Raw genomic sequence first — 70,577 nt, 5'->3', positions numbered from 1 at the left:
AGAGATCCTGTCTCTCTGGGCATCAGCATAGAGGACCGCTGGCCAAGCCACCAAGCACTTGGCTCACATAATAAACCAAAACCTGTTAAAGCTCCGTGCTACTTGAAAAGGACAAAAAGACAAATGTATGTAGAACAGGGCGCAGGCTGACCTCAGTTCCCATGGGAGATAGCAACATGCCGTCAGCAACTGTTCCCAAGCAAAGCAGCAGGCACTGGCCATAGGAGACAGCCTGGGCTCAGAAGGCTGTGGGGGAGGCCCTGGCTCCTGCTCTGTCTACCTTTGTGTCTTGGGTTCCAAATATATTCTGTAGAAATTCCAGATATCACTCAATCTCAGAACCTCCATGTCTGAGTCTTAAAAACTGGGTTAAAGACACCTCCTTTGATATAAGAATTAAGGAAAACATGACTGTAGATTTGTAAAGAGTAGGGTTTTCATGGAAATCTTTACTTTGCAGGGGCATACCTGCAACATGCTGGCCTCACAATACACACTAACGGAAGTTTCTACATTATCCTCAGAGGTTACCCCAGGACATTTTGCATCACTGAGCACTGTGAGAAATTTTCTTACCTTGTGTTTTATTCAGTGATGTTGTAAACTGAATGTTTGCGTCTCCCCCAAATTCCTATGTTGAAGCCCTAAAGCCCTAGCCTGCAGTGGTGATTGTATTTGGAGGAGACTTGGGGAGGTAATTAGGGTTAGATGAAGTCTGAGTGAAGGCCCTCACGATGGGATTAGAGCTTTAATAAAAAGAGATACCACACCTTTCTCTCTCCACCACCTGAGGACCCAGTGAGAAGGCAGCTGTCTGGAAGCCAGGAAGACAGCCTTCATCAAACCCAACCATGCTGGCACCTCATCTCACACTCCCACCCTCCAGAACTATGAGAAAATAAATTTCTGTTGCTTAAGCCACCCAGTATGTAGGATTTTTGTTATGGCAGCCTGAGCAGAATAATTTGAGTAAAAATCTATTTTTATTCTTACTCATTAATAATTCATTGACTTTCTTACAACATTCAAATGCAATGAAAAACATTAAAAAATAATTCTCTTTAAAGAATATCTAGGAGAGAAAAACAAAGCAGCTATTTTTATATTTTATAGCTGAGCTGTCTAATATGGTAGCCAACTACCACATGTGGCTACTAAGCACTTGAAATGTGGCCAGTCCTAATTGAGATGTGCTGCACATGCAAATTACACAACGGGTTCCAGACTTACAACAAAAAGAGAGTATAAAAGTCATAATTTTTATATTGATTACATGTTAAAATACTAATGTTTTGGATCCATTAAGTTAAATAGCGCATACGATTAAACTTAATGTTATCTGGTTTTCTCTTTTTCAATGTGGCTATGAGAAAATACGACATGACACATTTGCTTCATATTTGTGGCTTGCCTTCTATTTCTATTGGACAGCACTGGTCTAAAGTCTGAAGCAGTAGACAAAGCATGGGCTTTTGAATCAAGAAGCTCTGCATTCCCATCCAAACTATGTCATGACCAGCTTTGTCAACATAGGCAAATGACTTCACCTCTGTGACCCTCAGCTTTCCTGTAAATGAAATGGAGAAAAGAGCGTATTTCACAGTGTTATAGTGAAGACTACCAGTGGTGGTGGAATCAAGTATGTAGAATGCCTAGCAGGAGTTTGCTACCTAGTAAAAACTCAATCAATGTTTGCTTCCAACCCCATAGTTAGTAGGAAGAGAAAACCATGCTGTCAACGCTCTCCTAATCAGCACCAGCTGCAAGGCTAGTGGCTTTGTAAAGATGGAGCTCTGAGCATCACAGACAGTGAGAAGAAGTCAAGGAACACTGAGAAAGTTGTCAATATTCTGTTTGAAAAGTTTACTTTTGGGGGAATATCTTTTCAATGTACCTGCTTACATTTCTTTAAAGCTTCCTCTGCAACATGGTTTATGTCCTTAATCAGTAGGGAATTGTGGTGGGTCAATATTGATGCAATGCTGTGTGTTTTGTAAACAAGTCCCAGCTGCACAGAGCTTGTTCCACTCCCATCCTCCCCATCTCTCACACATACCTTGGAAGGTTCATGTGGATCTTCACACCTCCCAGTTCACAAGCGTCACTATGCCTGGCAGCAACTCCAGGAATTACATTTTATGTCGTGATCATAGAGATTTGTTGGAGATGATTGGTCTCTTCAGTGCCAGTCTTCTAAATACACTTGAGATAAAATACAATCAAGAAAACTTGAATATGGAGAGAAGACCAGTGTCTTGATGTAGTAGCCCAGATATTCATATTAAACACCTGGGGATACTCACTGAGTGTAAACTGGGTCTAAGAGCATGGTGGGCTGTGGCTGCCCACACTCCTCAAGGCTGGAGTGTGATGGAGTCTGGAGGCACAGGGTATCCAGATCATGAGTACCAGTAGCTCCCCTGGGGTGCTGGGGGTTGGACTGAAGACTTGTGTAGTTTTCCACCCACATTCTATGAGGGAAAGGGACTCGTCCTAGGAAAAGTGAGCAGGTAGGATCCAGGTCATGTGGAAACAAGTGAAGGAAGAGAAGTGTTTAATCAGGAAAGAAGACAGACACTTGGGACATCTAAACATTGGACTCATTGCATGCAAAGAAAGTTCTCACCTTGCTCTGCTGGCTCCTTTGGGTGGAAGAATGGACAGTGGGTGGACTCTTCTGGGAGACAGACGCTTTGTTCCCATAAGAAAGAGGATAATTATTTACCTAAGTCCTTCTTTATTCCTAAAAAGATTCGAAGTAAGTGAAAAGAACAAAGTGATCCACAAATGCAACAGATTGTTTTGCTAGGCTGTGGTATGTGCCTCTAATGGTGGCCAAGTAGTTGTCACCTGTGCTCCAGCATGGAAGTCTTTGTTGAGGGTGGACCTCCAACCATGGGTATGGAAGTGCAGCCACAATTCTTGCATGACAACACTGGGACCTTCCCATGAAGCTCAGCTACACAGCCAAGTCTGTGAGGTTGCAAAGTTGGCTTGGAACCTTCCTTTCTCCTGAAAAATGTGTCCTCCTCTAGTAAAGTTCACTTTCCCAGTCCTTGACCAAGCCCTGGTGACCACAGGCTCCTGGCCTCACCATCAGGCATGGGGAATCCCAGACCAGCCCTCTCTCCAGTGCTCATATACAAAGGAAAATTAAAGCCAACAGTAGAATATGCAACAACTGAAGAGGAAGGACAAAGCAAGAGGCAGGTTGGAAGAAGAGTCTGACGCCCCCGGGGGGCCTCTGGGCTGGGGAGGAGGCATCCTTCCCAAAGCAGCATGTGCCTATCCCTGGTGGGGATGCTGTTGTTTTTGCCAGCTCTGCCTGGGCCCTGGACTAAGTAATCCCCCCAGGATGGGGTCTGTTTGGGCAGGGTAGGAGGTGTTTTCAGTGTTGTTCAGTTGCAGTTGCCTTTGGGGAATGGGAAAAAGTGAGTCAGACACCGTCCTTTGAACCTGGGAGCCCCTGCTGAACTTTGAAGAGACAGGAAGGAACCCTCATTAGTCACTCTGTTTCTGTGGGGCCACACTGGGGAACAAAGGCTGCTCACGTGTGTTGGCCTGACAGGCTTTCCACAGGCCGGGACCAGCTTGCTCAGGGGCAATAGCTTCCAGTGGAATTGTTTATGCCTAAGGAAGCACCCCCAGCCCAGAATGTTCTTCAGGGCCCCCACAGACCACTGCTGCCCACAGCCCTCACCAAGAGAGGAGCATAGAGGGGAAGCAGGGAGGGGAGGAGGAGGCTAGTAATATAGCTCATAGTCAGACTCAGACCAATCTGCTGGTCTTGGACAAGGAGTTTTGTGAGCAGAGAATTCATGCTGCTCTCCTTGGGCACATGGAAATTGGAATCCTAAGGTTGGCCTCTCCCTTAGGAAACCAAGAACTTAAACGTGTATGTACTCCACTCTGGGAATGACCCTAAAGAATTGATACTGGGTTTTCAAAAAATACACAAAAATGGTGACTTCAGTATTATTCATAACAGCTGAAGCTTACAATAGACCAGTTAACCAAAAATAGAGGATTGGCCAATTAATCTACTGTATGTCCTCAGCCACGATCTGTAGGAAAAATTTATAAGCACATGGGAATATGTTTATGCATCCAGTAAAAAATATAAAATCATGATATGAAAGAGTGCAATTCCATTCACAATAGCAAAGACATGAAATCAACCTAAATGCTCATCAACAGTGGACTAAATAGAGAAAATGTGGTACACATGTACCATAAAACACTATGCAGCCGTAAAAAAGCGTAAGATCATGTCCTTTACAGCAACATGGATGCAGCTGGAGGCCATTATCCTAAGTGAATTAACACAGGAACAGAAAACAATATACCACATGTTCTCGCTTATAAGTAGAAGCTAAACATTGAATACATGTGGACACAAAGTTGGAAACAACAGACCCGGAGGCCTACTTGAGGGTGGAGGCTGGGAGAAGGGTGAGGGTCAAAAAACTACTTATCAGGTACTATGCTCACTAGCTGGGTAATGAAATTATTTGTACAGCAAACTCCAGCAACACGTAATTTAACAAACCTGCACATATACCCCCTGAACCTGAAATAAAAGTTGAAAAAGAGAAAAAAAGCATGTAATTGTATCATCACAGCTGTGTAAAAGGACAAAAACATCCACAGGAAAAGTCAAGAATGGAACAGCATCAAAATGGGCGTTAACTTTGTGTGATGGGAATGAGAATTATGTTTTCCTTTCTATTTGACATTTCCCAAACTGTCACTGATGATTGGATGTGTTTGATCACTATTTTTTTGCTTTACAAAATAACTTCAGGCTGAAACCAAGTCAACAGCCCTTCCATGAGTACGTACTTGGCTCATGGGAGGTCACAGAAGAAGCCTCTCCCTGCAAAGTATCCCATGTTGATGGGACTCAGTGGAATTTAAAGACTCATAATCCACAGAAAGTTGCCTGGGGGTGGAGGTGCTGGCTCCATGATGCAGCTGTTGGTCCAAGCTTCATCTTGCCCTGTCCACAGGAGTCCTCACAAAGCCCCAGAGAAATCTGGCCATTCTCCAGGGGACCGAGCATCCCCCATGGTGCTGCATGGGAGGTGATGTCTATCCTCGGGGTGTCTCATGACGAAGCTCATGGATGGAGGACCCAGAGAGTTGACTGGCCATGTGTGTTCTCAGCCCCAGGTAGTCAGCACTGAAGGAGCATCACTGACCAGAAAAGGAGGCAGATGGTCACCTGATCAGGTCTCCCTCTGTCCTCTCACTCTCACCTCCATCTCTTCTCACATTGACCGTCACAGAATAAATGATTTCCTCACTCTTCCCAAGGGTCTGGCCCCATGACAGAGAGGCACAAGTGCCACATGTGTCCCATTTACTGATCACGGAGACACTGGCAATCCTGTGTCAGGATGATGAGATGACTTGCACCTGGCAGGACTTGGCAAACATCTCTGTGTTTCTCCATCACCACTACTATTTTTCTGTTATCCCCACCAAAGGAGGATGTTTTTGACCATGGGTATGCTTCCAGACCCCACAGACTTGTGCCACAACAGTGTCATGGTCCCAGAAAGAATATCTGTCTGTTAAGGGATTAAAAGCCATCAGCAAAATAATTACCTGCAGAATCTTCCACTGGGTCAACCTGAAGATGGATATATAAGCTCAGTGTTCCAAACACATCTGAAGATTTGGAAAGTACACCACATATCACTGGAGCTGTGCACATGAGGAGTGCACTTGCTGTGTATTTGCCCTTCTTACAAATGAAAAAACTAAGCTCAGAGAGGGAGGAAGTGGCTGGCCCAAATTCCTGGCAGAACCAGGACAAGATCTAAGATGCATCACACCATTGGAACCCTTGTGACATAAGGCTCACGTCTCACATGCATGCAGCTAAGCAAAAAAATGACCCAGGGAACATGCATATTTGGAACCTCATGTATCACTTCTTCTGGATGGCAAGGTCTTTCTGGAACCTCTCAACTCTCAAGATTTCAAGGAACTCCTGTTCTCTGCCTAAAAGGTCTGTTATCAGTTGCCACCCAGTGGGCAACCCACCTCCACCCACCCCCCACACCATGACACACGAAGGAAAGGGCTCCTTGCTGCCTCCCTCCTGCCCCCCTGGTACTCAGACCTATGGGCTCCTGCTTGTGCATGGAAAAAAGCCCAGCTTTGCCGGAAATCTCCTGATGGCCCCCAGAGTTCAGATAGTGAGTCTGGAATCTGCTTCCACCCCTGAGCAACAGGGCAGAGGAGTGGGAGAGACTTTGCTTAGGAAAAATTCTCACTGGACTCTGCCCTGCTTCAGACACCCATTTGGATCCCATTGCCATAATTGCCACGTATAACAAATCTCTCCATGATAGTGTTGAGACTGCCGGTTTATGCATTCCCTTAGGGAAAGAAAAATAGCATAGAGCGAACACCTACTATATGCCTTGTGGAACTGGGTAGAAGCAGTATGAACACCTCCATTTTACTACTGAGGAAACTGAGGCTCACGAAGGGTGAGCAACTTGCTCAAACTCACCTAGGCAGTATGCAGTGGAGCCGGGAATCCAAACTAGGTACTCTTACCTTCTCATCTTGTCCTGTCTCCTCCACACCTGGCTGTGGTCCTGAGTTCATTTCACCATAGTGCCATTAACCCCCACATTAAGGAGGAGAAAATGGAGGCCCAGTAAAATAGCATGGTGTTGTCTTCAAGCAAACATAGCAGATTAAAGTGGCATTGTATCCACTTATTTCCCAAAATTCCAGTAAAATGGCTAAATGGAATTAAAATCCATAAATCTATGAAGGAGAAAAGAAAAATAGAGGTGGCAGCGGATAAGAGATGTCAAAATTTGGAGAAGTTAGAAAGGTGAAAGCTAAGCCTACAGCAAGGAAGACAGTAAGAAGCCTGCAATCTGGCTCAGTAACACCTTGTAAGGGCTCTGGAATTGGAGGTTCCAGGAACGATAAAGGTGAGAATGAGATGTGGAGCTAAAAACAGAGGTTTTGTGGAACTCTGAATAAGAAAAAATGCATTCTCCTATCCTCTCCATACCCAGCAGAGCCAGGTGAGTTTCTTCCCAGAGCCCTCAGATCACTCGCGGTATCCGTCCTGGGGAACCTGGAGAGAAGACGCTCTGGATTCAGGGACATGAGTTACTGCTAAGGACTTGTGTAAGTGCCTCACTCCAAAAGGGATGAAGCGAACTTCCAGATGAGCCTTCGCATCCTCCGCCCTTTCCCTCCTCCACTCCCTTAAGCCTGGCAGCTACATCTGCCCCTCCCCCAAGAGGAGATGGAAGCTCCAGAGCTGTCCAAGAGAAAATGAACTGACATTTGGGGTCCCTCAATGGATGACCAGGTCCCTCCTAATCACACTACTGGGAAGGCTCTCAATAGACCAGCCCCAGCCCTCACTCACACACATGCCTGGGACTCAGAGTGTCCAATCAGCTTTTTGTGCCTTGGTCTGAATTTTAGTTTTATATTTTGTTTTGTTTAGATTTCAAATAGACGCGTTTGAACTTCTCAGCTCAGCACACACTCTCTCACCATTGGCCCATGCAACGTTCACTATTGTTTTAGTCTGTTTCCCCTTTATCCTCAAGCCACAATCCTATCTCCCCATAAGCAGTCATTATGATGTACTTAATATAATTTCTTAAAATATATATTGTATTGTACATGTGCGAATTTCTAATTTACATATATGGTATTGAGATATTTCATTCTGTTTCTTACCTTCTTCGCTCAATGCTAGGTGCACTCTTTGTGGTGTACAGTTCTACGGACTTTGACAAAGGCATAGAGTCAAGTATCTATGACTCGAGTAGCATGCAGAACGTTCCATCCCCCTAAACACTCTCTATTGAGGCCCTCTTGTGGTCAAACCTTCTCCCCTCCCCCAGCTCCTGGCAACTATTGATCCTTCCCATTCTGTAATTTTGCTTTTTTTAGAATGTCACATCAGTGGCATCTTTTGGGTCTAACTTCTTTTACTTAGACACATGTATTTGAAATTTATCCTTATTGTTATTAAGTCAGTAGTTTATTCCTTTTTATTTCTGAGTTTTATTCCACTGCATGGCATACCACAGTTTGTTGATCCATTTACCTGTTGAAGGATATCTTCATTATTCCCAGCTTTTGTTGATTATGAGTAACACCACGACAAGCAATTGCAAGTTTTTGTGTGGAAGGAAGTTTTCAGTTCACTTGAGTAAATACCTAGGTGTGGGAATGCTGGGTCATCAGGCAAGTGGAGTTTTATAAGAAACTACCAAAGTGTTTTCCAAAGTGTCTATACCGTTTTGCATTCCTATCAATTACTAATGAGAGTTCCTATTGCTCCACATCCTCACCAACATGTGATATTGTCAGTAATTTTTTTTTTCAATTTTAGACATTCTGATAGAGGAAGACTGCTGTCTCATTGTGATTTTAATTTGCATTTCCTTAATGACTAATTCTGTTGAGCATTTTTTTAATATGCTAATTGCCATCTCTATAACTTTATTGGTAAATCATCTGATCAGATCTTTTGCCAGTTTTTAATTAGGTTGATTTTTTTTATTGTTGACTTTTAAGAGTTTTTAATATTTTCTCAACACAAATTATGAGATACACAATTTACAAATATTGTCTCCCAATCTCTTATTTTCTGTCTCCTATTTTTCCTCTAGAAATTTTTTTCTAGAAAGTTTATACTTTTGGTTTTACTTGTAAGTCAATGATGCCTTTTAAGTTTATTTTTGTTACATACATGATGAGAATGAGGTGTGAATCAAAGTTTTTTTGTGCATATGGATATACAATTGCTCCATCACCCTTTGCTCAAAATACTATCCTTTCTTCACTGAATTGTCTTAGTATTCAAAATCAGTTAGCTATGTATGTGTGAGTCCATTTCTGGGCTCTTTACTTTGTTCCATAGTCTATTTGTCTGTCTTGACACAAATACTACACTGATTTGATTAATGCAGTTCTATAAGTTTTGAAATTGGTAAATGTTAGTTTTCCAAACTTGTTCTTCTTTTTCAGGGTTTTGGTTATTCCATGTCCTTTGAATTTCCATATGAATTTTATAATTGTTTCTCAGTCTTACAAAAAAAATTCCTTTTAGATTTTTATTAGCATAGCATTGAATCTGTAAATCAATTTGAGGAAAATTGACATCTTAATATTAAGTCTTCTGATCTGTGAATACAGTGTTTCTCACCATTTGTTTAGATCTTTCATTTCTCTCAACAATGACCTAGAATTGTCAGTATCCTAGTCTTTCTTTATCAGATGTATCCCTAGATGTTTCACATTTTTTGATCCTATTATAAATGGGGCTGTTTTCCAATTTTAATTTCTGATTTTTTGATTTGGTAGATACACAATTTTTTACATTAAGCTTGTATTGTATAACTTTGTTACACTCATTTGTCAGTTCTAGTGGATTTTAAATTTATTTTTAGTTGACAAATATTATATATATTTATGATGTACAAAATGTTGCTTTGAAATATGTCTACATTGTGGAATGGCTAAATGAGCTAATTAACATCCATTACTTCACATACTTATCTTTTTGTGATGAGACACTTAAAATCTACTCTGCGCAATTTTCAAGAATCAATGCATTGTTATTTACTATAATCATCATGTTGTACAGTAATATCTCTTGACCTTATTCCTCCTATCTAACCCTACTGGCTTTTTAATAGATGCTCTTGTTTTTCAAAGTGTGTTAGTTATTCATACACTTTTATTCCTCCATATAATTTTATAACCATTTTGTTGAGTTCATTAAAAAAAAAACCTTCCAGAATTTTAATTGGAATCGCATTGGATTTATAGATTAAATTTCAGAGGACTAAAATGAATACAATGCTAATTCTTTCCATGTATGAATCAGTTCTTATCTTAGACATTTTAATGAGGCATTCGTGTTGTCACCAAGAAGGCTGTGATGGTTAACTTGATGTGTTAACTTGACTTGGCTAAGGGGTGTCCAGACAGCTGGTAAAGTATCATTGCTGAGTGTTTCTGTGAGGGTAATTCCAGAAAAGATCCACATTTGAATGGAGGAACTGAGTAAAGCAGATGGCACTTCCCAGTGTGGGTGGGCATCGTCCAATCCCTCGAGGTCCTGATTAGAATAAACAGGCAGAGGAAGGGAGAGCCATTGTCTCTGCTTGAGTTGGGACATCCATATTCTCCTGCCTTCAGACGTCGGTGGTCCTGGTTCTCAGCTTTTGGGCTCAGTCTGGGACTTACATCATGAGCACCGTGAACTTCAAGCCTGATTTACACCAGTGTCTTTCCTGGGTGTCCAGCTTGCAGATGGCAGATCATGGGACTTTTTGGCCTCTATAAATGTGTGAGCCAATTCTCATAATAAATCTATTCTATTATGTATATCTATATATAGCCTATTGGTTCAGTTCCTGTGGAGAACCCTGACTAATACAAAAGAATTTCTATTATTTGCTAGCATAATTCCTGGGTCCCTCATTGTGAGTGACATCTGATCTCCTACTATTTTTCTAGTTAGATATCATTTCTATAAGCTTTCTGGCTTTTGGGAAATATATCCAGCCACATTACTGAACTTTCTTGTGACTTCTTGTAGATTTTGTCTCGTTTGTTTTGTTTCATTCTTGGGTTCCTAGTGACTATCTCTTCAATTTGAATGAATGGCAAAGGATCCTCAGGCATTTGAGAAAAGTCTGCAGCATGAAAGACAGATGCCAAATAAAACAGAGGTGATGCAGGAAGCAAAAGAAGACCTCCAATAGACTTGCATTAAGATTCTCAGAGAGGCCAGAGGAAAAAAAATTGCATAAAAAAAGAACAAGAAGGTATAAGAATTAAACTGATAATAAAAAAGGATTATTAGAAATAAAAATACATAATAACTAAAATCTTTTAAACAACAAAGACATTTGGAAATAAAAGTTTAAAAATTTGCCAGAAACTAGAACTGCAACAAAAAAAGATCGGCATTTTTTCATATATTTGCTGACCACATGTATGTCTTCTTTTGAGAAGTGTCTGTTCATATCATTTGCCCATTTTTAAATGAGATTCTTTGTTTTTTGCTTATTGAATTGTTGAAGCTCCTTACAAATTCTGGATATTCAACCTCTGTTGGATGTGTTGTTTGTGAATATTTTCTCCCCTTCTATAGGTTGTCTGCTTACTCTGTTGATAGTTTATTTTTCTGTGCAGAAGCTGTTCAGTTTAATTAGGTCCCACTTGTCAATTTTTGTTTTTGTTGCAATTTCTATTTTTTTCCTTTTTCTTTCTTTTTTTTTTTTTTAGATGCAGTTTCGCTCTTGTCACCCAGGCTGGAGTGCAGTGGTACCATCTCAGCTCATTGCAACCTTTGCCTCCAGGGTTCAAGTGATTCTCCTGCCTCAGCTTCCCGAGTAGCTGGGATTACAGGCACCTGCCATCACACCCAGCTAATTTTTTGTATTTTTAGTAGAGATAGGGTTTTGCCATGTTGGGCAGACTGGTCTCTAACTCCTGACCTCAGGTCATCTGCCAGCCTCGGCCTCCCAAAGTGCTGGGATTACAGGTGTGAGCCACCGTGCCCGGCCTTTTTGCAATTTCTTCTGGGGACTTAGTTATAAATTATTTGCCAAGGGCAATGTCCAGAATGGTATTTCCTAGATTTTCTTCTAGGATTCCTATAGTTTGGGATCTTACATTTACATCTTTAACCCATTTTGAGCTAATTTTTGTATACAGTGAAAGGCAGGGGTTCAGTTTTATTATTCTGCACATGGCTTAGGGAGTCCTTTCCCCACTGCTTGTTATTATCGACTTCGTTGAAGATCAGATGGTTGTAGGTGTGTAGCTTTATTACTTGGCTCTCTATTCTATTCCATTGGTTTATGTGTCTGCTTTTGTAGTAATACCATGCAGTTTTGATTACTATAGCCTTGTGATATAGTTTGAAGTTGGATAGTTTGATGCCTCTGTCTTTGTTCTTTTTGCTTAGGATTGCTTTGGCTATTTGGTCTCTTTTTTTGGTTCAATATGAATTTTAGAATAGTTTTTTTTTCTAATTCTTTGAAACAATATTGGTACTTTGATAGGAATAACAATGAATCTGTAGATTGCTTCAGGCAGTGTAGCCATTTTAACAATATCAATTCTTCTGATCCATGAGCATGGGATATTTTTCCATTTGTTTGTATCATCTATGATTTCTTCCAGCAGTGTTTTGTAGTATGCCTTATAGAGATCTTTCACCTCCTTGGTTAAATGTATTCCTAGGATGTGTGTGTGTGTGTGTGTGTGTGTGTGTGTGTGTGTCTATTGTAAATAGGATTGCATTCTTCATTTGGCTCTCAACTTGAACATTATTGGTGTATAGAAATACTACTGATGTTTGTACATTGATTTTGCTTCCTGAGACTTTACCGAAGTGATTTATCAGACTAGGAGTCTTATGGCAGAGTCGTTAGGGTTTTCTAGGTATAGAATCACATCATCAGCAAAGAGAGATAATTTGATGTCTTATTTTCCTATTTGAATACCTTCTATTTCTTTCTCTTTCCTGATTGCTCTGGCTAGGACTCCCATTACTATGTTCAATAGCAGAAGTGAGAATGAGCATCCTTGTCTTGTTCTATTTTTTAAGTGCAAAGCTTCCAGCTTTTGCCCATTCAGTATGATGTTGGCTGTGGGTCTGTCATAGGTGGCTTTTAATGTTTTGAGAAAGGTAAATAAAAACCACAATGAGATACCATCTCACCCCAGTCAGAATAGCTATTACTAAAAAGTCAATAAATAACAGATATTGGATAGGTTGTAGAGAAAAGGGAATGCTTATACATTGTGTGTGGGGATTCAAATTAGTTCAGCTACTATGGAAATTAGTTTGGAGATTTCTCAAAGTACTTAAAACGGAACTACCATTTGACCCAGTAATCACATTACCAGGTGCATACCAAAAGGAAAATAAATTGTTCTACCAAAAAGCACATGCACTTGTATGTTCATCACAGCACTATTCACAATAGCAAAGACATGGAATCAATCTATACACTGTGGAATACTATGCAACCATTAAAAATAATTTCCTCTGCAGCAACATGGATGCAGCTGGTAACCAATATCTTAAGCAAATTAACACAGGAACAGGAAATCAATACCATACGTTCTCATTTATAAATGGGAGCTAAACATTGAGTACACATGGACAAAAAGATTAAAACAATAGACTCTGGGAACTACAAGAAGCTGGAGAGTAAAAGGGGAGGCAGGGTGGGAAAACTACCTATCAGGTATGATGCTCACTACCTTGATAATGGGATCATTCATACCCCAAACCTCAGCAACACACAATTTACCCATGTAACAAATCTTCACATGTACCCCTGGATGTAAAATAAATGTTGAACAACTAAATAAATATTTAAAGAGAGAGAGAGATTGGAAACGGGGGACAAGTGTAAGAAACCTAAGGGAGTAATTAGAAAATTTCTTAGATTGGAAGGACATGTGTTTCTACACAGAAAGAGTCTGCACAGTGGCCAGCACAATGTATAGCAGAAACACCCTTGAGGGTGCATCAGCATGAAGATTGAGAACACAGGGAATCAAAAGAAGATCCTAAAACTTCCAGAGGGCAAAACTGGAGAAGAAAGGTTACACAGAAATAAATAGAAATAAAGGACATTGAACTTCTCAGTAGGCATTCTGGAAGCTAGGCTAGTTCCAGAGTGTAACGGTGATCCATGCCTTGAGGGAAAAGCCCAAGAAGAAATGTATCAAACTGGGATGTTAAGGATGGTCAGAGAGGAGACAAGATTCCCAAAGCATAGCCAGGTGGGACAGCGACGGATGGAGTCCAGGCCTGCTTAAACGTTGCTAAGATGGAAATTACCTTTTGCAGGGGAAGATTTGACTTGGGAGAATAGCACTGGATAAGATAAATGTGGACAATGGATGCACCCCAGAAGACTGGAACTTACTAAACTCCACATCTTTATTTAAGTGGGATTTCCCAGGACAAAAATCTACAGAAAGATACTAGGAAAGGAAAAACAACAACAAAAGAATAGGAGGGAAGTTTTGCCAAACAGACCCAATAAACATCATTTACTTTCTTTCCTTCAGCTGTCACCGGATCTCTGCTTTAGATTTTGACAACAGTAACCTCAATGTGGCTTTCACTAAATACAAAAAGCTGAGAGCATTGCTTTGCCTGGATTAACTGCCCTAGTAGCTGAGGATTTGCCTCTGTTTTCTAAATTCAATGGGTCCCAGAATGGTGCTATAATTAAAAGTCCAGAGTTTGGTAGAGCCTTGGGATTAGGTTGTACTGTTCCCTTCTGATTCATTTTAGAGTATTCCATGGGGAGAAGCTAAATTGCTCGCCAGGGATGCTAGGTGCATGAATAAAGGGGCAGTGGTTGATCCTGGGGAGCAGGGGCCTCATGGCAGCAGCTGGACAGTCCTCTGGCTGCTGACTCTTCCTCCAGGACGGCCTTGCCTCGGTTGACCACAGGCTAAACCATAAGGGGTTCAGAGATGAAATGAACACCCAAGAGCTCTCATCCTTGCAAATGCATTGGAAAGAGCAGCTGTAGCCCCGTGTCTCCTCAGTCTCCCCAGGGAGCAGGAGGGCTCCCTGACTGGTGAATCTGGGACGGGCAGTGAGGACAGCAACCAGCCTCTTCCTCTCTCTGGATGAGCTTGCCCTTGTGCCTTGTCACCTCCTCCTGCCCCACTGCCCTTCATGTGAGCAATCAGGATACAGGACCCTCATGAACAGTAGTGGCAAGTCCCTAAGCCTCAGCAGCTTCACTGTCATTGCAGGCTCACTATGTAAGTCAGACAGCCTTCCTCAAATGGGAAGTCAGGGATCCAGTAGCTTCCACTTTGTTCTTCTGCCATCTTAGAGAGCTCACGAGGTGGGAAATGTGGAGGACCTCACCCCCTACACACTGCCTTGGACAGGAAGTGATACTTGACTGTTGCTCACATTCTCATTGGCAAGAGCTAGCCACGTGGCCTCCACCAACTGCAAGGAAGGCTGGGAAATACAGAAGAAGGGTACAGACACTTGGCAGGAGAGCGTCAACCATCCCTGACACCCTCTGACTGCACAAGATAAGCTCTGCTGTCCTCGCCTTGGGTTCTCCAGCTTTCCATGGCTTCCACCCAGAGCCCTATGCCCTACCTGGGCCCCACCCACATTTGCTCCTCCTCGCTGAGCCCGCCTCATTAGTTGTCCATATCCATCCTTCTCTACAACCCCATGATCCTGCTATAGGTCAGGTCCCTGACACTTCCTGCCTGGGACACTATGACAGCCTCCTTCCTCAACCCCTGCCTCGGCTCCTTGCTTCCCTGGTTCCCCTGCCTGAGTCCTCACCGAGTTCTCTCTAAACATAAGCCTGACTGTGTTCCTCTCAGACTTTGAACTCTCTTGTGACTCTCAACAACCCAAGGCTACAAGACTGAGTCCAAACTCCACGGAGTCTTCTCAAGCCCCACTCCTGCCTCTTTGGCATCCCTCCCCTGACAGTCCAGGAGTTATCCCTACCGAGCTTTCAGCAATTCCCAACACATTTATGCATTTCCTAATTCCAGGACTTGGAATCCTCTTCCCTGCTGCCTGCCTGGTGAACATCCTCTGCTTCCAGGAGGCAGGACTATCTCTCCCTCTGTGAGGGTGCCCATCGTCAAGCTGACCACATAATTAATCATCCAGATCAGGGCACTTCTGAGAATGACAGAGGTCACTAGGTGTGAGTGGGGATGGTCCCAGGCACTCCCTGTCCATGAGCGCCCAGGCAGAGCTGATTTCTCTAGGCTGTGTGCAGCCGACTGTGTCCCCACCTCCCCTAATGATTACCTGACTCACATGACTGTGAGCCCTGCAAGTGCCACAGTGCCAATCAAAGAGAAATGCAGATTCCTCACCAAAGACGAGAGTACCCAGGCCTGGCCCTGCCACTTCCTGCCTCTCCCTGGCTCTGGTCTGCAGCCTGCACCATGAGCACCCCAAACTCACTGCTAAGTGGTCCCCTTGCCTGCCCTTTGATGGTTGGCGACTAAGCTTCCTCATGTCTCAGTAGGCCTTTCCTCCCCAGGTGAGCCCAACCACCAGTCACTGTCACATCCTCCCAGTTGGCCCTGCATCCTGTCTTTCCTAGAGCCACCCTGCCAGAAACGATCCTGTGACTACTTTGTCTACTTATAGGTTTATTGTCACCTTGCCCACTGGAATACAAACTGCACAGAGAGAGGGATAGGGGGGTGGCCGGTCCTGCAGCTTGTCCTCTGAGTTTCCAGGACCTGGAGCTGGCCCTGGGGGGGATTGGAGGGGCACTCCCAGAGCTCTCCCAGGCCAGGAGGCCTCCCTGCCCCACTTCCTCCACCCCCTGGGCCTGGCTCAGCCTGGCCCTTTCATGAACAAATGGAAATGAGTATCTCAGGAGGGGCAAGGCTTAGCCAATATGGCCTGGACCCCTGTTCTGTGGCTGGGCTTCGGCGCCCGGTCCCCAGGGTGACCCCGCCGGTCTCTGCTCTCAGGCAGGCCCGGCCAGGAACACAGACGCCGCAGTCACATGCACGCCTTGTCAGATGCAGATCCTCCCGGCTGCACCATAAAACCCTAACTAGGCACATAAAAGCTGCCTGCCAGCCTGCCAGGTGCCTCTGTAGGCTCCAGAGAGGCGCTGACGGGCCCCCAAGGTGGCGAGGGTCCAGGACACGATGGCACCACAGCTGCACAGGGACCTGGACACCTGGCTCCTGGACATAAGAGGTGTCTCAGTGAGGCTGTGGGTGGTCCGCTTGAAAAACACCAGCCAGTTGCCCTCTCATTCTGAGAGGTAGGATACCTGGCATCATGGAGGGTGATTTAAAGAATGATGTTTAAACCTCAAGATGAACTGTCAAGGCACATGTTACACAGACACTATGCTTGTGGAGTCAAAGGTCATTCAAGGTCATGCAGCCACAGCCGGCTCCTCCTCCACCCCTTGCTGTCTGGTCAGGACAGCCACTTTCCCTGCCTGCTGCCTTCCATGGACCTCCTCCAGGTCTGGAGAGAACCTCCTTCAGGTCTGTCCAAAGCCAGGTACCTCCCCCATGAGGAAAAAGGGCTGTCGTTTCCTGAATCCAGCTCCAGCTAGGGTGGCAGCTTGAGGAGGGGGATGATGACCGGACTCCAAGCTTTGTCTCATGCACCACCTTGTTCAGTGCCCAGCCTCAGCAAGGACCGATCCCTATGCCTCTGCCCATGACAATCCCTGGGCCTCTGAGCTGCCTGCAAGACCACTCTGCTCCAGCAGCCAGCAGACACCACTGCCTCTTCCTTCTCTCCCAGGGTTCTGCTGCCATGGTCCTGCTGTCTGTGATTGTCTGAAGGCCTCCAAGTCCAGGGGTATCCTGAACTCCCACTTCACCCAGACACTTGCAGTTCCTGGGAAGCTCATGGCTGCTCCCCTCTCTTCTTCCATCTCTTTGAGCCCTGCCTGCAAAGCCTGTCCTTCTTTGCCTGTGCTGCTTCCTTCCCAGCTCAGTCACCACCTCCAGGAAGCCTTTTGGGCCTCTCCACTCAGGCCCAGCTAGGGTCCCCCAGTGAGAGCCCTGCCATCGCTACCAGTTCCCACCTGCCCCTCTGTCCTCACCTTGTGCCCTGACCTTACTCTCAGTCCCCAGAAGCTACCACCCCCCAACCAGCTTTGGACACCCCTGCTCTTATTTTCTGCATCCCCAGAACTACCTGCCCTAGTGCTGAGCTCATGGAAGTTCCTCAGGAAGCATCTTCACATGGATGTTGAAGAGAAAAAAATCTCCAGGTCCCACGGGGTGCTGTGGGAGTCCAAAATCAGGACTCCGAAAGGCCTGTGAGCCTGGCTTGGGGAGGCAGGGCCAGCACCTCCCTAGCTTCACCCAAGAGGCATTCCAGCACCTGCCCCAGCCTTCTGTAATCAGCAGTTGACACAAAGTTCATCATTCCCGCCAGGCATGACCTGACAGAGTGGCTACTCAAGATGGGGGAACAGCCTGGCTGCTCAGCAGGCCTTGTGGAGTCCTGGGGTCAGGCCAGGGTTCTGGGGTGCAGAGATGACAGCAGGGCCACCTGGAGGGAGGCTTCCTCAGCCACACCATATAGGGGCCACCCGTCCACCCATTCCGTGGAGCCTCACAGCATCTCACACTTCCTAACACCCCAAACACCCCAAACAGAAGCCCTTCCAGCCATCAGAAAGAATGCATAGAAGGTGATGGGTTCAGAGAAGGAGCATGGCTGAGGAGCCCAGGTTATTCTTAATTTTCATGCCCCAGGTGAGTCATAAGCCAGCCATTCGAGCCCATGTGCCTCACAGGGTGGGCCAAAAGAAATCCCACCCAGACCAAACAGGTAGCTGTAACAACAAACAATAATAACAATTACATGCAGTAACATAAGCGATGCAGGAAGAAACTATAACTGAATATTTAATCTAGGAAGAGAGATGTCACAAGGCTTAGAATTATCAATGACATGAAGAAGAATTAGACTTGCTTTTGTAAAAGTGTAAAACTTGATACATAAAAAATAAGCTTAGTAATATCACTATTTTGGGGATAACAGTTTTAAATATATACAAAAGCTCTGCAAATATTTGTATTCTTTGAGCAAATAATTTCACTTCTGCAAATCTGTTCTTTGGTACTATTTAGCAAATTATTTGCCAAAGCCAAAATAATTATAAATATGGAAAAAAAAGGTATTTAGGCACAAAAATGTTCTTTTTGTTATTGTTTATAATATGGAAAAACTGGAATAAACAGCAAGGGAAGATTGGTTAACTGAACCATGGCAAAGCTAACCAATGAAATACACAGTCAATTGGCTGAACGTAGTGGCTCATGCCTGTAGTCCCAGCACTTTGGGAGGCTGAGATGGGCAGATCACTTGAGGCTAGGAGTTTGAGACCAGGTTGGCCAACATGGTGAAACTTTGTCTCTACTAAAAATAAAAAATAAAAAAAAAAGTTAGCGGGAGTGGTGGTGCACACCTCTGTAGTCCCAGCAAATTGGGAGGCTGAAGCACGAGCATTCCTTGAACCCAGGAGGTGGAGGTTTACAGTGAACTGAGATTGCACCACTGCACTCCAGCCTGGGCAACAGAGCAAGACTCTGTCTCAAAAAAAAAAAAAAAAAGAGAGAGAGAGAAAGAAATATACAGTCAGTTAAAATATGGGTTTTTTGTTTGTTTGTTTTTTGGGTTTTTTTGGTTTTGTTTTTTTTTTTTAAACGGAGTCTTGCTCTGTCGCCCAGGCTGGAGTGTAGTGGCACGATCTCGGCTCACTGCAAGCTCCACCTCCCAGGTTCACACCATTCTCCTGCCTCAGCCTCCTGAGTAGCTGGGACCACAGGTGCCCGCCACTACGCCCGGCTAAGTTTTTGTACTTTTAGTGGAGATGGAGTTTCACCGTGTTAGCCAGGATGGTCTCAATCTCCTGACTTCGTGATCCACCCGCCTCAGCCTCCCAAAGTGCTGGGATTACAGCGTGAGCCACTGTGCCCTGCCTAAAATATGTTTTAATACAGATTTAGAAGGTACAAATCCAGTTTTGTTACATGGATAAATTGCATAGTCGGGGCTTTTACTATAACCATCACCCAAATAGTGTATACTATACCCTTTATGTAATTTCTCACCCCTCCCACTTTCCCACCCTTCCAAGTCTCTAATACCTATTATTCCACACTCTATGGCGTATGTTTTTGAAAGTTTGTTTGTGATATTAAACAAATGCTTATGTTCTAACACTTAGTGACAAAAAGAAAATCCACATCTGTTGACTACAAATGGATCAACTGAATGAAAAATAAGACATTCACAGAGAAAGGATGGAAGAGACTTGAACCACCTGGTAATGGTAAGTTTGGGTGGTACAAAAATAGAGAATTATTTCTATCTGTGCTTTGGAGATGTTCCATATATTGTTCAATGAGTTGTATGTACATTTATAATAAGAAAGCATTTTTTCAGCCCCCTGCGAGTTGGTATTTCTGTCTGATGGCTCTGATGTGGGGGTGCAGGTGCTAATATAGCACCATGGGTGTGGCTTTCTTGGGGTCACTGGTCACAGACGGCACCCCTAAAAGCAGGGACAGACACCAAAACTGTACTGTGCACCAAAATGGGCAGAAGGAAATAGCAAGCCCCGCAGAGGAATGCATATTGAGAAGCACTCTGTTTGATGAATTTTACCTAAAGTAGAAATATGTAATAAACACTAGAGTGCTAGACTAGCTAACAACAAATGCTCACAAGGAAGAAAATCAGGGGAAATCTAATAGAATTCCAACTACTTCGTATAGGGCTGAAACCATCTCATGCAATATGTTCATTTGGTTAATATGAACCTGAAGCAAGGGCATCACTGGGCAAAGTGGCATTAGAAGAATCTACCCCGAGTCTAGCTGGCTTTGGAGGGAATTGGCTTTAACTCTGTCAGGTTGGCCCTGACAGCAGGAACAGTGCAGAAGCTCAGGGGTTCCTGTCCTGTGGAGCCAGTGGCAGCTGCAGTCTGACACGGGCATGTGGACACAGGAGGAGAGGAGGTCTCCCCCACAAGTCCTTCACAGGAAGCAGAAGACCTAGGTGGCAGCCCCTCGCTACCTCCCTCCTGGGGATCTCCCCAGCCCATCTTCCAAGCCCCTCCCAATGCAGCCCCCTTCCTGCTGACTGCCCTCCCAACAACTCCCATGTCCATGGAAGGCGCCGACCTGAAGCCTAGCCATCTAGTTTCCTTCACAGTCTGTTTCACCCTGTGCTCACCATGTCCAGCCCACCATGCAGTTTACTCCTCCCTGAAAACAGCTAAATGTCAGAGAAGGGCATCAATGCATATTATCATGAAGAGAGGGAGTCCCAGGAGGCAGCACCTGGCATCGCAGGAGGGTGGAGGGGTGTGGACAGAGCTTGGCCAGACAGGGGGTTATCATATGCATGTGTACAGGGCCCAGTTGGCACAGCAGGAGGTGGAAGGGAGCAGAGGGGTGGCTGGAGGCTGGCGGTCCCACAACCCTGAGTGAGCAGCAGCATGAGCTTGGAGGAGTCGGGAGTCAGGTTTGGTGGGCAGCAGGGCACTGCCACAAACCTCCCCGCACCCCCACCACCCCCAGGAGGACCTGGCTTCTCCTAGGATGGCCTGAGAGGGGAGGAACCAAGGCTGAGGCACACATAGGTGGAGGCCAGAGTGTGGGATTGATCTCTCAGTTCTTCACCCAGCAGGCCGAGGAGCTGTTCACATGATGGCCTTGAATCGTCTCCACACTGGAAATGGAGGTGTGGGAGGACATCGTCCCTGTGCAGGCCACAGTGGGACTGGAAGAAACCAGCAATGCCAGCCCCAGTGGCACTTACTGTAGCTTTCCTTAGCCCAGGACTGAGGGTTTCCTGAAATGCTGGATGTTCATTGCTAAAACTGGGAGGATTCAGGGTAGATGAAGATGGTCACCCTAGCCCGGCGATGAGCCGAGAGCTGCATGTGCTTTCCGCAATCCTTTTGCTCTTCACAGCACCCCAAGGAACGTTCATCATTATCTGCATTTTTCAGCAGAGGAGAATGCCAAAGTCTTGTACCTGTAGCAAGAAGCCGGCCCCAGAGAGGCTGACCCCAGAGGTGAGCTGGGCACAGCAGCCCCAACAGCCAGGAAGGAGGCAGTCCTGAGGCAACGAGCAGGAACCCCAAGGTCTCCAAGGTGTGAGGGGCTCAGCCACCAGCCTGAATCCACAGCTCTGCTTGCTGGGTCCACCTGCACTGGGCGGGTTAGGTCCACAGGAGGGGATCAGGGCTCTACCCACAGAGGCAGAAGCACAAAGATCACAGCACTGCTTTAGCTATGATGGTATCCAGCTGGATGTGAGTCTGCCAGTGCCTCCCAGAGTCTGACCTACTGGAGGTAGGAGGCGGGGTGTGGAAAAGGGCCATGGGGACAGGGGAAATGTCAGCAAGAAACCAAGTAAGTCCCAGGAGGCCAATACTGTGAGTCCTCTGGACTGAAGAATATCTGTTGGGAGATACTCTATAGCCTGGAGCGCATTCACAGAGGTGGGAAGGAGTCAGGAAATGCACCGAACTTCTGTGTAAACAATAAATGATGGGACAGAGTAAGTGAAAACAATCTACTTTTTAAGAAATCATGCCATAGTAATTAGTAAGACTGGTTTCATAAAAGCTGAGCTCTGCTCAAGGGATATAAAATGTACTGGACATTCATCATTTTGCATGTCCCAAACTGCTCACCCTTCATCAAATAGCACATCCCTCCACCACCAAGAGCCACACACTTCCCTCCACAATTGATCCAGACTTGAGCACCTGCCTCATGCCAGGTCAATCAGTCCACCTCTGGCATCCCCAGGCTGGGCTGGCAGGGAGTCATGCCTTTCCTCCTTGGTCATAAACCATGGTGGAGAGGGCCCAGAGATGCTGGACTCATGACCTCCATACATTCACCCCCTCCACTATTCTGTCATAGGAGAGAATGATGCTGATGCCTGAGGCCAGAAGAAAATGTTTATGGCAGTAGTTGGCAAACTACAGCCCACAGGCCAAATCCAGGCCATCATCTTTTTTTTTTGGTTGGGTGGGGGGCAGGGGGGCGGACAGAGTCTTGGTCTGTCACCAAGGCTGGAGTACAGTGGTGCGATCTTGGCTCACTGCAACCTCCACCTCCCGGGTTCAAGCAACTCTCTGCCTCAGCCTACCGAGTAGCTGGGATTACAGGCGCCCGCCACCATGCCTGGCTAATTTTTTGTATTTTTAGTAGAGACGGGGTTTCACCATCTTGGCCAGGCTGGTCTTGAACTCCTGACCTCGTGATCCACCCACCTCGGCCTCCCAAAGTGGTGGGATTACAGGCGTGAGCCACCGCACCCAGCCCATCATTTTTGTATATAAAGTTTTATTGGCACACAGCCATGCCCATGCATTGACATTTTGTCTATAGTTGCATTCACAGGCAGAGTTAAAACCATATGGCCCACAGAGCCTGTAATATTGACTGTCCGGCCCCTAGAGCAAACACTCGCTGCCTGTGGGCCCACATGGCTGTCAGAATGTTGATAGGCCTACCTTACACATCACTCTCACTTTACAGTAGCCAAGCAGTAATTACATTGTCCATTAACACCAAAGCTGTTTTCATTCTGAAGAGGGAGAAAGGGGAGAAGAAAAGAAGGAAGGGAGGGAGAGAGGGAAGAGGAGGAAGGGAGGGAGGAAGAAGGAGGAGGAGGGAGGAAGAAGGAGGAGGAGGGAGGAAGGAAGGAGGAGGAGGGAAGGGGGTGGGAGGGAGAAAGGAGGAGGAGGGAAAGGGGTGGGAAGGAGGAAGGAGGAGGAGGGAAGGGTGTGGGAGGGAGGAAGGGAAGGAAGGAAGGGAAGGGAGGGAAGGGGAGGAAGGGTGTGGGAGGGAGGAAGGGAAGGAAGGAAGGGAAGGGAGGGAAGGGGAGGGAGGGCAGGGAGGGAGGCTGACAATGTGGAAGTCCCCACTTTGAGTTTTCCAGAAGGCTAGCTCATCCCTTCCTCTAGGCAGTTTCGTTATCTCAGCCAATTAATCCTTCATTCTCGCTTGTTCAGTTTAGCTTTGGCTTCTATCATCCATGATGTCTGAGTAAATCATGGAGGAGTAGCAAATCCTGCTAGAATCATAGGAAACTGACAACTGCTCAGAGCTGAGAGTTTCCTGCTGTGAACTTTTCTACCCTCCTGACTCATGATCGGGGCTCAGAAGGGAGGCCAGAGGAAAGAAGGCAGTGGAGGGGCTTCATGCCATCAAGGGCATCACCCCCATGTGTCATGGTCCCCTTCCTCCCCTCCCATGGTCCTGGAGCAAATTCCCTAACTCTCCAGACACCTTCCATGGGACAGACTCTCATCAGCCACTGTCCCCCCATGAGCCTGGGGCAGAAGACAGCCACCTGCAGGACAGCTCTGCACAGGGCTGTCTGGAGCAAGTCCCATTCCTAAGGGGAAGGAAAGGACTGTGGAGGCAGGGGGGCTTCTGAGAGGGCTCCTGAGGGAGACAAACTTGATCCTGGGACTCTTGCAGGTGGAGAAAATCAAGGGTGGGTCTGGGGGATGACATGTCAGGCTGAGAGAACGGCTGAGGAGGCCTGTCCTTGGGAGGAAGGAGTATGTAGGCAGGAAATGAGAAGACACGCAGGTGCCTGGAAGAGAGGTGTGAAGGAGCGGCAGGGACCATGTGTTGGTGTCTGACACAGGCATCATGCCACGGAAAGGAGACAGGTGGGGTCCCACAAGCAGGAGGGTGGCAGGGGCACGTCTGTCATGAGGAAGATTGCCCTGTAGTCTTGAGGAAGGAGCCTGAAGGCAGTGGGCCTGGCATAGCGACCAGCAGCAAGAGAGCATCAAGACCTGGATGAGAAAGTGTCCGTGTGCAAAGCAGGCAGAGAGGGCTCCAAGAGATGAGCTTCACAGGACTGGCAGCTGGCTGGGGATGAGGGGAAAAGAGGGAGGAGCCAGCCATGAACCTTCAGCTCCATGGCACCATCACAGTAGGGGAGCAGGTGCAGAAGGAGAAGCAGAAGATCCCTGGAAGCAAGCTTGGTATCCCAGAGCCACTGGGGAATGCCAGCCTGAGGTCTGAGTGGAGATGCCGGATTGGGAAGTGGATGGAGACGTTCTGAAAGAGAAGGCCCAGAATAAGCAGAGAATCCTGAGCTCAGAACTTAGCAAGAAATGGAGCTGTCAGCCCAAGAGTCCAGAACTGAACCCTGCCCATAGCCTCGAGGGCTTTGAAGCCGGTGCAAGATAAGGGAGATTTCAGCCTGCACCTTGACTGCAGCCTTGAGAAAGACCCTGAGCTCAACCACAGCTGAACCACTGACCTACAGAAGCTATGAGATAGAACCGGTGTATTGTTTTGAGCCATAATAAGTTTGGGGATAATTTGTAACTAAAACACCTTCCCTCTTCTCTCATCTTCATCTCTCCTCCTCCTCTTCCTTCCCCTTTTTTTTCCTGTTTCTCCTCCTCTTCCTGTTTCTCTTTCCCCTCCCTCCTCCTCCTCCTTCTCTTCTTCCTGCTTCTCCACCTCTTTATCCTCTCCTCTGCTGCCTCAGTTCCCTTCAGTTAGACACAGGTGTCTCTGTGTTACAGGGACCTTGGCAGCACCAGCCCGGTCTGGCCACCTGACATTCCACCTCAGTAAACTGAAGAGCGGGGCTGTCACCACCAAGTCTGCTTAGAAGAATCCTGTGGAACAATGACTAACCCAACTTAGGATTTCTCCTGGGATTCACTGTGGCTGGGGGAAGTGTTAGAACTGGCATACACCAACCCCCTGGCATGGCACTTAGGCAGCCTCTCAGACAGGCAGCTCCACTGAGCCTCCTGTGTGGTTTGGGGGAAGCCTTCTTCCACAGAAAGGAGAGAGCTGTTTCAAAAAGAAGGCAGGAAGCCATGCAGGCAGACAAAACAGCTAGTGAAGGGTGGAGTAGCAGGGTGGAGGGTAGGGTAGAGGAGACTGGGGCGAGGGGCCAGGCCATCAGAGTGCCCAAGGCAGAGCTCCAGGATGAAGGGCTGCCTGGGGCAGAAGGGAGAGCTGCTATGTCCCAGAGCCAGAGGGTGGGTGAGAAGAGGGAGGGTACATTCCACCTGCCACTCAGACCCCATGGGGAGGCGGCAGGGTGGGGAGATCCACTGATAGCTGAAGTCACCAAAGAGGAGATTGTGATGCCTTCCAGGTCATGGAGTGGGCACTGCGCTGGCTGGCACCAAAAGCATGGCTGAGGAGGCCAGGCTCAGAGGGGTTCCCAGACGTGCTCCACTCTAAGTGACCTTGGGCAGTCCCCGGTCTGTTCATTGTCTGCACCATGTGAGGTAAGGGGCAACTCGAGGGCTGCAGCAGCTGCCAACCCTTCCCTGCACTGGCAGCCTCATCTCCCCAGGTGGAAAGCGCCTGTAAATCTCAGGAGCCAGTGGGCGGGGTGCCCTGCAGGCTTTCACACTCGCTCGGCCAATGTCTGCAGGCTGCCGTGCCAGTTTCCTAATGCTGCATAATACACGTCCACAAGTTTAGCAGCTTAAAACAGCACACATGTGTTATCTCACAACTTCCACGAGCCCGGAGTCTGGTCACAGCTTGGCTGGGCTCTCCAGTCAGGTTCCCACATGGCTGCCATCCAGATATTCTCCAGGCTGCAGACCTTTCCGGAGCCCAAGTCCTCCCTCTCCCAAGCCCCTAGCAGCTGTAGTATGAGGGCCCCACTTTCCTCTGGGCTGTCATCAGGGATGGCTCCAGCTCCTAGAGGCCTATGACAGGACCCTCTGTCAGGACACGGCCAGCATGGGAGCCCTCTCTTCATAAAGGGCCCAGGCCACCATTCAAGGGCTGTCACCGGATTAAAGCAGGCCCACCCAGGATAATCTCCCTTTTCATTCCATCAAAATCAGCTGGTTTGGCTGGGCGCGGTGGCTCACGCCTGTAATCCCAGCACTTTGGGGGGCCGAGGCGGGCGGATCACGAGGTCAGGAGATCGAGACCATCTTGGCTAACACGGTGAAACCCCGTCTCTACTAAAAATACAAAAAATTAGCCGGGCGACGTGGCGGGCGCCTGTAGTCCCAGCTATTCGGGAGGCTGAGGCAGGAGAATGGCGTAAACCCCGGGGGGCGGAGCCTGCAGTGAGCCGAGATCGCGCCACTGCACTCCAGCCTGGGCGACAGAGCGAGACTCCGTCTCAAAAAAAAAAAAAAAAAAAAAAAAAAATCAGCTGGTTTGGGGCCTTCAATTAGATACACACAAAATCGCATGACCTCTGCCATATAACACAAGCGAATCCCAGGAGTGACATGCGTCATATTCAAAGGCCCCACCCCAACTCAGGATGGAATTGCTATGGGCAAATGCACCAGGAGCGGAATTCTGGGGACCACTTTAAAATCCTGCCCCCAAACCTCCCTGTGTCTCAGCCCACACTGGGTCCTGGAGCAACAACAGGGAGTAAGAAAGACTTAGCGCTCAAGGCCCTTGCTGGCCTGATGCAGATGAGACGTGGAGAAAGATTGTTCCACACAGTGGGACGTATCTTACAGGAAGACATGACTATCTCTGAAACGCAGGGGCCAGGACCTTTGCAAAGAATGGAGTCTTGGGGCTGGTTTTTGCAGGATGCTTATTCACCTGAGTCAGAGGGGCTCCCAGGCAGGAGAAATTGCTGGTGTAGGCATTGCCCAAGTCGCCATCCTTCAGTGAATCACCTTCACCATGCCTGCCATCGCTATCATTTACTTAGCTGTTTTTTAAAAAACCCACTCACTCCGTTTTACTTAAATTTATTTTAAACAGAATCTTTAAATCTCAAGTATAAATGGAAAACCAGCATTCCTTGTTATAAATAGAAGTTAACCATAAAAATAAATAAAAGAAACATGGGCTTATGAATTTCTTATGAACCTGCCAGCTGCTTTTCCTGTGAACAAGGGGAATCAGGAAGTGTGAGAGAGATGTTAGAGAAATACCAGAAGAAGAATGATATTTTTCAGAAAGGTGGAAAGGGAATAAGGAAGTAAGCAGTTGTCGTGTTGAGACACACGGCCACTCTAGGTGCCTGGGTCCTGCCATCTCATGTGCAGCACCCCAGAACCAGGCTCAGGGGTGGAAAAATGAGCGTGGCGGGTTTATAAGGCCAGAACCTAGGAACATCGCCACCCGGAAGGGGTGAGAGAGGCTGCTGGACAGAGGGGGAAGTTGACTGGAATGCGATTACAATGGGGGCTGTGGCTGTTCCCACAGGTAGCTCTGGAGTTGGGATGGCCCCTCAGTGTTGTCCCAAATTGAGACTAGGGAGCCCAGGCTTTTGTATAGCCGTGTGGTCCCAGCTGGGAGATGCAGCGGCCCTGGGGAAGAGCAGGCATGGCCACGGGCTGGGCAGCTCCTTTAGGCTGCAAAGGGCAATTCCTGGGGAGGGTTTCAGCCAGGAGCCATCAGCAGGCACCACCCCTGAAAGCTGGGAAATGGGGGCCTCAACCCTGAAGGGTAGAGCTGGGCAGCTCCACAGTGTCCTCTACAGGCTTCCCTCTCCACAGCTGCATCCACTTGTTTTGTATAATCCGGTCCTACCTGGGAACAGCTCCCCCAGAATGCTCCCTGGTCTCTTTTCCTGGGAAAGCTTACAAGAGGAAGAAGGTTAAAGGGGTGATCACAGTACCTGTGCTGCAGCTGGGCTCAGGACCATGGGTACTCACCACTTCCCTCCTCTGCCACCCATTCCAGGTTCTCTTCCACCTTGGCTAGTGCCTCTGCTTCTCTAGGGGCTCACCTGGTGGGTGGCGCAGACTCGCGCCCCAGAGAGTTGTCATGCCCTTCTCAAGCTGTGGCTCCTTCCCTTGTCCATTTGTCATCAGAATTGGGCAGGGAGGTACCAGGAAATGACCCAGTAGGTCACCTGGATGCTAAAGACATCCTCCCTGTCCCAGTGTGTGACAGCACAGGTTTGATGACCTGTGCAGGATGGAGACTCCCCTCCTTCCCACCAGTCTCTAGACGTCGGAGCTGGTGGTGGTTGGCAGCACCTGTCACTGAACATGAAAAGGGAATCTTGCCATGTCCCCTGGAGGAAGCATTCCTCCTCTGGGCACCAGGACCTTTAGACCCACTGTGCTGAGCATTCAGGGAGCACAGATTCCCCTGGTGGGCCACTAAGTGTGACGATGAGCAATGCCACTCCTATTTCTGTGCCTTGGTTCCTGGACTCATGATTTCTACTGACTGAGACACAGCAACACATATTGACCATTGGTTTGGGGTGAGTATTGTGTTGTGGAGGATGGCTTCCCACCCTCTCAGAGCATCCTCTCCAGATGGTGCTTCAGCCGCACTTTCCAATGCTCTACCACTGAGATGCGCCAGAACTGGTAAATCCCATTGGCCTGTGTTCACTGTAGTGCCTCCTTTGCTGCGAGGTGAGTCCTTTGGTTCCATGCTCTGTCACACAGGATCCTGAAGGAGGATATCAAATGCTTTCTAAGTTTTGTGGTGCTGACTGAGGCTCTGCAGGCAAAAACAGCAAACCAAACCCAGAATATGTGTAGACTCCAGACCAGACGAATCACTGCTCTTTCCAGGGTGGAAAGAATCCAGTTAATCATCCTTCCACCAAGTAACTCGTGCGCTCAGCCAGGGGCAGGCCATATCACAGGCTTGGCATTGGTCTCCCTTGCTGGTTGGCTGCACACTGGGAAGTGGCAGAGCTAGATTGGCCCTGGTCAGTTGGCACTCATGCTGCCATGCTATCCACAGCTCCCATTCCTGCCGCAGCAGCTCCAGGCAGGCACTCATTCTGACTGATGGCAGAGGCTGCTGATGTCAACTGACAGAGCCAGTCTATATCCTTGGCTGTTTAGTGCTTTTTCCACAGTGGGTACTCTCTGGTGGACCCTGACATGCAATATAAAGATCCTCTCACTCCCTGCCGACTCCTGTAGGCCTATTCATATGCCTTGTCCACAGGCCTCCGTAGCCCTGACATTTCAGATGTTTTCTTCCAGTCCCCAAATCAACTAATCAAGCCATTTCCCACTGCCCCAAAATCCCTCAGGTCACTTTTCTTTCCATATAAGGTGGATGACCAACTCTACCCCCAAAGCTCTGCCCATAAGAAGGATTTCCCTTCATTGCTGCTGTCTTTCAGGGTCATCCCTGAGTTAGGATACAGTGCAACAAAAGTCCATTTTTACTTTATACCCATATACCAAGTCTACTTCTCCCTGCACCAAGCTCATACATTTTCCTTCTCCATCACCTTATCATCAGGGACCCCCATGTGGTCACAGGTATGAAATGAAAGAGAAGCACAGGTGCACAGTGGTAGATGGCATGGAGGTATGAGCCACTTACTAGTGCAGCCTCACTGCACCCCCTGACACTGCTCATGTGCATCCCAGATGGACCACTTCCACCTTTGATGAGTTACTGCTGGGCCCACCCAAGCTTATGGACCATGTAGACATGGTGGATCTACGAGAACACAGCTCATGACAGGCAGTTCTGGCTGCATGATCACCTGATGGTACATGATTAAGCTCTTCATCTCAAATGAAGCCCAGTATCAGGAGGTGCTTTTCAAAGGGCATATAATTCTCTGCTGCAGATGGCTTGGACTCGCTCCTATTGAACCTTGCCACAAATCCCACATGATATCTGTCTTCCACAGATACCTGTAATACCACAGGTCTGACAGCTCCTATGATCCAAGCAGCTGGGCTGCTTGCTCACAGCCTAGACAGGTTGCAGATTTCTTTCCTGCTCTGGGTCCACTCACACCTGGCATCCTCCTGTGTCCCTCTGGGTCAGAGTAGCATTCACAACGATGGAACTTGTCATCTCCAGAGCCCAAAAAAGTGCCAGGAATTGTTTATTCTTAGAGATGGGAAGTGCAAGATACAATGTGTTTTCTGCTTTGGAGGGAATGTTCCAAGTTGCTCAGGCCAAACCTCTATGTTTGGATGTTTTGTCTCCTCCAAATCTCATGTTGAAATGTGACCTGCAATGTTGGAGGTGGGCCTAGTGGGAGGAGTTTGGGTCATGGGGGCAGATCTCTCATGAATAGCTTGGTGCTGTCCTCGCAATAATGAGTTTGTTCTCACTCTATGGGTTCACATGAGACCTCGTTGTTTAAAAGGATCTGGCACTTCCTCCCTCTCTCTTTCATGTACCCCCCTCACCATGTGATCCCTGCTCCCCCTTCGCCTTCCACCATGAGTGGAAGCTCCCTGAGGCCCTCACCAGGAGCAGATGCTAGGGCCATGCTTCTTGTACAGCCTGAAGAACCATGAGCCAAATAAACCTCTTTTCTTTATAAATTACGCAGTCTCAGGTATTCCTTATAGCAACACAAATGGACTAACACACCACTTCATAGTCTCAGTGATGAGGTTCATGGGGTTCATCTCCCACCCTCTGGAGCACAGGCATCTTACCAAGGTCTCTAAAGTATTCTTACTGATTACTGATTCCACTTCTTACTTATTCATTCTGGCTAACACAATGTCATTAATACAGAGGACCAATGTTATGCTCAGTGGAATATCCAAATGATCCATATCCATTTGATCCCTCATGACAGAGGTGGTACAGTTAACATGGCCCTAGGACAAGAAATACACATACTAGTAAATGCATACTGGGACCTGCCCCATGGGAATGAAAACTGCTTCTGTGTTCTTGAATGGGATGAAAAACAATACATCCACCAGATCAGAGGTGGCATACCAGATTCCTGAGGCCATGTCAATCTGCTCTGCCAAGATCCCACATCTGGCACAGATGCTGAGGTAAGGGCTACTCACACATCACTTGGTGAATTTGCAGTCATTCTCTAGCATACGTCTGGTTTTCTGTAGGGGACATACTGGTGAATTAAATGAGGACAGTGTGTAACCATAACAGCTGCATCCTTTAGGTTTTTAAGGATGGCACTAATCGCTACCATTTCCCTTGGGACACGACACTGATTTTGATTTATTAATCTGGCCAGGACAGGGATGAGGGAATGGTTTCAGACACTTCTCCTTGGACTTCTCTACTATGGTAACTCTTACCACACAAGTTTCAACTTGCCTTCCCCACTCCTCTAACTCTTGCCCTGTAAGCCAAGGAACCAATGCAAAGTTCTGGCAGCTACCAAGGATGTTTGTTGCAATTCTATATTTGAGGTGTAAGGAAATCGCTGTGGATGAGTCCGCAAGCCCAGCGAGCTGGGCTGCACCAGGATTCATTGATCATCTGGTTTCCACAAAATCCACTCTAGCAGGGGAGTTGTAATGAGACCTTGGGTCCTTCGTATCAATATCAACCTGGACCATGTGTCCATTTATTCCTGAAGTGTCTGGATGTTTCTCTTCCCTCAGGTTCAGTGGTTGCCTGAGTAAATGGTGATAGGTCCCTTTGGGGAAGGATTGGAAATCACCACCATCTATCCTTGCTGTGGTGTTGCAGGTGCCTTCCTCCTGAGGTCCCAGCCTCTCCCTCACTCAAAGTGTTCAGGTATAGAAACTGGCTCAAGCCCATCAAAGAAGTGTAACCTTTTTTGGAGTGGTTGCCCTCAGCCTCATTTATACATCTTTGATTTGCCTTAGTTTGTACAAATTGAATGGTGCTCTTGTGGGCTGTCCATCAGTATTACCCCCAGCGACTGCAGGTTTGATTAAATGTCTTCATAGCTCCCCATGAGTTGGGAACCCTGACTGAAATCTGACTGCACCTCTCATTTTGATAATTGCATCTACTTTGATTTGGACAGCAAAATACTCCATTATTTTGGGATCCTTTCATCCTCATTTCTGCTAGGGAGCCCAGATCAGTAACAATACCCTCTGCCCTCAGCCCCAGCCTACAGATAGAAGCCATCCCTCAGCTTTGCATGTTGCTGGTATCCCTCTTACCAGTGGATTCCTTATCACTTTGGTAAATGGAGAGTCCTCTGAGTCCTTCCATGGAACATATAGGCTGGTGGCTTTCCAGCCTGTGTACCATTTCTAATCCAGCATGTCTGCTCTCTGAGCCTTTAGTCCATTCTTCTATCACTTACCACAGCTATTTCAGTGTTGACACGTCACTTACTGCAGGCCATTGCTTTTTCCAAGTGTCCAACGGCCAACCCATAAGCATATCAGCCCCGTACCCTAGGGCCCTTGCCATGGTGGAAAACCGGCATCATGGGACCGTGCTCCTAGACTGACAAACTCTCCCTTATCCACTTCCATATCCAGTCTCCCTTGATTCAGCACCCTTGGGACCCATCCCAATCATACTCCCTCAGGTCCTGCTTATACACGTTGACTCTGCAGATCCTCCAGTCTACCATATTCTTCCCCTTGGTGGGCCCGGTGTGTCTGGAGTTGGTTCCCGCCAGTGGGTTTCTGATCTGGCTAACTTAGGAATGAAGCCGCGGACCTTCACAGTGAGTGTTACAGCTCTTAAAGATGGCATGGACCCAAAGAGTGAGTAGTAGCAAGGTTTATTGTGAAGAGCAAAAGGACAAAACTTCCACAGCATGGAAGAGGACCCGAGTGCCGCTGCCGGCTGGGGTGGCCAGCTTTTATTCCCTTATTGGTCCCCTCCCATGTTCCATTTCTGTCCTATCAGAATGCCCTTTTTTCAATTCTCCCTGCGACTGCCTACTCTTAGGATCCTGCTGATTGGTGTGTTTTACAGAGCGCTGATTAGTGCATTTTACAGAGCGCTGATTAGTGCATTTTACAAACCTCTTGTAAGACAGGAAAGTTCCTGATTGGTGCGTTTTACAATCCTTTTGTAAGACAGGAAAGTGCCCCAAGTCCCCCCTTGACCCAGGAAGTCCAGCTGGCCTCACCTCTCACCGAGACTTCCCTGGCTGGGCGAAGTGGTGACATAAGCCCAGGTTTCATCTGGCAGCCAGGGGACAGGTAAGGGTAGATTATGAGAGGGGCGCACGCTACATCTTTATCATCTTCAAGCAAGGTAGGCAGAGCCCACCTCCCCAGGTCCAAAGTGTTCAAGGAAGTGTAAGGTTTTAAGACTCTTGAGTACATCCATCAAGATGCCCCCACTCCAAGTCTCAGGGCCCCACCCCTGACTTTGGCATAACAGAAGTGCCGGGGTTAAGAATCAAACCATTTCTGGAGCTCTGCTATCTTAATATGTAAGTCCTGGGCCCAGTCCTCAGCAGGACTGGCTGTAACAACTGAGGGTTTCTTTATATGGTGCCATGATCCTCCAATTCTCACACTCTGCCTTCAATTAGTGTTTCATCCTTCTCAATCTTTTATTGTCTATTTCTAATGCATCCATGGCACTTGACAATCCCACTGTCTTCAGAATTATTCCTTCCCCTGAACCTCTCTAACCCCTAAGAAAGTGACCCCTCCAACTCACCACAGCATCAGGCTATGGGGACTCCAGTTACAGCAGCCAGAGTCCTCGTTGCCACTGAATGTCAGATGATGAGGGCCTCAGATGCCACCTTAGAGCCCACTTCCTTAGATCACTCCTGGCATGAATTATCTCAGGTTGGATATCTCAGGGTAGGGACTCTGAGATCGAAATTTGAGTGCCGAAGTATATGGGAGAGTGCTAGGGGGACCACACCAATAAGGGAGCTGAGGGACTAGGATAACCAGAGGGAGAAGCTAAATGACACAGTGGTATAGACAGCCTCGGAGCCAGGTGGCCCTACAGTGCTTTCCAGGCCCCTGCACCTAGTCACTGGCTTTGGCTGTCCCCGGAGTGTGAGATAACTTGAGTGAGGCCGCGCCTGTCGGCCTTCCTGAGGAAGGGCTCCACTGTGAGCCCTCAGCAGACAGAAGTCCTGGCAGCTGAGGCCATGAATGTCTGGGTGCTGGCAACAGGGGAATTAGCTACAGCCACCTTAAAGCCATGGGGAGGGGCCTGGGATGAGAACCCAAGGAATGAAGCTGCTCTAAATTCTGGGACAGGAGAGGACGCATAGGAACAGAGGCTGGATAAAGACTCCACCAGGACAGAGAGGCCAGATGGTTAGGGCTTAAATGCCAGGACAAGGACAGAAGGCTTTATCCATCCTGTGAAGGAGAGTAGTCAAAGGTTTTGAGCAAGATTATTTGGGGGTGATAAGGAGACTGCGAAGCCACAAAGGGGTCCTAATTTTCAAAGTGTCCCCTTGGCCGCCTCTCCCATAGACTCCTCTTAACTGGCTGGCTCCGGCCAACTCTCTCTCTGTCTCTCTCTCACACACACACACACACATACACACACACACACACCACTGCCCTCCTCCCCCAAATCGGTTCCCTTCAAATTGTCACTCCCCACAGTGCTGCATTCATGCATCAGTTCTAAATAGCCCCACTGTTCAGCTTTAACGAGAAGTAATACCAATTCCCATGTTTGCTCAGAGAGCACCATATTTCATCAAACCAGAGCCCATGCCGGCTCAGATTACTGACCGAGACAATGTTCTGTAATCCTAGTTTATTCACATGTCACGGGTATTTTAGCAAAACAGAAATGAATGGCCCCCACCACCCTAGGAAGTAACGGGAGAGTTGGGTCCCCGCCCAGGGGAAGTCATGCTTTCGCTTGCCACGGTTCTCAGAGGAGCCGACTTTGATTTTCTGAGCTTTTCCCAACTTTAAGAAAGAGAATATGGGCTGAGGAGGAGTCACAAAGTGGGTAGTTATTTCCTTATAAAATGTTAACTCCACGGATGGATTTTGCCAGAGCAAAAATAAAATCTGTCATTGATTATAAAGTCCTTTGTGCTTGTTATTTCACAGATTTATTACGCTCTGGCCCCACGGCCTGGGGAGGCCCTGGGGTTCCTGTCTCTAGCACCCCACAGCTCATGCCCCAACCGGAACAGGGACTCACTTGCATTTCTTTTGTCCTTAAGGGCCAGGAGCTTTGAAAATCTGGATGAAGAGCTGTGAATCTTCCTCCCAATCTTTGGACAAGAACCCGCAGACACAGACAATAACAGCATAACAGCTCCTTGCTAGAGGTCTATGACTTCCTCATCAAGGAAACATTCCCTCTCTTTCCTTTTTTTTTTTTTTTTTTTTAGTTGTTGGCACTGTACACTAAGAAACGAATTTTCTCTGCAGAGTAAGGAACAGCCAGGCTTGAAACTCTCACCAAATCTGCCAGTCTGGGTCTACTTTAAATGTGCTACAACTTCTTTCAAACACACAATAAACGAAAAGACCAATCTGAATGATCAGTGCAATTTAGTTAGTATCATGTCACTTTAAAATCTGGCCAAGAATCCTCATACTATCCTGCTCTTGTCCCCATCTTAGAGTTGAAAAAACTGAGGTCCAGAGAAGGCAAGTAACTTGCTTAACATCACACAGCTAAGTAGCAGTGAAAATAGGGACATGAATCTAGTCCCAATTGACTCCACAGGGTCATGGGAGCACCCTCACTTCCAAGAACGTGTTGACATGGGGCCACAGAACCAGCGGGAGAGTACAGGAGCTACAGCAGAGCCTGGAGGCCAGACTTCTCACTTAAAGAAGAGGCTCCCAGGATTCCAGAGAGGCAATGGGGCTGCCCCAGGGTTACAGAGCTAGTTAAAATCACACACTAGCTCTGCTACAAATTAACTGGACGATATCATGAAACAATGGCTTGGGAACATTTATTTGGGGAGAGGTTCTTGATGAAACCAAATGAGCTTGCTTTTCAAAACTACCCAGGGTTTGTTTTACTTCCTTACTTGGGTGCAGAGCTTCATAACTATGGAGTCTCTTCACTCCTTGCTCATGACTTTCTGAGCTGAAGAAAACCCTGTTATCCCAGAGTGCACAGCAAGGAGCCCTAGAGGACTGAGGGCCCCCAAACTACTTCTCACCTGTCTGGAGAGAACACTGTTCACTCCAATCGGCAAGTTCAAGACCTCAGCACCCCTGGTAATTGCAGTGTACGGAACTCCCAGAACCATGATAATTTTGTAGGAAGCTGTCAGAAATCACAGATCTAAGGACTTGTCTCCACAATCTGCCATCTCAACTCTTATTCTGAGCTGCGGCCTGAGCTATTAAAAACAAAACATTCTCGTGGGCAAGCTCCACAATTAGCCTCATTTCCACACTAGAAAAACTGTTCTGCATGAGCTGAAATTGCACAGAGATTGTTTCTTGTCATAGTGATGCTGTTTCAAGGGCCGTGCTGAGAGCCAGCGAGGATGTGACCCAGTGGTAATCTGAATTGCTTCACCAAACACATTTTTATCCCATCATCTCGGCTACATGAAAGGGGGCCACAGTGCTCGTGTTCAAGGCTTTACAGTCCCGCTGTTCAGCAATAAAATGAGGCAAGAAATATTAGCCATCCCTGGCTGATGCCTTAATTCTTTCCCAACAATGTCAGAGAATCTGTACCCTACAGGTTTTAGTGCTGGCTAAAGCCTGACCCTCAGGCTGGCTTGAATGGAGCGGGAATGAGTTAAGGAGAGCCAGAAGGCTTTAATGGACACGGATTCCAAATAGCCCAGCTTGTGCGGGCCTCCTGCGGACTCACCCTCCTTTTCACAGGCCTCGATTGTGTATGGCCCCAACAGACACAAAACTACCCATGAGCAGAGGTTACCCCCAGCCGGTGCAGGTCAGAGGCATTCTGGGGGGGAAGGGGAGAGGGGGACAGAGGGGAAGTGAGGGGCACATGGAGAAGGAGGGAAGTGGGGGTGGTAGTGGGGGAAGGGACCACTGAAAGATGGTCTGGATCATTTATAAGGAGAGATTCACTAAGTCCCAGGCTGAGACCCGATCATCTCACTTCCAGGCAAACCATTTTTGAAAACTGGTTCAGAACAAATGGGAGCTATCCTAATGGGAAGCTGAACACACTGTGATCTAATTTTCAAAACAAATAAAATGCTTTTCTCTGGTTTTCCAAAAGCTACAAGTCTGAGGTTCAGAAGCTCTTAATAGGATGGCCTCTAATTTGACACTGCAAGATTTAAAAAAATTACAAATGGGTCATGTTTTACACACCAACAGAAGCCTTTTCCAGCAATTTTTCAATTATTGCATTGTGAGCCCTCCAAGAAAAGTAACTATTTTGGCTTACAGAGCCCAAAGTTACCAAGTAAAGAGAACAGCCTGTTCACAAGTTTGCAAATAGTCCTTTGAAATGTAGCATAGACTGTATCTGGGAGCTTTCTGGAAGAACATGGGCTTGACGTGGTCCTTTCCTTCTCTCTCAAGGGTCCTTAAACTTTTTAGGTGGGTCTTGGGCCCCTTTCTAAGTCTAGGGAAGCCAGTGGACCCCTTCTTAAAAGAATGTTTTTAAATGCATAAAATAAAATATGCAGAGTTACAAAGGAAGACAATTACATTAGAATAGAGTTATCACAAATATTTAAAAACAATTTTGTAACATAGTAACTATGTTCCTTTTTGCTAACTAACTAGCAGTAGGCTTAACTGAAGTGGTAATGAGCAAACATGATACTTTGATGAATCTGCAACCGCTCTCATGTGATATGAAAATATCTGTGGATGGTGCCTATTGGTGACAAAGTCACTAATACCACTGTGGTTGGTTGCTTGCATTTATAACTTTAGTTAATGCTAAGTTTCAGTTAGAGGTAATGAAAATAAAGATGCATTTTTTTCCCCATCAAGTTCATAAGAGCCCTTGAATTCTATCAATGGAGAAGAAATCCTGCTAGAGGCAAGACAAAGATCAGGACCTTCTGCCCCAGGGTTAAGCTGAGGAGCAGTGGGCCAGGGACTCACTACACCCTCACTTCACTGGGAATCCTTCTTAGGAAAGCCACTGCTTTCTCTCCTCCTGCTCTGATGCTTTGGAAATGTTTTTAAAGGCAAATTGAAAGCATGTCTTACTCCTGCAATCCTGAAGGCTACATGTCCAAAGATTAATAAGGACCTTTGATGTGTTTCTTCAACAACTGGAATTACTCTCGCCAAATAAAGGGCTGGTTAATCAGCTAATTTTGAGTTTTAATCACGATCTTGTTCCAGTTCCCTTGCGTGGCATGAGCTTTGGGGTGAGGGCTTTTCTTTACGGAGTCAGCCCAGAGAGGATCTCTGTTCCCCACACTCTCACATTTTGGACATACGCTGACTCCGAGGCAACTGGGCGCACACATATCCCCTCTCTGGTCCTCACAGGGGAGCTGTCATCTTGCAATCACATAGCCATCGCATGCCATTGCAGGGGCAACCCAGCAGGCAGGCCCCCCTCCAACTGCCGCCCAGCCCCCTCGCAGCCAGGGCAGGCTGCGGCGCCGACACACAGGAGCCGGCTGCGGGGCTGGGTCTCGGGTTCTCGGCGGGGGAGCGGGGAGCGCGCTCGCCCACGCCCACGCCCCCCACACTCGCGGGCGCACACCCCGGCGCGCGCGCGCTGCCACACACGGGCGCACGCACACGGCAGACGGGCCAGGGACGACCCTGTCAGCTGCAGCCCCAGAGGTCCGGGGCGCGCAGCCGGGTCCCCTCGAGGTCGCAGCTGGCCGCCCCGCCCCGCCCCTCGAAGCAGCCGGGCCGGGCGCGCAGTGGGCTACAGACTTTCGCCGCGCGAGTCCGCCAAGGCAGCGCGCCGACTCGGGCTCGGTTCGGCTCTGCGCTGCTCCGGACGGCTGTGACCGCTGGCCGGGGGCTCGGGCCGCCGGTACCCACGGACCGCGCGCCCGGGTGCCTGCTCCGCTAAGCCCCTCGCCCCGCGCGGACCCCGATATCCAGCGCCCTGCTGCCCGGGCTCTCCCCGCGCGCCCTACTGCCGCGAGGTCAGTCCGCAGCCTCCGGTGCGCCAGCGCTCGCCTTCCTCCTCCTGGACTTCGGCCCTTTGCCGCCCTCACCACGCCATGGCTCATGTCCCCGCTCGGACCAGCCCGGGACCCGGGCCCCAGCTGCTGCTGCTGCTGCCGTTGTTTCTGCTGTTGCTCCGGGACGTGGCCGGCAGCCACAGGGCCCCCGCCTGGTCCGCACTGCCCGCGGCCGCCGACGGTCTGCAGGGGGACAGGGATCCCCAGCGGCACCCTGGGGACGCGGCCGCCACGTTGGGCCCCAGCGCCCAGGACATGGTCGCTGTCCACATGCATAGGCTCTATGAGAAGTACAGCCGGCAGGGCGCGCGGCCGGGAGGGGGCAACACGGTCCGCAGCTTCAGGGCCAGGCTGGGTAAGTAGAGGGTGCCCCAGGACCCCTTCTCCTCATTCTCCACCTTCCTCACTTTTCTGTCTCCCCACCCGTGCACCTCTACTTTTCCTCTTCTAGCCAACGGGTGAGTGGTTCATTCATTCTTTCACTAATGATTCACTGATCTCTCCATGCCAGGCCCTGAACCTCCAGTGGGGCACCAAGAGTGGCAGCGGGTGGCACAGAGGTCCTGCCCCTGGGGTGCTCCCACATTGCTGGACATACACAGGCTACCCCATACACAAGGCTGTAAGCACAGAGAGTGGAAGAGGGGACATAGGCCAGGGGAGTATCCCTGTCATAGGGTCAATTATGTGGGCATTTTACAAATGAGAAGGGCACAGCCAGTGAACATAGGCAGCCCTGACAGAAGTTCCAGGCACTGGGCCCTGTCAGGAAGCAGGAGCCCCTAGCTGGTGTCAGCTATGGTTCCTGTGTCCAGGGAAGCAGAGTGGACTGAGAAGGGCCTTGGCTGCCCGGGATTGAGGACTTCCACGGACTGGCGTGAAGCGTTCAGACCACAGGGGTTTAAGGAAAGGCCCAGGGGCTTAGGCAGTGGGAACACTCTGCCTATCTCCGGCCTCTGTCCCACCTTTCCACTTCCTCAGCCCCTTGGATGGAGCTGGGCAGAGGGCACTTGCAAAGGCCCATGCTGCCCTGTTCTGAGAGCACTTCCAGGCTCCTGCCTCAGCAGCCTGCCCACCTTTGCAGGCCCTGGGTAGAGAGGAGGTGCGGCCAGGGCCACAGGGGTGGTGAGAAGACCCTGGTTGTCATGGTGATTACTCCTGGTTGCAGAATAATGTTCCAGAAAATGTGGGTGGGGGTCTCCTGCAGCTCTGCAGAAGATGAGGCCATTCAACAGGAGAAAAATCTGCAGTCTACAGGCTCCCCTCCTGAGGGAGAGGGAAACAAGCCTAGCTGTGGAGCTAGACAGCCTGGGGTCAGATCTGTCACTGGCTGTGTGACTCAAGGTAACATCTGTGGCCTCTCATAACCATGGATTGGGGAGCACCTGCCACAAAGAGGCCCCATGCCCTCCTCCTCCACTTAGCAGACTCACCAGGTCAGTGGCCCTGGGCTCCAGGCCAATTGTATCTAACTCCATCCTCACTCATAACTTTCTTGCACCATGTGGGGTCCACTTCTTGAGGAACATTATTAAATTAAACCATTTAAGAATCATCTGGCATGAACATGACCTTGGGTAAATCACTAAAGCTAGGTGGACTTGAGTGTATTCATCGATAAAATGGGCAAGGCTTGCCAATATCTCCCCTGTGCAGTTGAAGGGAAGATGAAATGAGGTCATATGTGCAAGCTCAGAGCCCAGCACTGGCCAGATTAAGTGTTGATGTATGGGATTCCCCTGGGAGCACAAATAATTGTGCTAAGTATTGTGTATTCTTGTGGGTTTAAACTTGACCTTGCTTCCCTATTAACTCAATCCTCAAAGCCTTGTAGTTGAGGAAGTAAGGCCAGCAGGGTCACTGCTGCGACACGGGTGAGCCTGCCCACTGAGCCCATCTACTTGCTGCAGCCAGGCATGGAGATGCCTGCTTGTGTCATTCTGTTTTCACAGAAAGGGGGTAGTACAAGTAGCAGTGGAGTTCAGGATATTAATCTCAAAAAGGACCTGAAGACAGTGTCTCAAATCCAGCACTCCCACTTTAAAGATAAGGAAACTGAGACTCAGTGGTTGTTCACTGTGGCAGGGGTTGGCAACTCCCATCTGCCAGGTCATTGCTGTTCTCACTGTCACTCCCCACACCCTGTCATCTCCCTCAGAGCTATGACCAGGGTCTGGGAGGGGTAGGGTGAAACAGACAAGCCTGGGAAATCAGGATTCTGGTAGTCTGGAGTGTCTGACAAATCCCTCTTCTTTGGAAGCCTGAGGCACATTTGGGTGTGAATCCCAGCTGTACCAGCTACCAGGTGTGTGCAGTGGCACAGGTTAGTTTACCTCTCTGAGCATCAGTTTCCTTGTAGTACAGTGAAGAAGTGAGGATTAAATGGGCTAAGCAGGTTTTGTGCTTTGCATACAGTGGGGGCCCAGGCAGGTTGCTTGATCCTCTCCTCCCTTGATTCATCTAAGTGTTTCATGCCAAGCCTCTTGCCTGCCCTCAGATGTGCCTGCTTCCTGATCCAGTGACCTGTCTGAGGAGGTATGAGTTTGGGCAGGGACCCTTCTCTCGTGGATGATGCCACCCATGTGGGAGGCTTCAGCTCTGGTCCGAGAACATGCCAGTCTCAGCCTGCTCCCCAGTGGTGGGTTTCTGCTGCCTCAGTGGGGCAGCACCTCTTCCTGAACAACAAATGCCTCCATCCCCACAGCCTGCGATACGTAACTATACCTCCCCCGCCACCGGGCAGTGCAGCTCAGCTGCCAAGTGCTGGCTGTGAGCTGGCCTCGTGGGGTCCAAATCCCAATTCTGCGATCTGGGCAAGGGACTGAACTTGTCCATGACTCAGTTTTTTTCACTTCTAAAATGGAGCTAATAATGCTCCCCTCCTTATAGGATTTTTTTTAATGGAAACTGAGATATGTCAAGTGCTTACACCATTCCTGACACAGGTAAGTGTCAATGGTGTATTAGCTCTTGCTGTTGATATACCAGCCACCCCTTCCTTCCTTCCCTCATTGCTCCCTGAAGTGAATTTCGTTCCTTATTAAATCTGCATCGGTGGAGAAAGCCTATGAACCTGACCCTAAGGGTTAAGGTTAGACCACCCCTAATTCCCACTGAATGACGTGTGTTTAAATGTAAGCTTTGTCACCTACCAATGTGATACTGAGTTGGCTTTCTTCATCTCTAAATTGAGAATAATACTACATACTCACCTGTCAAAAATGCCAAAATTCAAGTTGATTTCAGTTCCCCAAGTATTCCCTAAGCACTTGGTTTGGTAGCAGATGCTGTAAGCTCAGGGAACACAAAGATGCCCAGAAAAGCTCATAAACTAGCAGGGCAGATCAAAGTAAGCAGCAGAATAGGGCAGCAGGCCGGGGGGGTGGCATATAAGAAGGAGGACAGGGGTGCTGTGGGAGCCCAAAGGCGCACTGACCTGGCAGGGGTAGAGCCTCTGGGTGGGGCCAGGAAAGCCTTCCCAGAGCAGGCCAGGCCCCAGCCACTTTGAAGGGCAGGTGGGGCTTAGCCAGGTGCGGAAGTGAAGCTGTCCACTGTGTTCAGAGACTGCCAGGAGTTTGGTTTTAATGATAACGCAAGGAGAGAAAGGCAGGAGATGGAGACGGACAAATAGGTTGCAAGCAGGCCATGGAGAGCCATGAGTATTATGAATTTGTTCCCCCATAGGCAATGGGGCAATATACAATGTGCATGCGTAAGGGACAGAAGGAAGGAAGGAGGGAGAGAGAGAAGAATAGAGGGGAGAGAGAGAAAGGAGAGAGGGAGAGAGAGGGAGGAAGAGGAGAGACTGCAGGGAAAAAGAGGGATAAAGGAGAGAGAGCAATTATAAATAAATGCATGCTTATTGGGGAAAACCTGGAAATTATAGAAGATCACAGTAAAGAACATAAGTCATCCCTAATCACATAGCCAGATATAACTGGAATTGTTAGTATGATATTTTGGTAGAATCATTCCAGCCATATCTATCTATCTATCTATCTATGTCTCCACTATCTATATCTCCATTGTTTTACCCTTATATGTAAGATATATATGGATATATGGATATATTTGAGAGATATATATGTGAGATATATGTGGATACATCTTTTATGGATTATATTTTCAGCATGCAGGTAAAACTTGCAGGTATTTCCATTTGAAATTACTTTTTTTCATTACTGGTCATCTTGAACTTTTCCCCATGCCTGCTGGCTATTTGCAATTCTTCCTGTGGAAACTGCCTCCTTGTATGGGAGTCCCTCCTTTGTCCTACTGATATGCAAAGGTTCTTTACATAGTGAGGATCTTAACCTTTCACTTCTAATAGACAATTTGCTTTTGAGACATGAGTGCGATGTAAGAGGGAACAAAGTTCTGGGACCACTGTTGTGGTTGAGTCTGGAGCCCTGAGCGCAGGGTGGAAAGATGCTGTGTTCAGGATGGTTGTGTAGAAACAGGAAGCAGAGCAAACAGGGCCTGGAGATTGATTAAAAGCAGGAATGGGAGAGGCAAAAGAGTTCTCAGGCTCCTGCTGGAAGGGCTGGAGGAGAAGTGAGGCCTCCCGCTGGGCAGGAGGTCAGGGAGCAAGGGTGTGGTGCCCTGAGGGTGGCAATAGTTCCTGAGGCCATAACTGTTCTGAGCCCTTGCTGGGTGCCAGGCACAGTGCTGCTAGTGCGCTCTGCAGAGCTGATCTCACGATAACTTTTGGAGGTGCAAATACTCTATCCAGTTTATGAATGAGGAAACTGAGGCACAAAGTGGTTCCATGACTTGCCTGAGGCCCCACAGCTAGTAAGGGATGCCAGCAGGAGTTGAACCTCAACCCTAGAGCCTGCATGGAAACGGGCACTAAGTACTAAATCTGTGTTAGTTCCCTGTTCTCTGCAGCACCGTCTGGCCCACCGCCCCTTCCTTCAGCTTCTGTTGGTGCATGCATCTAAGCCCAGCGTTCTCACTGATTGCCCTAGTGGCTGTTTGAGGGGCAGTGGGTGAAGGGACAGATCTCCAAACCATCTTGGAATCTTTCTATATAGGGCAGAGCATCTAAGGGGCTGCTCTTGGCCTGAGAGTTGACCAGCAGTGGGGCTGGACAGGCCTTTGGATGAGGAAGTCCCTTCCCCCAGTACCATCCCCACTGCCCTCAGGAAGGAGGCTGAGTGCCCAGCAAAGTGGACCTGGTCACAGTTCTGAGAATTCCCAAGAGCCACTGAGATCAGCTTGTCTAAATAAAGTCAGTCTTTCTCTTCTTAGGGAGTCAGAACTCAAAAATATCAAAATAATGACCTCTGTTTGCAAAACATGCTGCAGTTCACAGCACGTGATCTTTGTCCATTAGCTCTTAGGCAGATCATGAGCATATCCAGAACACATGGAGGAGCAAAAGGCATGGGCTTGGGGTCAGACAGAGCTGGGTACAAGCCCCGACTCCACCCCTTGCCAACTGTGTGACTTTAGGCAAATTGCACACCCTCTCTGAAGCTTCAGCTCTTTGTCCACAGAATGAATGACCGCTCCCTACTCTCCTCATGGTGAAAATGATGAATCAAGCATACAGAACACTCAGCATAGGACCAAGCACATACACTTGGAGCTCAGAATGTCATAATTAATAAACAATTTTCTTCCAATTTAAAGATGAGAACACTGAGGCTCAAGGGGAAGTCTGGCTAAACACCTGGGTGCCCACTGTCTCCATTTGGATTTGCATCATCAGCTGCATCTTTGTAAAGAATGAGGATTTCTTGACTTCTTAAGGCTGTGGTTACTGCACTCTAGGGAAGCATGCCAGGAACCCCCAGTGTTAACTGAAGTAACAGACCACACTTCTCTTGTGCCCACTTGGGCAGGATTTGCACAGACAATCTCATTCAACATGCATCTCTGAGCTCCAACTGTCACCTAAGCCTTATGGTGAGGTCTAGCGGTGCAGTAGTGAATAAAACTGGCAGTGTCCCTGTCCCGTTAGGGTTTATGTTTTAGGAAGATAAGAGCAATAAATCAGTATACAGCAGGATGTCAGGAAGTGCTCTGAAGGCCAATGAAGCAGGGGCAGACAGAGTGATGAGGCTGTTCTCCAGCCACGGGAGCCCAGGGGACCCATTGTGGGAGGTTCCACTTGAGCAGATACCTGAAGAGGTTGAGTGGTACTGGATGGGGAACCATGAAGGTGGAAGGAAGCGTGAGGCACAGTCCTGAGAATAAAGCCACATGTTGGAAGGAGAAGAACGCCAGTGTGACGGGGGCAGAGGGGTGGGGTTGGGCTGTGGATAGGAGATAAAGTTGCAGAGGTAGGCAGGCCAGATCAAGTAAGGCCTTGGTAAGGGGTTGAGTTTTATTTGGGGCAATGGAGGGCTCCGAGCTTGGGGGGTGACCTGTGATGGAAGGCACCCAGCACACCGGGGGCCTCACTTGGACAGTGCTCTTTAAAACTGTGACATGAGGAGACACTGAAGACGGGTGTCATTGCCATTACCAGTCTGTCTCCCCTCTAGGCTGAACTCCTCCTGGGCAACTTTGTTATGACCCTGGTCAGCCCAACTTAGCCTGGAGTAGGAGTTTTGCAAATCTTTATCAGGAAAACAAAGAGAAGAAGAGGAAGAAAGAAAGGAAAAGAGGGTGGATAGAAAAGGGGAAAGGGGAAGAAAAGAGAGGAGGGAGGAAGGCAGAGAAGAAAGAAGAGAGAAAAGACATGAATCACAGAGCACCAGCACGCATCAGAGGAAATAATGACGTTCTCTTCAATGCTTCTCTGTTATGGCTTGGGCTCGGCTAAACTGAGAGATTTCAGGTTGAGGTCCCTTCTCTGAGCCACAGCCTGGAGCCCCCTGCACTGCGTACATGCAGAAACATCCAGAGAGAGGACCAGCCTGTGGTCTCTCATGCACTGGGGCTGGGGGTGACCCATCTTGTCCCCAGCAGTCCCCATCAGGGAGGGTCTTCCCAGAGCAGGCTGCCCAGTGAGGGCTGAGCTCCCTCTGGCAGGAGGCATTCAAGCCACATGGAGGTAGGACTTATACCCTTTTGCACAACCTCAAAGGTTCCTCCCCACTCTGAATCTGTTAGCAGAACAATGGAGGAGTTGAGACTTGAACTGGATCAAAGAAAAACAATGTGCTGTGTTGGCTGGGTTGCAGCTCAGATATTTGGATCAGTGAATGCAAGGTACCCCAGTTGATGGAGGGGAGCTTGCTCTGCCAGCCTTGGTCCTTTAGATTCAAGAGGCAGAAAGCACATTTGGGGGCACCTCCTTTGTACCTGGCACTTCACTAGGCTGTTTCTGTGATCTTCCAGACAATCCTCTGTGTGAGATGGAGGCTGTTGTCCCTGTGAGGCAGATGGGGAAAGCAAGGTTCAGGGCGTGGCCCCACTGAGTCCTGGGAGCTTGGTTCCTAGGGCATTTTCTAGCTTGGGGATGGGGGGGTGCAACATTATTGGTGAACTTTCACCCCATCCATAGGTCAACCCCAGATGCTGCAGATACACCACTGCTGCCACCGGAGTGAGCTATCAGCTGCCACTGACTTCCCAAACTTCCCTGATGGCCAGAGTCCCCTGGAGTGCTGATTAAAATGTGGAAGTCATTGTTACGCAGTCAAGGCCACATGCTTGGGGAAGCCAGGTTCAAATGTGCATCGAGACCCTGGGCTGCTGCTTATGTGTGGAGCATGTTGAGGGGCTGTGACACTGTCCTGGCAGGTTTGTTGTGAGGATTAAATAAGGTAATGGCTTCAGTGCCACCTGAGCCTTTACTGGCATTTATTTATCAGGCCTTCCATAGATATGCTTCTCTGTTTCTTCCCACTCATAGTCCCTTAAGACTATGTGAACAATCCCAGTTGAATTATGCCTTCTTCCCAACAGAAACAAAGAAGAGAAAGTGGAATATTTCTGTTAAAAAAAAAAAATCCCTGCAGATGCTGTAGGTACAGGGGTCAGAGAGGTGTGGCCCTGACCCATGCCCCTAGAGAGCCCAGTGTCCCCCACACACACTTCCTGGGCTTGGGAGCCCTGCTCCTCTCCAGACGTTCCCCAGGAGAAGGACACTTCGTTGTCAGGAAATGAAGCAGTGGAAAGGAGAAAGCCGGCCTGGCCTCTCTGGTGTCCTGTTAGTGTGCAGCATCCTAGGGAGGCACCAGGAAAGACTCCCCACTCCTCAGAAGCCTAGAGCGGACTTGGCCATTTGAGAACGCTCACTGATATATAATAATGTTTAGGCGATTCAAACCTGACACAATACTCATGCTGCTGCCAAGGTTGGGGCAGCTTCCTGGGACTGCTGACATGGCTATGCTGCCCGGGTGCCCTGGGGAACGCCTGCTTCCACCAGGCAAATAGGAAGGAGTGGCCGGCAGCCCCAGGGAAGCCGGAGCTGGAGCATTCTTGAACCAAGTTGCAGATGTAATGGTTGAGACGTCCCGGTCTTTACCTGGACCTTGGAGATTTAGTCAAGTTGCCTTGTGTAATCCTGATACTGCTCTTTTCTTGTTAAAACAATCTTAAAAGTCCTCAGGCAGAACAAAGAGCAGATGCCTAAATGGCTGTACTTTTGGTCCCGGTTTCCCTTAGGAGGTGCTCAAAAAGCATGAGCGTTTATTTATTTCATCTCTTTTGGAAGAATGTTTGGGTTTAATGTGAAGTGTATTTAATGATTGCATTTAAAAACTGATTGCATAAATAGAGGGCTGTGCAAATACAGGAGGGGCTGCCTTGATGCAGGGCTTGGACCCAACCCAAGCCATCCTGAGCACTTAATGAAGGTGTCAGTGACATTTGTTCATTTGTGCATGCAGAGGCAGTAGAGGGCAGGGGGAGCAAACAGGAGCTTTGGAGTCCAGCAGGCCTGAATGCCTCCCTGTCTGCCCCTATTTCTTTGCTGTTGCTTTTTGTTGTTGTTGTTTGCTATGGGATATTTACGATCTCAACCTTAATTCCTCACCTGTGCACTGAGGATTGCAAAGGGCGCCCTCATCAGTTTAATGTGAGGATTACACGAAAGGAGGGAAGCAAAGCGGGGGAGGAGGATGGTCCTGAAAGTGTGGATCGGTGGGCGTTTGCTCCTCCAGCCCTGGGTGGGAGACCCTCAGGAGCACGAGCGAGAACTTCACAGCCTGTGGTCTCTCCTTCCCTCACAGAAGTGGTCGACCAGAAGGCCGTGTATTTCTTCAACCTGACTTCCATGCAAGACTCGGAAATGATCCTTACGGCCACTTTCCACTTCTACTCAGAGCCGCCTCGGTGGCCTCGAGCGCTCGAGGTGCTATGCAAGCCGCGGGCCAAGAACGCTTCAGGCCGCCCGCTGCCCCTGGGCCCGCCCACACGCCAGCACCTGCTCTTCCGCAGCCTCTCACAGAACACGGCCACACAGGGGCTACTCCGCGGTGCCATGGCCCTGGCGCCCCCACCGCGCGGCCTGTGGCAGGCCAAGGACATCTCCCCCATCGTCAAGGCGGCCCGCCGGGATGGCGAGCTGCTCCTCTCCGCCCAGCTGGATTCTGAGGAGAGGGACCCGGGGGTGCCCCAGCCCAGCCCCTATGCGCCCTACATCCTAGTCTGTGCCAACGATCTGGCCATCTCGGAGCCCAACAGCGTGGCGGTGACGCTGCAGAGATACGACCCCTTCCCTGCCGGAGACCCCGAGCCCCGCGGAGCCCCCAACAACTCAGCGGACCCCCGCGTGCGCCGAGCCGCGCAGGCCACTGGGCCCCTCCAGGACAACGAGCTGCCGGGGCTGGATGAGAGGCCGCCGCGCGCCCACGCACAGCACTTCCACAAGCACCAGCTGTGGCCCAGCCCCTTCCGGGCGCTGAAACCCCGGCCAGGGCGCAAAGACCGCAGGAAGAAGGGCCAGGAGGTGTTCATGGCCGCCTCGCAGGTGCTGGACTTTGACGAGAAGACGATGCAGAAAGCCCGGAGGAAGCAGTGGGATGAGCCGAGGGTGTGCTCCCGGAGGTACCTGAAGGTGGACTTCGCAGACATCGGCTGGAATGAATGGATAATCTCACCGAAATCTTTTGATGCCTACTACTGCGCGGGAGCATGTGAGTTCCCCATGCCTAAGGTAGGGTTTCTTCCGCCTTTTGCCAAATTCTAAGGCTCAGCTCTGCCGCTACCGTCAAGTTCCTCAGCCTGCAGGACTTCTGTTTCCCCATCTGCAAAATGGGAATAACAGTACCTCCTATCTATTCCAGGCAGGAAATAGGTAGACATAGGTCACCAAGTGGCAGCCCGTAGGGTAGTTGCCGCCCACATATGTGTGAGTTTGGCTGTGTTTTTTGAAGTATTGGCTTGGTTGAATTGGGACTTTAAAATGAGAACATTCTTTTGAAAAGCAGGAGAATCCATGTCTTTAGAAACGCATCCCCACATAGCAACTATCTGCAGAGGTTGAGTAGATGTTGCTTCCTGTACACAGGGCAGGTCCCAGAAGCTCCTTCCTGACCAAGGCTCTCATTTCTGTTCCCAGCCTGGACCCCAGAGTGTGGCAATCTATGACTAGCACAGTGCTAGCCTCAGCAGCTCTCCCACTGTAGATTCCCTCCTCCTTGCAGCTCAGGGCAGGAATCCACAGGGAATAGGCCTTCACTGTGCACAGGGTCTGCAGGACACACAGCACTGGGCTGTTCTGTCTGTTGCACCAGCCTAAGGATTTCCAGTTCTCACCTTCACTCCAGCCTGGGCTGTGGCTGAGTCCATCCCTCTCCCTGCAGCCTGCTCTGCAGCAGCCTGGCTGCCTGTGATGTCAGCCCTCGGCACTCAGCACACAGTTTCTTCCTGCTTAGTTACTCTGCCCAGGGCAGGTCATGCCTTTCCCTCCAAGAAAAGAAAGTCAGTGCATAAATCCAATTTGAACTTAAATAATCAGCCAGCTGGGGAAGTCCAGACCCAGACATGGGGCAGCAGTAACGTGTTTGGGAATTAAATGGCTTCTCCTCAAAACTTCTCCTCAAAACCGTGCATGTGCAAGAGAGAGGGAGGTGCCTGACATAGAGAGAGGGCCTGCTAAAAGTGCCTAGCAAAGACCCAGGCAGATGCAAGCCCGGAACCCTGAAGGCTTGCAGCTGATTGGCCATGCGGTTAGCTTATCACCCTGGCTTGTTGCCTCCTCACCTTCCGGGACACCAGCCAGAACGCTGCAAAGGCAGGTGTCCCTGCCCTGCTCCCCTCCCACCACACCGACACAAGAGGGCTTCCTCCTCAACAGCACTACATATAAAAATCTCTGTTTGGCTGGTGATGCACTGAAGTGGATGACCCGGTTGGTTCATCTTGTCAGAGGTGGGCACAGTTTTCCAAGCCAGGTCACTTTCTAACTAGGGGTCTTGGTCAAGTTACTCAGTCATTTTAAGCCTCGGTGTCTTCCCAGTAAAGTCCAGGTAATACCCACCCCATAAAATTGCTAAGCTGACAAAAAAAAGGGGGTGATGCAGGGAGAGCAGCCCCTAGGAAATGTCAGTGTCCAGCCTGTCACACTGCCACGCACATGCCAGGCCTTCCCTTCAGTGACAAAAGCACAACCTCGTGAGAAGCATGCCTGTCCTCCTCAGACTGCGAGATCAGGGCTGTGCTGGCATCTCGCTGGGTTTTCCCTCTGGGCAGCTTCTGCCTGCTTCCTGGTGCTCCGCGGGGATGTGTGACACTCAGGCGCCCCCATGTGGCCCTGCCGTGTTGGGGACACAGCATGCCTCAGGGAAGCCAAGGGGCAGGAAGGCCTGGGGGCTCTTGGAGACCTCAGCCCAGAACTCAGCGTATGTCTGATTTTAGAGGAACCGTGTGCCCCGCCTTGGGATCTCGTCCATTCCTCTAGGTGGATGCCTATTCTGTGGCCTCAGCCGGGGAACAACAGCAGAACAGTATGGCCTGGGACTGTGAGGACGGCATGGGTGCGTGGGTGGGTGAGGGCGGAGCTGAGGTAACCCTACTCCTTTTCTGCCTTGCAGATCGTTCGTCCATCCAACCATGCCACCATCCAGAGCATTGTCAGGGCTGTGGGCATCATCCCTGGCATCCCAGAGCCCTGCTGTGTTCCCGATAAGATGAACTCCCTTGGGGTCCTCTTCCTGGATGAGAGTCGGAATGTGGTTCTGAAGGTGTACCCCAACATGTCCGTGGACACCTGTGCCTGCCGGTGAGACCACTCCAGGGTGGAAAGAAGCCACGCCCAGCAGAGCCGCCTTCTCGGAGCCTTCTGCAACCAGGACTTGTGGTGCAGCTGCAGACACAGAGCACAGCTCATGGGCAACATCACTGGGGCCCAGAGAGAGCTGTCCGCCAGTGCATCATTAGGGGATCTTTCATTGCTAGTGACTAGCCCCTTAAATGCCAGCCTGAGTACCTGAAGGAATCTGGGAATTAGCCCTGGCCTGAAAGTGGCCCATCATTCATACCCACTGTTCTGAAGGCTTGAAAACAAAACATATCCACAACATTGGCTTGATGTGATCATCATCTCATAACTGAGCAAGAAGACTATGCAAATCTTAGGGCGCTCGCTCCCTGCACACGGAAAGAACTCTGTTTAAATGCTCAGTTCAGAACACTTTGGGCCACATAGTGATTTTGGAAAACAGGATAATCGTGGTGTAAATGGGTGTTTCCTTTCAAAGTCCACTGCAGAGCTTTTATCCATATGGTATGCACATGTAACCAATATTGGTTTCTTTTTCTTAATATATATATTTTATTTTAAAACAACAAAAAAGGAGGGCATTGACACCATTCCCCACAGAGATAGTCATGCTGAGTGTGGGTTGTTTAAACATGCATATTGAAATAACACATATAGTAACGTGGGAATACTAAAAAATAACCAAGATTTTATATTTTTGTAAATTATACTTTCTATACTGTAGATTGTGTATGTTATGTGTTTTTATGGAAAGCTAATAAATTAAAGGTACAGTGGTATCTTGAAAAACTGAATGTCACCCATTTCAAAATCTCACTGGCTCCCCATCTGTAAGTACACCATCTGGTGGTTGCTGGGGACTCAGCCTCTTTTAGGGTCGCTGGAGTCCCCTAAGCCATCTCCATACTCTCTGGTGTCTGTCCCAGGCTCCAGAAACCCAGGCTTTCCCATGCCTTCTAGGGGCCTGCCCTACTACTGGTTCCTGCAAACCCAAGCTAGGCTGATGTTGAGAATGGACATGGCTCCAGACAGGGACAGTGGCCTCTCGGGGTTTCTCCTCATCCCCTAGCCTCAGGGACATGGATTGATTGGCAGGTGCCTGGGGTGTTTAAAAAAACATCTATGGTTGCCTGGTCAGAGATCTTTCACTTCTGGTAATTCATGGAGCAAGAGATTCAACATAAGTAGGGGTCTCTCCTGAGGTCCAAGGACTCATGAGGAAGTGGATGGGCCATGTGGTCTCCTGCACCTGCTTCTCTTTTGCTTGTGTGTAGAAGGATCACCCAAGCCACCCCAAATTGTTCCCTTATGCCCTTCGTTTACATTGCCTTATGATGGAGTGCCTGAAGCTGCTTAACCAGCATTTCTGAAAGAGAATCTGGATCCAATTTGAGACAGGTGTATATATAGCAGTCCCATCAGCAGGGACCTACAGATGACATGGCCCCAAGTCTTAGAGGAAACTGCAAAGCCATAGTGGTTTTCTAAGAGGGGATGTCCAAGGAGAGAAGCAGCTCTGGTGTCTGTCTTGGGCCTTAGGCTGGGCTCTGGAGACCAGGATTCCTGTGCAAAGGATATATGGGGAAGTGCTCTCAGGAGACATGGGCAAGGGTGGGGTGAAGCAGAAAAGCAGGCTAGGAGCAATCCTGTGGGGAGCTTTGGAGCTTAGTTACTCCTCAGGGCAGTGTGGCCTCGAGCAAGGGAGCTGGGTGTTCAGGGCCTCTTGGCTTCTGGCTGCCCTGGGAAGGGCGATGTAAAGTCCCAGTTCCCTGGCCTTCTGCCCAGGCAGCCACAGTGATTCCAGGAGCCTAGGTAGCATCCGAAGAGTGGCAACTCCTGGAGGCGAAGCCATTGAAACTGGAGAATGATTAGCCAGAACTGGTAGGTGAGGGGGATGCGAGGGTGCCAGGGTGAAGCCCCGCAGCTTCTGCTCAGCATCTCCTATGAGGTGCTCCAAGTGACCCTGGGACACATGCGTGAGCAGCTGCCGTGGGGACCCCTACCTGCTGGGCACATGGCCCTGCCTGCTGACAGAGGTCAGGGGAGTGGTGGGATGGTCCTCCACACTCACCACCTTATTCCCTTACTCCCACAGGAACTGGACATGGGACCAAATTGTTCCCTTCAAGCTGCTATAGGTTGCTGGGCTGGCGCAAACTGGCCTGCACTTTAGTGCTTGGTTTGCCATGTCTAATTCTCTTTGGAACATGACAGGATATAAGTTAATAGCAAAATAAGTAAAAATATTGGGGCTTAATAAAACTTCAAGTCCCTTTCTTCTGAATATTCCATCCCTCATTTTCTTCTCATTCAACTGCCCCCTTTCTATTTTTGCTAAACATGGGCTGTCCGATAGTAGTTTTATCTTATTCTTTCTAGCACTTGCAGTTTCTGGGAGGCCTTCTGGATTCCCCCCAAATACCTGGAATGCCTCTGAGTCCTCATGTCTGGCTTACTGGGGTTGGGGAGGGCAGGCTGGGACACTCTCCCTGGGTCCAGCTGTGGGCACGGCCTCCAGGCCTGTGCCTGGATGGAAGGTGCTCAGTTGTTGCCATCTTTCCTGGGCATGCCCTGAAGACCTTGGAATGTGAAATGGGGCAGGTCCCAACTGGGGACATGACATGTCCCAACTCTACAGTAGGAGGAGCTGGTATCATTAGTGACCCCTCCAGTGTATAGAAGACCACGCAGTTACAGGATCTTGCTTAGCCTCACAGCAGCCTTGCAACTTACTGCCCAATTGGAGCTGCAGAAAAACAAGCTCAGGAAGGGTAAGTAACATGTCCATTGATGTCTTGCCAAGACCACAGGGAACATTAAGTTTGATGCTCAAGGCCGCCTGATTTAAGGCCTACATGACTGGCACTGACCCTGAAATTCCTGGCCAGTGATCCCCAGTCTGCTAGGGTTGTCCCAACAACACTGAGGTTGGGACACAGTAAAGTGAGGTTAAAAAGAAATATGTTTATGAAATAACTTGTTTTTCCCTTAAAACAAAAAATGTCAACATTACATTGTCATAAGAGCCCAAAAGATTCCATCATACGGTCTGGACATGGTTTGCTGATGTCACTCAACTGGGCCTGTTTCATTCTGGAGGGAGCAGGGTGGTGGCCTGCAGCTGGGCCCCATCTCTGAATTTACACATCCTCTAGAAGCGCAGGGCCTCTTATAGATTAGCTCATGTGACAAACATAAACAGTACCATTGAGAGCTAAAAACTTGAGGGCTGGGAGAAAACTTCAGAAGGCTTCCAATACAACCTTTATACTTGAGAAATGGGGAGACTTGAGTCCTGGTACTACCAGGTGTTTTGCCTGGGGTGTCCCAATAGGTGCCTCTCTATGACTTCATAAAATGTCATCAGAGCAGAAGCTTATAACTCATGCTTCTTCTGTGGCCAGGATGGAGACAAAGCTGTGACTGAGGAACTTATGCATGTCTGAGGTGGGAAGGGGAGGGTGAGAGCAGGAGACTCTGGAGGAGGAGGAATGGAGACGACTCCACAAAGAGGCTGACTTTGAGACCAAGCAGGACGAAAGAGCTGGGCTTGGCTGGTGGAATAAGGACATCACAAAGAGCGTCTGCAGCAGCGCATGCCAAGGAGGGCTGGAAGGTAGTGTCAGTGAGAAACCAGGAGGGTTGGCCAGCTGGCCAGCTCTGGCTGTGACTTGTGCACCAAAACACCAACGTTAGAGTTCAAAACTATTTCCCTTTACCAAAACCTGGAAACATAAGATCCTTCACAGGTGTTTCTGGGATTTCCATTCCCCTTCTCTCTGCTCCCTGAGATAGTAATGTCCATGAATCCTCTATCTACCCTGCCTCCAGTCCGCTCACTCATGCTCAGCCCAACCCCAAGCCATGCTCCTCCAGCATCTCCCAGCAGGCTTGTTTGTATGGGTCGGGGATAGGTGGGTCGGATGGAGAAGACATATGTTTATTTATCCAATTATGTAGCATTTACTATGTGCCAAATACCATGCTAGGCAATGTATTCATATGTTTTCTCTTGGAAGGCTCTTATGAGTTCCCTCTTTTGTCAAAACCACTGTGCAAAATGCCTATCAGAGTTGCCTGGAGAGCTTGACACAGTTGGGTCCCCTAGCATTGTTTCTGATTCAGGTTGAGGCTTTATTTCTATCCAGTTCCCAGGCACTGCTGCTGCTGGCTCCATGGCCACGCTTTGAGAACAGGTTTTTTTAGTGATGTCTCCTGGGAGGGAAGGGGTCCCTGATGCTCTGGAGTCATGGTGTAACAGAAACTCAGGTGAATCCTTTCTCCCTCCATGAAGGAACGCTGAGGTCAATGTCACCTTTTTGGAGGAACGGGCTTCAAGGATGCTTGAAATAAATGGATGAGTCAAGTTTACTTCTTTTGTTCATTGAATTGTGCTTCTTCCATACCAATTGCAGTGATGCCATGATTTCTGTAATTCACAAGTCCTGAGATTTGTGACCCTACTGAGGTTTTGGTTAAAAGTAACAACAGCACAGTCATGTGAAACTGTCTGGGTATTGAGAAGAGACAGGAGGACAGGGCCAAGCTGGCAGCCACTGGGGCAGAACCCAGCCTGACTAGCACCCACCACAGAGCATGCCGAGGTGTTCAAAGACATATGCAGAGACGAGCATGGGAGGCCTGCCCTGGAGGAGCCTTGGCTGGCTGTGAAGGCCCAGCAGGCTCACTGGGCATGTCAAATTGCTGCCAGCAGAGGAGCAGCCCTGGGGCCCTTTAGTGGTTGTTAGATGAATCCAACTGTTTCTTGGAACACAGAGGTTGCATGGTGTAGGAGTCCTAGGCAGGTACTAAAAGGCAGTCAGAACTGGCCCTGGTGGAGGACAGGGGGAAGGGACATGAGGTGGTCCTGGTGGAAGAGCACAGCTCCCTCTGCAGCTCCAGGGAAAGGAAGGGCAGAGCTGTCCCAGGGGTGGGGGAGAGAGAACAGTCACAGAAAGATCATGTACTGACAGGAGCAATACTAATGACTAGTTATTGCATGCTTACCCTGGGCCATATTCCTGTGGAACACCCAGGAATCTGTGGTGCCCTCTGGCCCTCTCCCTAGACTCACAGCACGGTAACAAATGTGATTCCTGAGCACGGCCCTGGACCAGCACAGGATGAGACCTGGCCACTGCTATACCTCCTTGGAGGCTGAAGCCCAGATCCTGTGGTTTGTCTCCTGAAAAAAGTAGGGGAAAATATAGTCCAGCCTAAGGAGCAATGCAAATTAGCATTTTTGTTGCTGCTGTTCATTAATTTGCCAAGGATTAGAAAGAAGTATTGGTTAACAGTGTGGGAAGATGAGTTCTTAGGCTCAGCTGAGAGTGAATATTTAAAAAGCATTTGTGGAAAGCCGCTTAGCAATGCTTACCAAGAGCTTTGCAAATGTTACGTATACCTTGACCTAGATATTCCACTTCCAATGACCTGTCCAATAAAATAATACAAAATATACACTATAACAATGTACGATAATGTGTCTTGCAACATTATCTTAATAGTCTTGATTGTCCTACCATTGGAAAATATTTGACTAAATTAAGATATGTCCATAGAACTGGAAAATGTTTAGTCATTAAAAATGAAGTTCATGGGCTGGACGCAGTGGCTCACGCCTGTAATCCCAGCACTTTGTGTAGTGGAGACTGGCAGATCACTTGAGTCCAGGAGTTTGAGACCAAACTGGGCAATGACAGAACCCCATCTCTATAAAAAATATAAAAATTAGGCTGCCGTGGCGGCTTATGCCTGTGGTCCCAACTACTCAGGAGGCTGAGATGGAAAGATCACCTGGGACCAGAGAGGTCGAGGCTACAGTGAGCCATGATCATGCCACTGCACTCCAGCCTGGGTGACAGAGTGAGATCTCGTCTCAAAAAAAAAAAAAAAATGAAGTTCATGAAAAGCTTTTCACGAAGTGGGAAGGTATTTACACAATCCTTTCCCAGTACCTCCTCCTAGTGCCCAGACCTAGACCCTTCTGGGGTTCTTGCCAGCCTGACTCTCTTCCTGTGCTGTCTGCGCCATGCCCATCTCAGGGTCCTAAGCCAATCAGGACATTCAGGACGTTGCATTCCCCCAGCCACGGTGATTGGCTGGAGTGTTCGCAGATTATCCAATCAGAGTCAAAGAGACACCACGAGACTCCCTAGGACTTCCTAGAAAAGGCTTTTGCTCCTCCTTGACCCCACCTAGCTACCCAGTTGAAAGGGATGCAGGCCGGCTGCAGTGAGCGGCCACCTTGCCAAGACACAGAGAGATGGAGCTTGAAGCCAACACAGTGTAAGGCAGGACTGAGAGAGGAGAAAGCATGGCTAGAACTTTGCCTGTACTGTAGCTCAAGCCACGCTAAAGCCAAATCGTTGCCAACCGAGAAGGTTTCATTAGTCAGGTGCAATCCACTTTGCTTAGGTCTGTTTGGATTCTGCTTTTCTGCAACCTGTGACAAAAGGAATCCAAATGACAACATTTAAAAATTTTTTTAATTAAAAAATTTTTGTCAAAGAGAAGCAAGCCTAAATATATCAAACCATGTATACCTCAAGTGGCTTCGAAAGTAAACCTAAGGCAGAGATTGAAGACACTTTGGTGTAGATTTTCTTAAATTTTATGCCAGTCTTTGCTTTATTTAGGTATAGACGCATAAGACTACCATAATTCAGATCGTTAGTCTTTGAATAATCATGTGGACTGACTTCCCTGGGAAGTCGGTGAAGAATTAGAAAGTACACAATTTGGAGGAAGAGGGGGGAAAGGAGAGATAAATAAGACCTTCTGTGGTTCAAGTGAGGCAGCTCCTTCCTGAGGCCCCAACAATGCAAAGCTGGTGATAGCAGAGGGAGGGGTCCTTCTGCAGGAGGGAACATCCAGGGTCTGTTTCCTCCTGGGAAAATCAGAGGAAGTTTGAGACTTGTTCCCTAAGACCCAGAGTTAGGGGGATTTTCTCAGATGGACCAGGGTCCATTTGTATGAAAAGGTAACCAGGTCCCTGAAATCACCACCTGATGAAAGTGGGAGTCCCGCTGGTGACCTAGGCCCCCCGTAAAGAGCCCACAGATTTGAGAAAGGGCTGGTTGGAATCGGTGTTTAACCATAACTGGCCTCTTACCTTCACCCAGCCACTGGCCACAGAGACACGCATGCTGGAGGTGGGTAAGCCCGGCACATGTCTAAGAACACTGTTACCTTATTGCCTCATGGGGGCCACCCCACAGACCTGGGCTAGAGGACATCCCAGCAGCTAAGAACAAGCAGCCGTTTAGACATGTAGGACCAGTGCCCAACAGCAAAGCCAGTGTTGTTGAGAAGCAACAGCAGGTGGGACCCCTCTCTCCCTCCCGCTTCCCAGCATGAAGAAGCTGGACTAACACCTTCACACCCTATCTCCTTTGGACTTAATTGACCCATGGAGCACTTGGACAATTCAGGAAAGGAGAAGACTAGACTTCCTGGTAATATGGATCAGGAAACCTCAAGCAATCCATTTAATACAATAAAAGAGATGTGAACATATTGATATCTTGAGTTTGTGAGGCAAATCTTTTCAGATATACACCGGCATGTTGCATTGCACAGCTCCAGGGAAAGACACCCATGTCAGAGCCTGTGTGGCCAGCACCCACAGGCAGCTGTGATGACCCTGGATACAGTCAGGTCCATAGTCCTTCATCTGAGACCCCCAAATAAAGAACCATCTGAGAACCTAGAGTTTCTTTTAATTCCTTTTCTGGGAAAACTTGACCTGAATGGACATTTGTGTCTTTATTTGTTTCATTGCAGAAATATTCATGTGTGTCATTATAAGGTGTTGTCTCTGACCCCTTTGGGAATGTTATTGCATATACACAATACAAAATCCCCCAAATCTGAAACTGTCGGAGTCTCAACACAATCCTGGCCACAAGGGTTTCAGATATAGGATTGTGGAGCTGGATGTGTCTCAAAATGCTAACCATGGGCATCACTGGATGATTAAATTGTAGGTTATTTATTTTCTCTTTAATGTTTTCCATTTCCCAAGTTTTCTATACTATAGACTACTGTTATAACTGGGGGAAAAAATGTCACATTTAAAAAATAACATCAGGTAGCAGCCCCTTGCTCCTCCCTGAGCACATCCAGGCCACTAGGCTATCCGTCTGCTCAGCCTCTCGTGTGTGAAAAGCTCCTGGCCAGACCACGTTGCAGGCGTCTGCCCTGTCCTCACTCCTCCCGGACCACACCTCACTCCGCATTTGCAGCTCCATTTCTTGGGCATGGCACCCATTTATTCATCTTTTCTCTGCCCCATGGAATTCTTGCACTGAGCTGGATCAAAGCCCAGCACACTTCCAGTCCTCTTCCCAAGCAGCATTTCTGAAGCAGCACGCTTCCCGTCTTCCCCTGGCCCATGTCATCAAAGGACAGAGATAGCAAGTTCTATGCAGGCCCAGCCATTCAGGGGCTCCTGATTTCACCCAACCCCCTCTGCAATCTCTGACCGAAGCATGCTGTGGCCCCTCCTGCACCCCCCTAAACCTGCTCAGCTCTCTGCAGCCTCTCCCTGACAGCCTCACCAGCATAGAATACCTTCCCCAGAGTAAACCACCAGGCACAGCATACCCCAGAGTGTTTCTAACCATGATCCTTCTTTGCTTTGCTCAAAGCCACACGTGATGGAAATGGACAGAGTCTAAGTGTGGACATACTGCTCTTAACGCAGTCCCTGGGGCCCTTTCCTGGGCCACAGCTTGTCAGCCTCCAAAGGCCAGGGGATCATCTTCTTGGCATGTACCACTCTCAGAACAACCCACCTACTCCCCTGTCTACCAGATTGCGTGGTTCTCCCTGCTGATGAGTGTGGGCCAGGTGGCTGCCAGGTCGGTGTGAGCTAAGACCACCCCACAACAGACCAGTGACAGAGCTGGGATGCAGGGATGTGGGGAGCTCCCCACAGGCTGCAGTGTGTTGTGGAGCTCCAACAGAGCAGGCTGGGGGAACCCAGGGCTTCCTCCCCCAGCTCCAGCTCAATCAGGCCTGGGCTGGAGAGGGGGCATCCAGAATGCAGCCACCAAGCCAGCCTGGGGCACAGCATCCTCTTAACCCCTATAACTATCTTCTGAATGGGAGGCTCCAAGAGCTGCAGTGACTTGTTCCAGGTGACATTTGCAGGGAATCGGTGAGGGAGCTGAGATCCCAGCCTGTGTCCAGTTTGACTCATCACCACACTAAATTGCACGGGAGCCATATTCACTCGTGATCTCTAATGCTCAGCAATGCATCCCACCAACAGAGCAGGGAGGCTTGCTGGCAGGTTCCGATTCTGGAAGGAGCAGGCCTCTTCTGAGCCCTGATGTGGTCTCCACACTATCCCCATCTCCCCAGCCCCCACGGTTCACTGTGATCTTGTGCTGTCCTTTCTATATTTGGAGGACTACTTGGTCTTGTTTCCTGGATTCTTCACTCCTGTGGCCCAGGAGACGGAGCATATGTCACCCTGCCTGGAGATTCTTCTGAAGAGCCCTGGCAAGGAAATGAGAAAGTATCCTAATTAGGGGGCAATAACCCCCTGGAGAAGCACAGATTCTTTACAGTAGGCCGTGTCCTTCCCGCATGCCCTGTGTGTTTGTCAGATGTTTATAGAGCCTTCATTAACGGAAGGCTCCCTCAGATAAGACGTCGGAGCGCGGCATCGAGGACCAGATAAGCACAAGTGGAGGACAATCCAGCCCGGCAGCGGGTGAGAGTGGGTGCTGGCCAGGACGGTTCCTTCAGAGCAAACAGCAGGGAGATGCCGGCCCGCTCCTTCCCAGCTCCTCCCCGTGCCCGCTAACACAGCACGGCCGCCTGCAGTCTCCTCTCTGGGTGATTGCGCGGGCCTAAGATGTGTCCTGGGGCACTGTGGGTGGCCCTGCCCCTGCTGTCCCTGCTGGCTGGCTCCCTACAGGGGAAGCCACTGCAGAGCTGGGGACGAGGGTCTGCTGGGGGAAACGCCCACAGCCCACTGGGGGTGCCTGGAGGTGGGCTGCCTGAGCACACCTTCAACCTGAAGATGTTTCTGGAGAACGTGAAGGTGGATTTCTTGCGCAGCCTTAACCTGAGTGGGGTCCCTTCGCAGGACAAAACCAGGGTGGAGCCGCCGCAGTACATGATCGACCTGTACAACAGGTACACATCCGATAAGTCGACTACGCCAGCGTCCAACATTGTGCGGAGCTTCAGCATGGAAGGTAAGGTCTCCGCTTGCACCAAGCGCGTTGGGGTGGGACTCACAGGTCCACAGCTGCTTTCCCCAGGGTGGAGGCCACTGGCCATAGGAGGCTCTTCAAGCTTCCATTTAAATTAGTTACAATGAAATAAAATTAAAACTTATTTCTTTAGCCTCACCAGCTTCCTTTCAAATGCGTGGCTAATGGCTTCCCTATCAGGCAGTGCAGACTGAAGAACATTTCCATGGTTACTGAGAGTTCTACTCAGCACTTCTGCTCTGAAGGATTCATCTTCCCCAAGCTGTGTGCCACATTTCACACAGCAGGTGCACAGGGATGCCAGCTCCCTTTTTTCCACCCCTTCTCTTTACTCTCCTTTTCTTTCCGTCTCTCCCCTCTGATTCACTTCTCTTCCTTTCCCCCTTCCCTTCCTGTCCCCTTCCTACTTCAGAACAGAACAGACAACCTATTTCACCTCCAACTAACTGGGATATTTTTAAACTTTCAAAGCACATCTATTCCTTTCTTGTGAAACGGTTTTAAAAATCAGATAAAATTCTTTGACAGAGAAGTGTTGGCAGAGAACCTAATTGTTTTTAAATAGAAATATATCTGATTTAGAAGGACTAGAAGATAACAAACACGGACCTAGGACCTATGTCGTAACTCAGACAAGCTCACATGATGCAGGGGAAATAAGTTTCTGAAGAGCGAAACTGTTCAGTCAAAGCTTGCAGCCACCAAGGGTACCCACCCATGTCACCTAGGAAGTGTTAAGCCTGCACACCTAGGAAGTGTTAAACCTGTCTGCCTGCACAGCTGGCTTTTCCTGCTGCTGCTGTCTCCCTCTGAATGTCCAGGAGCACAGAGCCTCTCCCTTCCTGGGTCTGAGACTTGCAAATGGCTAAGGGGCCTGGCTCCATACCACACCCAGGCCAGACCTAACTGGTCTGCAGAGGCAGGACTGGCACTTCAAAACCTGCCAGCTAGGTTTCCCTATAGCACAGGGTCTCCACACATGTGGGTACATAGCAAGTGCTGAAAAAATGCAACCTCTTTTCCCTGTCTGTGAACCAGCCATGGTATAGCAGGAGCGTGCTAATGACAAAGTGTCAGCCCAGGATAAATGGGATATCGAGATAACTATGTGGCTAAAAGCCAAGCCCCATTTTTGCTTGACATGACAAAGCAATTGAAGCTAATAGATTTTGTTCCTGAAACACTAAAACCAATTATCCACTTGTGCTTTGTTTGGAAATTACAATTTCAAACGATTTATACACTGTTTAGAGGCTGATATTTTTGATATTGTCTTAATATTGGGGTTTCACTGTCCCCACCCAGGATCTCTCCTTTAAATTCATACACTCAGGATCTTCACTCAGGATCTGACAGTGAGTTTTTCTGTTTTCTTTATGTACTCAATAGCTGTGTGCTAGTAAGTCCCGGAATACTTAACTAGCTGTATGCATTTTGGCAATTAACTGCCTTGAATCCCAGTCTCCACATCTGCAAATGTGGAATAATAATTAGATCCTCCCAGGGTAAGTGAGAGGATTAAGGTGAAATGTATTCTGCAAAGCTCCCAGTGTAATGCCTGGCACATAGTAGATGCTCGATAAACAGTAGGAACTCTCAATCCCAACTGGAGGCATCTCCTTTGGAAGATCTTAAGTGTACCTTTCAAAATACTCTTATACCTTAAGGGCTTGGGTGAAACCAAATAGAGATAATACAGACCAAAATTGTTATCCCAGATGCTCTTCTGTCTAAACCCTGAGACTCAGCTTCAGTGTCATGGAAACAGACCCTCCAGCAGATGCCCACCACGTGTGTTTGCATTTCAGATGCCATCTCCATAACTGCCACAGAGGACTTCCCCTTCCAGAAGCACATCTTGCTCTTCAACATCTCCATTCCTAGGCACGAGCAGATCACCAGAGCTGAGCTCCGACTCTATGTCTCCTGTCAAAATCACGTGGACCCCTCTCATGACCTGAAAGGAAGCGTGGTCATTTATGATGTTCTGGATGGAACAGATGCCTGGGATAGTGCTACAGAGACCAAGACCTTCCTGGTGTCCCAGGACATTCAGGATGAGGGCTGGGAGACCTTGGAAGTGTCCAGCGCCGTGAAGCGCTGGGTCCGGTCCGACTCCATCAAGAGCAAAAATAAGCTGGAAGTGACTGTGGAGAGCCACAGGAAGGGCTGCGACACACTGGACATCAGTGTCCCCCCAGGTTCCAGAAACCTGCCCTTCTTTGTCGTCTTCTCCAATGACCACAGCAGTGGGACCAAGGAGACCAGGCTGGAGCTGAGGGAGATGATCAGCCATGAACAAGAGAGTGTGCTCAAGAAGCTGTCCAAGGACGGCTCCACAGAGGCAGGTGAGAGCAGTCACGAGGAGGACACGGATGGCCACGTGGCTGCGGGGTCGACTTTAGCCAGGCGGAAAAGGAGTGCCGGGGCTGGCAGCCACTGTCAAAAGACCTCCCTGCGGGTAAACTTCGAGGACATCGGCTGGGACAGCTGGATCATCGCACCCAAGGAGTATGAAGCCTACGAGTGTAAGGGTGGCTGTTTCTTCCCCTTGGCTGACGATGTGACGCCGACAAAACACGCTATCGTGCAGACCCTGGTGCATCTCAAGTTCCCCACAAAGGTGGGCAAGGCCTGCTGTGTGCCCACCAAACTGAGCCCCATCTCCGTCCTCTACAAGGATGACATGGGGGTGCCCACCCTCAAGTACCATTACGAGGGCATGAGCGTGGCAGAGTGTGGGTGCAGGTAGTATCTGCCTGCGGGGCTGGGGAGGCAGGCCAAAGGGGCTCCACATGAGAGGTCCTGCATGCCCCTGGGCACAACAAGGACTGATTCAATCTGCATGCCAGCCTGGAGGAGGAAAGGGAGCCTGCTCTCCCTCCCCACACCCCACCCAAAGCATACACCACTGAGCTCAACTGCCAGGGAAGGCTAAGGAAATGGGGATTTGAGCACAACGGGAAAGCCTGGGAGGGTTGTTGGGATGCAAGGAGGTGATGAAAAGGAGACAGGGGGAAAAATAATCCATAGTCAGCAGAAAACAACAGCAGTGAGCCAGAGGAGCACAGGCAGGCAGGTTACTGCAGAGATTGATGGAAGTTAGAGAGGTGGAGGAGGCCAGCTCACTCCAAAACCCTTGGGGAGTAGAGGGAAGGAGCAGGCCACGTGTCACACCCATCATTGCACGTTATTTCCCACAACCCAGTTAGAGGGGCATGGCTTCCAATTTAGAGACACAAAACGCAGGCAGATCAAGTAGCATTGGTCAATGGCATGATTCCAACTCAGATTTGTGGGACACCAAAGCCCAGGATCTTCCCAAGTGCCCCGCTGCAGTTTAGCAGGTCCTCTCCAGCTAAAGAGCAGTGAGACATTGGGAGCCCAGGAGTGTTGAGGCCAGGCCAGGCTGAGGCCCATCAGTCACAGGTGTGACTGGGCTGCTTGTCACATACAGGGCGTGGTCTGGCCACTGTTGCCAGTGCTCACTCAGCGGCCAAATGCTTTTTAATATGACCCCTGAGGCACTGAAAAATAACCCCAGGCCAACTGCAGGATAGAGAGAGAGGTCAGGACAGCAGCCCTGTGGGCTGCATGATACACTGTGGCTGGAGTTATTGTGACCCCCTGGTGCAGTGCTCCCACGGCCAGTGGTGCACACAGGGCCATTCACTGTCCATACACTGAAACCATGTGACCATTTGAGAGGGCCGGGCACACTTTCCCCTGAGGGATGGGGCAGCCTGTGGCCAGCACCTCTGCAGTTACTCAGCATAGCCAGCTCACCAGCATGCCATGCCCAGGGTGCCCCCCAGTGACAACCTCATGGGAGACGGCCTGGATTTGAATTTGTTGGAATTAAATGTGCTCTGGCTTTGGTCTTTGAAACATACCTATTTTTATTCCTTGGTGACATGTCCTTAAGTGACAAGACTCCAGCCTTCCTGGGCGAGGCCTCTCCAGCCTTGGAAGAGCTGCAGTCCTTATCGGCGATCACTGGCTCTGCCTGCATTTGCCGGCTCTCTTGAGTCACGTGCATCCCAGCACCCCGCCTGGGCTCGGACTGTGGGACCAGACTCAGCCTCCCCGAACACAAGGGAAGATAAGGCTTCCATTTGCTCTGTGTTTCACCCTCTCCTCTGTCTCTCCAGGCCACACATGGAATGGGGCGGTATGAGGAAGAGTCTGAAAGTGGTGAAGAGTGCACCTATGGCCCTCTGACCTCCGGCCAGAGCAGGGCCTAGGGGAGGCTTAGAGAGGCCGGGGCCTCTCCCAGTGGTTGAAGCTCCCATTTATTTAAGAAAAAGTGGGGGGTGGGGAAAACGTTATGTTAAATGTTTACATGGAACCAATGAACAACTTTAACACACAAATACAACGAAACATTCTTGTTTAATTACTGGCGTTATAGAAAATATGAATTCCTGCTACATGCCGGGCAGTGTGGTGTTACAATGCTATTCCAAGTTGGGTGTTGAGCATCTTCTTTCAGTCCTGGTGGTGTGCTTCTGTGCCTGCTTGAAAATTTCACTCGGAAATAAAGTCAAATGTCTAATTTGCAGCCCCTCCTGAATGTGAGACCCAATCTGGAGGACCCTATAGACTCATACCCTGCCTACCCCACCCTCCAGACCCCACTGCCTTGGGCCTCCCCTTCCTAAGGAGGCAGAGGGGAGGGGCAGGCAGCAATCTCAGGGCTGGGTGGATGCAGGTGGGTGGTGTCTGCACACTGGGGTGAGTGATGTGGTGTGTGCACACTGGGGTGAGTGATGTGTGTGCACACTGGGGTGAGTAATGTGTGTGCACACTGGAGTGAGTGATGTGTGTGCACACTGTGGTGATGTGTGTGCATACTGGGGTGAGTGATGTTGTGTGTGCACCCTGGGGTGAGTGATGTGTGAGCACACTGGGGTGAGTGATGCGGTGTGTGCACCCTGGGGTGAGTGATGTGGTGTGTGCACATTGGGGTGAGTGATGTGTGTGCACACTGGAGTGAGTGATGTCTGTGCACACTGCAGTGAGTGATGTGGTGTGTGCACACTGGGGTGAGTAATGTGTGTGCACACTGAGGTGAGTGATGTGGTGTGTGCACACTGGGGTGAGTGATGTGGTGTGTGTACATTGGGGTGAGTGACGCACACTGGGGTGACGCGTTGGGGTGAGTGTGCACACTGGGGTGAGTGACGCAGTGTGTGCACACTGGGGTAATATATGTGCACACTGCAGTGAGTGATGTGTGTGTGCACTGGGGTGAGTGATGTGTGTGCACGCTGGGGTGAGTGATGTGATGCACACACTGGTGTGAGTGATGTGTGCACACATTGGGGTGAGTGATGTGATGTGCACAGTGGAGTGATGTGTGTGCACACTGGAGTGAGTGATGTGTGTGCACACTGGGGTGAGTGATGTGTGCGTACACTGGTGTGAGTGATGTGTGCACACATTGGGGTGAGTAATGTGTGTGCACACTGGAGTGAGTGATGTGTATGCACACATTGGGGTGAGTGATGTGATGTGCACACTGGAATGAGTGATGTGTGTGCACACTGTGGTGATGTGTGTGCATACTGGGGTGAGTGATGTTGTGTGTGCACCCTGGGGTGAGTGATGTGTGAGCACACTGGGGTAAGTGATGCGGTGTGTGCACCCTGGGGTGAGTGATGTGGTGTGTGCACATTGCGGTGAATGATGTGTGTGCACACTGGGGTGAGTGATGCAGTGTGTGCACACTGGGGTAATGTGTGTGCACACTGGGGTGAGTGATGTAGTGTGTGCACACTGGGGTGAGTGATGTGTGTGCACACTGGAGTGAGTCATGTGTGCACACATTGGGGTGAGTGATGTGATGTGCACACTGGTATGAGTGATGTGTGTGCACGCTGGGGTGAGTGATGTGTGTGCACGCTGGGGTAAGTGATGTGTGTACACCCTGGGGTGAGTGATGTGTGTGCACACTGGGGCAAGTGATGTGTGTGCACCCTGGGGTGAGTGATGTGATGTGCACACTGGGGTGAGTGATGTGTGTGCACACTGGGGTGAGTGATGTGTGTGCACCCTGGGGTGAGTGATGTGATGTGCACACTGGGGTGAGTGATGTGTGTGCACGCTGCGGTGAGTGATTCGGTGTGTGCACCCTGGGGTGAGTGATGCAGTGTTTGCACACTGAGGGGGGTGAGTGATGCGGTGTGTGCACCCTGGGGTGAGTGATGCAGTGTGTGCACCGTGGGGTGAGTGATGCGGTGTGTGCACACTGGGGTGAGTGATGTGTGTGCACACTGGCGTGAGTGATGTGGTGTGTGCACACTGGGGTGAGTGACGTGGTGTGTGCACACTGAGGGGGGTGAGTGATGTGTGTGCACCCTGGGGTGAGTGATGCGGTGTGTGCACACTGGGATGAGTGATGCGGTGTGTGCACATTGGGGTGAGTGATGTGGTGTGTGCACACTGAGGGGGATGAGTGATGTGTGTGCACACTGGGGTGAGTGATGCAGTGTGTGCACACTGGGGTGAGTGATGCGGTGTGTGCACCCTGGGGTGAGTGATGCAGTGTGTGCACCATGGGGTGAGTGATGCGGTGTGTGCACACTGGGGTGAGTGACATGGTGTGTGCACACAGAGGGGGGTGAGTGATGTGGTGTGTGCACACTGGGGTGAGTGACGTGGTGTGTGCACACTGAGGGTGGTGAGTGACGTGGTGTGTGCACACTGAGGGGGGTGAGTGATGTAGTGTGTGCACCCTGGGGTGAGTGATGCGGTGTGTGCACCCTAGGGTGAGTGATGCGGTGTGTGCACACTGGGGTGAGTGATGCGGTGTGTGCACCCTGGGGTGAGTGATGTGTGTGTACCCTGGGGTGAGTGATGTGGTGTGTGCACACTGGAGTGAGTGATGCGGTGTGTGCACCCTGGGGTGAGTGATGCGGTGTGTGCACCCTGGGGTGAGTGATGCGGTGTGTGCACCCTGGGGTGAGTGATGCGGTGTGTGCACCCTGGGGTGAGTGATGCGGTGTGTGCACCGTGGGGTGAGTGATGCGGTGTGTGCACACTGGGGTGAGTGATGTGGTGTGTGCACACTGGGGTGAATGATGTGGTGTGTGCACACTGAGCGGGGTGAGTGATGTGTGGTGTGTGCACACTGGGGTGAGTGATGCGGTGTGTGCACCCTGGGGTGAGTGATGCGGTGTGTGCACCCTGGGGTGAGTGATGCGGTGTGTGCACACTGGGGTGAGTGACGTGGTGTGTGCACACTGAGGGGGGTGAGTGATGTGTGTGCACACTGGGATGAGTGATGCGGTGTGTGCACACTGGAGTGAGTGATGTGGTGTGTGCACACTGGGGTGAATGACGTGGTGTGTGCACACTGAGGGGGGTGAGTGATGTGTGTGCACACTGGGATGAGTGATGCGGTGTGTGCACACTGGGGTGAGTGATGTGGTGTGTGCACACTGGGGTGAATGACATGGTGTGTGCACACAGAGGGGGGTGAGTGATGTGGTGTGTGCACACTGGGGTGAATGACGTGGTGTGTGCACACTGAGTGGGGTGAGTGATGCGGTGTGTGCACATTGGGGTGAGTGATGTGGTGTGTGCACCCTGGGGTGAGTGATGTGGTGTGTGCACACTGGGGTGAGTGATGCGGTGTGTGCACCCTGGGGTGAGTGATGCGGTGTGTGCACACTGGGGTGAGTGATGCGGTGTGTGCACACTGGGGTGAGTGATGTGGTGTGTGCACACTGGGGTGAATGACATGATGTGTGCACACAGAGGGGGGTGAGTGATGTGGTGTGTGCACACTGGGGTGAATGACGTGGTGTGTGCACACTGAGCGGGGTGAGTGATGTGGTGTGTGCACACTGGGGTGAGTGATGCGGTGTGTGCACCCTGGGGTGAGTGATGTGTGTGTACCCTGGGGTGAGTGATGTGGTGTGTGCACACTGGAGTGAGTGATGCGGTGTGTGCACACTGGGGTGAGTGATGCGGTGTGTGCACCCTGGGGTGAGTGATGCGGTGTGTGCACCCTGGGGTGAGTGATGCGGTGTGTGCACACTGGGGTGAGTGATGTGGTGTGTGCACACTGAGGGGGGTGAGTGATGTGTGTGCACACTGGGATGAGTGATGCGGTGTGTGCACCCTGGGGTGAGTGATGTCGTGTGTGCACACTGGGATGAGTGATGCGGTGTGTGCACACTGGGGTGAATGACGTGGTGTGTGCACACTGGGGTGAGTGATGTGGTGTGTGCACACTGAGCGGGGTGAGTGATGTGGTGTGTGCACACTGGGATGAGTGATGCGGTGTGTGCACACTGGGGTGAGTGATGTGGTGTGTGCACACTGGGGTGAGTGGAGTGCTGGTGTATGAGCTTTTGTGTGTGAGGGGGTGGGACGTCTATGTGTAGAGGTTTGCAAGTCAAAGATGACACTTACTTCCCTGCCTTCCTCTACCTCCCCACGTCAGGAGAAGCTGGCCCTGAATTGCCCTAAAAGAAAATCCTTAACTCCTCCCCTCCTCTCCAGCCTACCACCACCTTCTTGTTCTCTGACCCCACAGCGGGGGCTGCCTTGCTGGCCCCAATCCCAGCCCCATAGCTCCAACCAATCTTCTGGGTGTCCCAGCTACAGTGCCACCACCCCCACCCCCGCCTGATGCTCCTGATGGATCTCTCTGGCTCTGAGGAGGGCCACAATATTCCTCCTGCACGGTCATCATTGGCCTGGCTCTGAGAGCTGCTGACATCTTGTCTTGAGTCCCCTGGGGAAAAGGCCTGTGTGCCTCTCACCTTGGTCACTCCCGGAGGGCCAACATGATTGACAGATGTGCAGTGAGAGAACATACAAGGAAACACCCAAGACATGTTCCCTGGCCTCCATGTCACTGGGTGATTCTTGTGATCAAATTTCCTCTGCCTGATGACTGCCACGTTCAAGGCTGCATTCG

The 70,577-nt window shown here is 49.5% G+C and overlaps 2 protein-coding genes and 2 long non-coding RNA genes across 4 annotated transcripts; all 4 read left to right on the top strand.

The window, feature by feature from the left end:
* The first annotated feature begins 25,752 nt into the window (after nt 1-25,752).
* On the top strand, nt 25,753-36,825 carry LOC107966680 (uncharacterized). The gene is made up of 2 exons (XR_001706587.4): nt 25,753-25,856; nt 35,387-36,825. It is a non-coding gene; the product is annotated as an uncharacterized LOC107966680 (long non-coding RNA).
* Nucleotides 36,826-38,832: 2,007 nt separating this feature from the next.
* On the top strand, nt 38,833-52,207 carry GDF10 (growth differentiation factor 10). Its single transcript, XM_001135281.8, has 3 exons — nt 38,833-39,641; nt 48,421-49,346; nt 51,226-52,207. The coding sequence occupies exons 1-3, from the start codon at nt 39,326-39,328 to the stop codon at nt 51,415-51,417; spliced, it is 1,434 nt and encodes a 477-aa protein (XP_001135281.3). The 5' UTR covers nt 38,833-39,325; the 3' UTR covers nt 51,418-52,207.
* A 2,619-nt stretch (nt 52,208-54,826) lies between these two features.
* On the top strand, nt 54,827-55,784 carry LOC107966919 (uncharacterized). Its single transcript, XR_001706978.2, has 2 exons — nt 54,827-55,029; nt 55,708-55,784. It is a non-coding gene; the product is annotated as an uncharacterized LOC107966919 (long non-coding RNA).
* Nucleotides 55,785-61,047: 5,263 nt separating this feature from the next.
* GDF2 (growth differentiation factor 2) lies at nt 61,048-66,200 on the top strand. Its single transcript, XM_507775.8, has 2 exons — nt 61,048-61,627; nt 63,454-66,200. Exons 1-2 carry the CDS (start codon nt 61,282-61,284, stop codon nt 64,395-64,397), a joined length of 1,290 nt encoding a protein of 429 aa, XP_507775.4. The 5' UTR covers nt 61,048-61,281; the 3' UTR covers nt 64,398-66,200.
* The last annotated feature ends 4,377 nt before the right edge of the window (nt 66,201-70,577 follow it).

Source organism: Pan troglodytes, chromosome 8, assembly GCF_028858775.2.
Source record: "Pan troglodytes isolate AG18354 chromosome 8, NHGRI_mPanTro3-v2.0_pri, whole genome shotgun sequence".
NCBI lineage: Eukaryota > Metazoa > Chordata > Mammalia > Primates > Hominidae > Pan > Pan troglodytes.
This window is presented reverse-complemented; position numbering and strand designations above follow the sequence as displayed.

What these genes read in the sequence shown, in the direction of transcription:
- GDF10 (XM_001135281.8), top strand. Translation starts at nt 39,326, where the DNA reads ATGGCTCATGTCCCCGCTCGGACCAGCCCGGGACCCGGGCCCCAGCTG. An exon ending in CAGCTTCAGGGCCAGGCTGG is followed by an intron (nt 39,642 to 48,420) that starts GTAAGTAGAGGG and finishes CTTCCCTCACAG; the next exon opens with AAGTGGTCGACCAGAAGGCC. An exon ending in GTGAGTTCCCCATGCCTAAG is followed by an intron (nt 49,347 to 51,225) that starts GTAGGGTTTCTT and finishes TCTGCCTTGCAG; the next exon opens with ATCGTTCGTCCATCCAACCA.
- GDF2 (XM_507775.8), top strand. Translation starts at nt 61,282, where the DNA reads ATGTGTCCTGGGGCACTGTGGGTGGCCCTGCCCCTGCTGTCCCTGCTG. An exon ending in GCGGAGCTTCAGCATGGAAG is followed by an intron (nt 61,628 to 63,453) that starts GTAAGGTCTCCG and finishes TTTGCATTTCAG; the next exon opens with ATGCCATCTCCATAACTGCC.